The following is a 60,948-nucleotide window of genomic DNA, read 5'->3' on the forward strand; positions in this document are numbered from 1 at the left end:
GACCTGTATACTAAACAGGTTAATTATAACAAAATGTTAAACATAAAGGTTTAAATTGTAAATTTATTTGAAATTGAAATTTAAATTTAAAATTTAAAATTTGAAATTAATATCATTATGGTAGGTTTAATTTATGGAAACTAATTAATAATATATTAGAAATGGAAAATTAAATAAATGACAAGTGGAAAATAAATATATCTCTAAATTATGATAAAATGACATGTGACAAATTGAATGAAAGAATGACATGTGACAAAATCATTCTTATTTATTAGGGTAGATTATACATAGTATTAATTCTCAATGACCTTCTAAATAGTATATTTTCTATTATTTAAAGTTTTATCACAAAAGTTTCAAAAGACTTTTCCATTTTTGGTTTTTTCTTAACTTTTTACCACATTAGTTTGTGGAGTCGATACTTTAGGTTCCCCAGCTTTGATATTCTCTACTGTTGGCCACAAAAGTTTAAAGAGTTGCCACTTTTAGTCACTAACATTTACCAAATCTGACACCTCAAGTTTTTGTCATATTAGTTTGTGGAATAAACTAAATTTTAATTAAACTACTTTTTTTTCAAAAAAAAAACTTAAAGAGTTTTTTTGATAACTTTATGACTTTATTATAGATAATTAACAAATATAGATTAAATTTTATGCATTACTGTATAAAAAATGAAACGAAAATGATAAGAATTATCGTATATATTTGATAAAAAAACCAACAAATCTTGATTGTAAAGTTATACTTAAACATTGTAATTAGGGATAAAAGAATTTAACACATGACATGAATAAAAATAAACTTTGATTTTAAATGAAATTTTTCAAAGTTTTTATTTTACTTTTTCAATTAAATCAATTAAAAATTGACCATAAATATTTTTCCCAAGAAACATGTTGCATTAAATAATGTTTAATCAAATTTGGCACAAAAAAAATTAGACCATATTATAATTTTTTTTTTCATATCTGTATAAACATAAACAAACATCTCCACCAATTGTTATTGTAATTAAATATTTATTTATAAATTTGTCACAAATATCATGATTGTGTTATCGAACTTTTTTTTCTTTGAGTATTATAACTTTTTTTTCAATTTATTTATCATAGATAAAGTTGGAATAAATCAAAATTTAAAAAAATAACAACAACATAAGTATGTGTTTTTAGGTTAAAAAATGTCTAAAGAGGTTTGAAAACTCTGGTTCACACCTGCGCCAGGAAGAGGACAAGCGGACCTTTTTAGGTATGCACTCTTCAAAAAAACAAACAATCTGCAAAGTGTAATGTCTGCACGTGGTCTGCACGGCGCTGACAAAAGAGACTAAGAAGATCAACAAATAAAATACAAACAACACCTAACTAGAACTAAAATAAAAAGCTTCTTTAGGATGTTCGAGCTTAAAGCTTTTAATTTATACAAAGTAGTTTTTTAAGGTTAAAGAGAGTTTAACTTTTAGTTTTTATATCTTATGTTATTTTACATCTCTCAAAAGATTACAACTATTTCTTCCGAACTATTTTACGCATAAAAATTCTAACTCCTAATTACCGACTAGTTTTACCAACTATACATATAATACAACTTTACAATTATCTTTATAATAAAGAGTCTCAAACCCATCATAAGTGTAGGTTTAAACTTATATGATGTTTTTAACATGGTTGCCTTTTGTAAAAGAAATAAGAAAAATATAAATAAATTTTACGCCACAAAAAAAACGAATGTGTAAAAAAGTTTAATTTATAAAAATAATGGCAAAAAAGGTCCATATTCTTGTTAAAATTATATGGTTTTTGTCTAAAAATGTTTGAGGTTGCTACATTGGGTCAATTTTGGATACTTTGTTTTGTTTTGGTCCCTACCGTTATATTTTTGTGGTTTTAGTCCGTACCCTAAATAAATGACTAGTATGCCCTTAACTGTTTTTTTTTTAATTTCTTTTAATCAATACCTTATTATTTTATTTAAGAAAACCAAAAAAACCCACCCCACCCCTCTTAAGTCAACACCCTACTCCCACACCCATTCAAATCATCCGTCTCTCTCTCTCTCTCTCTCTCTCTCTATATATATATATATATATATATATATATATATATATATATATATATATATATATATATATATATCATGTCGGTAACGACCCACAACCTCCACTATCATGTCACTATCGTCGACTTTCAACCCACTGCCTCCACCACATGTGTCAGTTTCTTCGCCACCATCACCGTCTCTTCATCCTATTCTTTTTAATTTAAGATTTTGGACACCACCACCATTGGACTGTTTCCCTCCTTGTTAAAAATAAGACCGGACTCTAGCTCTGACCACCCCCTCTTACTTTATCTCTCTTTGTCACCATCTATACCCATACACACAATTTCTTTCCCATTTCCCCATTTACATTTACAAATCTTAAGAACCACAAAACCACCAATGAAGCTAAGGTTCCCTTATATCATTATCGCCACTACTAAATCAATTTACACTCCATCATCGACGCTAGTATCCGATCTAGGGGGAGTCGATCTACTATCCATCATCGACAAGAACAATGGTTTGTAGTGATAATGTTGGCGATATTTAGGCTTTCACAATGGGCGGTTTGGGTGGTCCGACGAAAAAAGGAGTTCCTCCGGCTACAACGAGCTCCAAAAACCTAACTCCAATGACAAAACTTGCATTTTGGTGTATGGTAGAAGATCTAATATAGTTGTAACACTCGTTCTGGGTATGTTTCTTTTGAGAATATATCATTTTAGACTCTCAGAATGTGAGATTTTGGTGACTACAGCATGGTGGTGGAGGATCACTACGACGTGGTTACAACAAAAAGGAACATTAATTTTAAATTAACCATGACATGGCAAGGCCATGGCCACAACGTGGTAGCGGCTGGAGTTCAAAACCCTAATTCTCGGGCCTAGAGCCCTATTTAAGGGATGTGATTGCTAGGGTTTGTCCACCCTCAGCCTCCATCACTCTCTAAGACCAAAAACAACCCTAGCATCCTTGTGTCCATGTTGAAGCTTGTTGTGGTGTTTTTTGGATTTAAAGAAGAAAGAAAGGTGCTCTAAGTGAAAGGATTCAACAAACAAATCTCTTCACTACCTTCTTGTGAGTATTTTTGTAAGTCTACAAGCTCTTACCTTTTTGTCCAACCTTTCTAGATCTAGGTCTTAAATCATATTTCTTCATGTTTGTGTTGGTTTGTGTGGATGGGTCCAATAAAGTTGACAAATTTTATGAATCCTTGAGATCCTAATGTGGCTAGAATGGGTTAGTGGAGGCTGGGGGAAGTTAAAAGGAGAGCAAGGAAATCGTGGGGGCTTGGGATTAGGCATTTGGTTAGAGGTGACGATAAAGACTCACAAGGAACAAGGAGGAGAAAACATCATCAGATGTCATCAATTGCAGCTTCACTAAAGAAATAGTTAATTGAGGGTTCATGAAGAAGAAGATGGAAAACAATGGTGGTGAGACAGATGCAAGATGAGGAAGGTGAGAATCAATATTTAGGTGCTGTTTGGTTTGCAAAATGTTTCTGAATGGATTGCAATTGGAATTAGAAAATGAATCTGGAGTTTAAATCCAATTTCATATCTTGTTTGGTTGGCAAGAAATGGAATTGAAGTCCATGTAAAATAACAGAATTACCCTTTTATGTTTTGCTTAATTTTACCTTGTGTTCTAACATATATAAAGATATATTATATATAAACTATAAAAACAGTAAAATTTCAACAGTGTGGGAGCGGTGGTAACGGGGACAGTTGTAGATGGCGGCGGCAACGATGGCTGTGGTGGAAGTGTCGGTGTTGGTGGTGGCTGTGGCATTGTTAGTGGTGGTGGCAGCATTGGTAATAGTGGTGGTTGATAGCAAAGGTGGTAGTGGTGGTGGTGGTGACGGCGGTGGTGTTGGTGGGTGGTCTGTGGCGCCGGTGGTGGTGGTGGGTAGTGGTAATGGTTGTGAGTTTTCTGATAAGTTATAATGACATTTTTCCAATATATTACCATCTCCAATAAATCAATCTAAAAGATTTAATGTAGTTCAATTACAATCCAAATCAACCCATCCATTTAACATCCAAACAGTTGATAAAACACTTCACTTAATGCACACAATATATAAATCTTATAAACCATAAACAATTCCCCTGCGATTGACAACACAATACAAGCACAAAACCATTGCCAAAAGCACTGAAAAATAAGTGTCATCAAAAAACGGTAGAAACTTATACAATCTAAAACAATTCAAAAATGAAATCCATAAAAACTTAATCAATTCTGCAGCAACATGCAGAATTAGGCATCATCATAAGTTTGTATATGGGAAGAAAAAGGATCAAATTCTGTTGTGAATCGATCCATAAATGATAATAATTTTCAGAATGCAGTAGAATTTGAGAAAAGTTGCATCAAATTATCCAAAGTTTCAGGATAGAACTTCCTTGCAAATAGGAAGCAAGGCCGCTGCATTCCGTTCCATATGCATGGTGTTTTTAACACGGTCTTCTGCAAAATGCAAGAAATAGCAACATACTTTTTTTTATTTGTTTGACCCAAAAAAAAAGTCAATATGAAAAAGTAATAAAGTCTTACTTACCTTTTCATCACTTGTGAAATGTAGACTTACTTCATAACCCTGCAGTAACAAAATAGTGTTGTTAATTGGTGGCTATACTACTCATGAGAACCCTAAGATGTGTTTGAAAGTGTAATGGAATCTATCAAAGGAATGGAATCTGTCAAAGGAATTGGAATACGAAGGAATCACAATCTTTTATGAGAAAATGAAAATGAAGGAGATTTACTGTAATGTTTCTAAGAAGCTTGGAAGTAATATCTGGAGGTTTATATGATCTTGGATGCCATTTTCTTTCAGACCAATCTACATATGTTACAGACCAATTTGCAATCCCATTAGGATCAACCATCTGAAAAAAATAATAAAGGAGAATCATGTTAGCCACCAAAAATAATAATAATAATAAATCAGAAGAGTTGTAAGTACTAACATGGAGAAGTGTTGGAAAGTAATGTTCATCAGCATAGCAATTCTTCCCCTCCATACCTGGCTGTTAAAATCAAAACAGACACTAAACTGAAAAGCAAAACTAAGGGACTTTAACAGTAAAAAACATTTCTGAGGGGCTAAAATGCATATTTTAGATAGTTGGGTTTTTTTACAACTTTAACCCTTCACACATCAGACTTAGCATTTGACATCTTGTGGCAAGCCAGCATATTGTAAGAACAGAAAACTAAAGTTGAGGGACTTTAACAGTGAAAAACAAATTGTGAGGGACTAAAGTGTACATCTCACATAATTGGATGGTTTTTCACAACAAGAACCCCGATAGTCAAATACCTAAAATACACCTTAAAAAGACAAGTGAGCAAACTTGTGGACCAAAACCATCATCATAATTCATAAATATCATGCTCTGAATATTGATGGGAAAATATAAAATTTTGATAAAAAGGAAGTGTTTATGATATGTGACATGCCAATATAGAATGTGTGAGATATATTTATATATTACTTTGTAATTTATATTGCATATTTCTATTTTTCTAGCTGTTTATTCATAAAAAAAAAAATGTAATTTAATGTACTTACTCTGCAGTAAAGCCGAAATTTCTTGTAATAAAGACTATCTGCCATAATTAACAAAGCATGCCTTCGGGTCATAGTGAACCACTGCAGATGTAAATTAAACAAAAAAAAATCATTTTTTTTCAGTTATAACTCACACAACATTACAACACAATCACAAGAAAGATAATGTATGAGAACAAAGAATGGAAGTACAAAAGTAAGATGGTTGTAATGACTGCAAAAAAATACTTAAGGGGCTAAATTGGTAAAATACTAAGATAGTGAAACTACAAGTGCATAATTACTTTTCTTTTAAATCAAAAAAGGGTTTTGAAAGATACCTGTGAACCCTTACGAAAATCCTTATATTCAACTTCAGGTAACATATGCTCTGAATATCTACCACCTCCATGTGGACCTGGATCATCATAACTACAAACAGCAGCAAAAAGATAAATACAGGAAGAGAGAGAGTTAGAAGCATAAAGTGCATATTAAAGTTTTCCACAAAAGAAATAAAACAGGAAAAGAAAATATATAACATGTCTTTTACAAAAGTATGATTCATCTCACCAGTCAATGAAGCTAACATTTGTGAAGATTAGGTAGTTGTACACAAAATCAAAGTGATGCAAAGGTACACAGCTGCAACAAAACATAATAAAAATGCGTCTTACGAGTTATATCTCACCAAAAGTGAAATACATCAAATTATGTATTTTTACCTGTCAGATAACAAAACAAATTGTTGATTATCTGGATCTTGAAGTGCATTCATTAATAATCTCCTCTCTGCATCAACCATGGATATTTTACCCCAATCAACCTACCAATCACAAAACAAGATCATTTTATATAAGCTCAAAATCATAACTTTTTTCTTATTTGTGTAAATATTTAAAAAAAAAAAAAAAAGTGTAAGGAGTAGATAGAGACCTTGTCACTTCGTATATTCCGACCAATGAAATGTGGACTAGTATGAGCCGGTTGTTCTCTTGAGGCATGCACATAAACAGTGAATCTACCATCATGCCCCTGCAAATATTTAAAGAAAAAGTCTTTATGAAATAAAGTTGTTTTTTTATTGAAAATTCACAGAAGCAAAGATGAAGCTCACTTGAAAAAACTTGTCCCAAAGCATTTCAAAGGGTAATCGACCAGGGGTCAAGAACATGAAAGCAACTTTAGGGTTCTTGGAGTTAACAGGAGTTGACTTCAAGATTTCTGTGATCACTACATGGGCTGCATTCTCTTCATCGGTTAATTCTCTAGAAGGAACTGCTGGAGTGTTTTCAGGCTCTGAACAACTACTGGAGAAAAAGATATAGCAGGCTGCAGAGTTTCTAGGTGGGTATAGATAGACTCCAATTAAAGAAATGCTTACTAAACAAACTAATATAATAACCCAATTTGGCCCTTTAAGATGTGGTCTTTGTCGAATACCAGACATCATTAGAAAGTCTTTTATGCCTACACGCCATGCTCTACCTGTCTTCATTTAGGCATCACAAGTATGGTGATACTATAATGTTTCTGATTCTAATTACAACTTGTGATTGTGAAACCAAAGCATTAAACACGAAAGATGTTTTTCTTCCAATCATCAACTTTATCCCCATCATGCACACATCTGAAAGACACAAAGAAAGTATCTCGTCTGGTTAAAACTGTGGCATAGCTCAAACACATGTCAAGCCATGTCGTATGAAACAAGACAACTCAATTTCCAGTTAACGCCAGAAAGGGACTTGCATACTCAAATTAGCATTGGAAAAGTTGTGAATCGGTTGGATTTTGGTAATGTTTCAAGGTGATTTGCACCGATGCATTCCAAATCCTGCTAAAAAGTTTTTTTTTTTTTTGACAGAAAATCTGATCATGTAGGTTTTCTCTAACACAAGGAAAGCACCCCCTTTCATGTCTGAAAGTCATGTACGAAGGTGATTAGTGTATGAAACAGAGTGATTACGCAACAAGCTTGTAGAAGACGCATTAAAAGTGTGTTAGATGTCCCAAGTAACTCTTTTGACAGTCGATTGTTCCCCCTTTTGAGAGAAAGGGTGAATTACCCACTTTGTCTACTAAAAGAACGAAAAGGAAGAGAGATAGCAACAATCTAACTCATTGAAAAAGTGAAAGAGAATATAGAAATCAAAGGGAAGCTACAGAGGACTATAAATTGTCATAGGATCCTCCTACAGCTGAATCGAGGTGGTGAAATCAACAAAAGTGAGGCTTGAATCAAGAGATCTAACAGTAAATAAAGATCAGCATTTCGGATAAATTCAAATATCATCTGATCTATTTCACATCGGGTAATTTGAGATAACAATACTAGTGAGAAGAGTGTGAATGGACATACATTTTCAATGGTGACCGATAGACGGCGGCGGCGACTGTGAATGCGGTGGTCAATGATAGAGTCCCCCTCGTCGACGGAAGCTGCCGAAATCGGCGGCACCGGTGCTGTCAAAGTCGAGAGATCAAATGGAATGAGAGTGGGAAATGAGAAATCAGTGATCCCTCTCCTCTCTTCACTGGTAATTTGTGGCGTGGCGTTCTATGACAAATAAAAACCTTAACGTTACTTTACGAAGCAGCCGGAGGACGAAATTGCCTATGTCTCGGATTGCCAACTTTTTCCCAGTATTGCTCTAAATTATCATTTCTGCCACCTCATTATGAAAAAAACACCAAACTAACCCTTAACAGTTTAACCGTTAGATAGTCGGTTTAAAACTTTAAATGCATATTTAGTAATGGGAACAAGAAAATATTGTGTCAACGTATAAATGATTTTGAAGCGTTGGATTTCAACGACAATTTTTGTCCATAAATAAATCTCTTAATTTTATGAAAGTTTTGTTTCTCATTGAAATCATCGGAATCATTGTTTTTTCAGTCATACGTTTCACACAATCATTTATATTTTCATACAATATTTGTCAATCGCATATATAGAACTGAAAATTTGATTCATGACACAACTGACACAACACGAACACGACATGGGCTTTTCTTGTATGGGTTTTAGAAATTTGTGTTTCGTGTCAACACAACGGATTAAATTTATGTGATACATGACACACAAACACGTATGAGCACATATAGTTATATAGTTTAGGGATTAAAGTTTACACTTCCTGAAAGTTTAAGGACTAACTTGCATGTTTTTCTAACTTAAAAATGGTATTAGAAACATGTAAATATATGTTTTTGTATAACATCGGATAAAACACGTATATTCGTGTTATGTCACCTTTCATACGAAATAATTACGTGTCGTGTTCGTATTTGATACACGATACACGTTTTACAATTCATGTTGTGTTCGTGTTTTACAAATTTGTGCCTGTAAATTCATGTCTGACTAGCATAGACAATTTTACTATATGTCAAGGTGTGTCCTTTGACCCATCTAGATTTTTAAGTCTTACTCTAAATTATATACCAAAAATATTATGAACTACCTTACAAAATATAAATTGATCTACCTTATAGTGTTTGACAAAAAAAGATGAAGGAAAAAAATGTATAATTATAGACAATAGAATTGATATCATACTTTGTTACAACTTACATGAAAGAGTCTCACATCGATTCCAATAAAAAAATGGTTGAGTTTTTCATTATAAATAGATGTTTCCTCTTGTACACTTCCGTACCATGAAGATTGTTGAGGCATGATTCAAACCGGATTTACTCCAAGTTTAAGTCGGTTTTAGTAAAAAAAAATTAAGGAATAATCAGTTTGGACTTGATTTTCTCATCACAGGTTTTTATATATGTGGTTTTTATATATGTTGAACTGGTTATTTTTTTTGGTTGAATCCGATTTCCTCTTGAACCAACTCGATTGAACCTAGTTAGTGAACCACATGATTTTCTATTCTAAACTCATCATTGCCGACTCATATACATGACACGCAGGCATGGATTGTCAGGTCTAGTCATATGATCCTAATTGTAGGTATCGGGTTAATGTCTAATTTTAAGAAATTTATACAATAATATATTGTTTGATAGGAATTGTTCAATCATGGTTTAATTTGTTACGATAATTCCATACATGACAAGACCAAACATATGACGGGCTCGGAATGAGAAAAAAAATGGAGGTCCTAAAAGACAAGAAATAATGACAAAAATCTATTAATTTATAATATATATATATATATATATATATATATATATATATATATATATATATATATATATATTACTTCAATGCAAAAAAAATCACAAAAATGGCCCTTATTTGTACGACGACTGACGTCTATTCATTCTTTATTGTGATTCATAGGCTTAACCCAAACAAGACATCCAGTAACACCATTAAGTCTCGGAGACATATCACAACAACATACGAACCAGATATGATTTTATATATGATAAAAATGTATATGTCTATTTTCGCATGATAGCAATAATAGAAATGTCATCAGGAAAATAGACAAACGTATATTAATACTTAAAATATTCTATGCTAAATATATATACATTAAGATAGGATAGTGTTATCAAGACAAAGTTGGTATTAGAGGTTTGGTAGCTATGTGCAGTAATAATATAAGACTAATTCAATTAAGTTTGATATCGGATAGTCTCATTCAGGACGTATGTGTGTAATATAGGAACGGAGAGTAGAATTTTGTCCCTTAGGTGTTGATGTACGGTAGCTCCGTATGGGAGTACGATATAGTATTCCCCTTGGGATGACCATATATGGTATGTCCCGATTAGTAACTGTAATGGCATATGTCTGCATATTCTTAGATAACCGAAAATGGTAGGTCCTGATCAAACAAATGTAATGGTATGTCTACATATTTCTAAACAACTCATCAAACAGGATAATCTCTCTTGATAATCATAGACTAGGATCTGTGAGGATCTATGAGGGTATACAAATATCCAAATTGGTTCTATATTATTTGCTGATAATTGGTTTTACAATATTATTGAAATATATATTATAACATTGTGGGATTTAAATCCCTATGTACTCACCAGGTTTTCCAACCTTACCCACTTAGTTTCTTTGTATCACAGGAAGCAGTACAAAGATATTGATGTTCGGACTTAATGATAGATTTGAAGATATATAAAGTATAGAATAAAAGATGATGTAAGGCTTATGTTTATACTTATGTTTTGTATCAATTATGACATCCCAAGTTTTGAAAAGATATCAATATCGAATGTTTCTTCTGAAATGTTTAATGTTAATATTCTCACAATGAAATAATATTTTGGGAACAATTCCGCAACAAAATAAATATTTTGTTTTAAAATAAACATAAATAAAAAGTTTTAAAATAACCGTAAATTTGGGGATGTCTTTGTGTGTGTGTGTGTCTCAACTTAATGGAACGGAAAGAACATATCTTGTTGTTAATCTTGTTGGAAAATCAAGTAATTGTTCCTTTTATGATATGTGTGGATCAACAATAGAAGTTACATTCTTTGGTGACTGATCTCCAACATATGTTAATTGAATTATTGTTGCTCTAGTTTGTTCTAAATGGATCCATGGTTCTTGGGGATTAAACTTCAAATCATTTATTTTTGCTTTTGTTTCTATGATTAGATTTGCAATCTTCAATTCCCAACAAAGAGGACAACCAATGATAATGCATGATCTTTTGGATGTGATGAATTTGACGGATCCATGCATGGTGGATGTTATCACTTTATGATTTTATAGTTTGTTTTTCCAAGGATAATGTTTCATGGGGATGACGCTTGGGCCATAAAAAAATTTAGCATTTATAGTTTTTGTGACATTTACTTTATAATATGCTATTGTAAGTGGGAGGGTGATGGTGACCAGGGCTAGAGGGAGCATCTTATCAAACTTATGAGTGGGGCCTTGTTAAGCATGAAGTTTGCTCTTGTGGCTTCTGGAATTGGAAATAGTGTTTGAAAACTATATTTTATTGAGCTGACACGGTCATAGGCGGAGCTATATGGGAGCTCAGGGTAGCCCAGGCCACCCCTCAAATTTCGTCTATTAGTAAATATTTTTTCGAAATTTGTATAGTTATAGTGGCCCTGAAAAAATTATGGGCTACCCTTAAAATAATTGGGCTACTTCTGAATTATAGATTCAAACACAAAATCGCCCAAACTAAAGTTTAAGGTAGCCCAAAATGTGTGTTGATAATCAAAAAATTTAAACTTATATCTATTCTCAAATCTATAAAATGAAAAAAGAAGCCTAAATGTCCAATCCATGTTGTTTGTTTGTTAAAATCGGATGAAGGAAAGCAACACATATTACATATAAAAAAATCCCTCATGTGTCGGTCTTGCCCCCAACCCCACCAACTGTTGATGTTGACTTTTTGGTGTCGCCGGCTTTTGTTGTCAAAGACCTTCTCTGCTGGCGACCACCCCACCCCCTAATATAATGAAAGGGAAAATGACACATACGACCTATGAACTTTCTGGGGTTTACCCTTTTAGTCACTTAACTTTTTTAATGGCTTTATGAGGGAACGGACTTTATTTTTTCGGGTCAATTACGTCATTATGTCAATTGTGAAGGGGTCAGTCGGACATATTTATGCCACCTGTGATACTTAAACCCATTGCCTTGCTGACTGTGTATGCCATATCATTTATTAATAGCTTTACTTAAACGAGATCTTTTCATGTCTACTGTTCACCACTTCCATCTCTTTCGATAAACCCTTACTTTCTTTCGCCTCCTCAAAACTCAAACACGAATCCCGTACTCATCCAAGTTGATGTGTATTTCCAAGGAATCTTCGCAAAATACCCCATACGCTACACCGGGGGGATTACGCAGAGGTTTTCGGACATCAATTTCATATACATGGACAAGAACGATTGTTATAAGTTTATCGAAAGGTTCACTGGAGAAAAGTGTGAGAAAATCTACTATTGCCAACCAGATATTCCTTTTCCTAAATGTTTGACCTTCATTTCCAATGAGATGGATTATTCCAATTTTATAGCAATAGCTTATGTATGTGGTGTTATATTCCTTATGTATGCAGACCATTTTGGTAATAGTAACATGCAAGAATGGTTGGAAGAACACAAAGAATAGGCTGTTGATAACATAGTGGAAGAAGTGATTGATGGTGCTGGACTAATTAAAAAAATTGAGACAGGTCATTTGGATGAGGATGAGGATGAGGATGAAAATGAAGATGAGGATGAGGATGATGATGACCATTGGTCTGAGGATGTGGATGCCGATGAAGATGAGGATAACCATAGCATCCCTCATTTTTTTCAAAAATGATAATGGCCCTGATGTCGACATGGGTGAGAATGCAGCTTTGGGTGACCCTTTGGAAGAAGCCATGGATGATGATGAAGATGTTTATCCTTAGTTGCCAAATATTTTCAATGAAAAGTTGCATTGGAAGGAGCAGGAACCTGTGTTAGGTATGAGGTTTGAGAGTCCTAAACAATTGAAACACATGCTCTGTAACTATGTTGTTGCAAATGGCTATCAATTATTTTAACGCCCCAATTCTGGTATGTATTTAAATATCTATTTTTCAAGTTTTCAAGAGGAACTCGATGAGTCAGTAGCCCGACCCATCGAGTAGAGACGGGATAAGCACGTGTTTGGAATCGGCTACTCGGCGAGTCCATATTCTTGGACTCGGCGAGTCCGCCGATCTGGATGAAACCCTAAATCTAAGGGTATGCGCCCTATTTAAACAACTTTTTTTGCACTAATCAGCCTCCCTCACCCACAGAGAGTTCCATACTAAAACCCTAGTCGTTCCTTGTCATTTTTGGTGTGATTTCTCATATTTTTCAAGTTGTTGGTGCATTTAAAACTAGAAGAAGAGAAGAGAAGAGGAGGAATCAAGGGGGAGCAAAGTAGATCTGATTTCCTTGTTATATTACAGTCTTGTTTGAGGTATCAAGATCAAACCTTTGCCCTTCTTCATTTAGATCTCTTATTTGGCTTGTTTTTTCCATTTTTGGCTTGGTATTGGTATAGAGAGCATGTGGTGATGAATAGCCATCAGATCTACCCAAGTCTGAGCTCTAGAAGTTCAGATATGTTGCCTTTATGGGGCCATTCTTATATAAAAGCCCTAGATCTACACTTTTGGTCCCTTTAGAGCCTTTAAACCTTCTTTGATGCATAAACACACGTAAAGTTGGAAACTTTACGTGTAAAACAAGCCTTAGGAACCCAGATCTATAAGTTGAATGCAATGGAATTGATCAGAATCGACTGTATAGTGTTTGCATGCAAGTGACTCGACGAGTTGTTCTTCAAACTCGGCGAGTCGATTCGCGAGTGACTTTTCCCCTTTTGAGTTATGCTGAGTGGAACCAGTGAGTTAGAGGTGGACTCAGTGAGTCAGAAGTCAGACTCAACGATGGAGGGACTCGGCGAGTCAATGCACTGACTCAGCGAGTCCAGGGCAATCTTCTTGCCTCAAGAACAGGCTCGACGAGTTGTTCATACTACTCGGCAAGTCAGACGAGTTGTTCATACTAGAATGCTCTTATGATGAGGGAGGACTCGAAGAGTTGTTCATACAACTCGGCGAGTCAAATGAAGATAGACTGTTTATTTGTATCGAGGAGGAACTCGTCGAGTCTATGCCAAACTCGACGAGTGTAGCGGGTAGGAATGAGAAATAAGAGTAGGGACTCGACGAGTTGGCGCCCCAACTCGACGAGTCGGGTCAACTATACGTTGACTTTGGCCAGGAGGTTGACTTTGTCCAGGGGTGAAATAGTCATTTTATCCTCAGTATAGTTATCAGTAGTTGATTAAGTGTGTTTATGGGAATTGTAGCCGGGAGAGACCGGAGCAGCAGCAGACAGGTCCCGAGTAGAGTTTCAGCAGCCAACTTTCGAGGTGAGTTTTCCTTCCAGTAGGAACGGGTCTACGGCCACAATGTCAGCCCGTCTAGCAAGCAGTCACTTCTGGACTTCAGTCCGATGCAGAAGTTCAGTGTGCTTGATGTCTTTATGATTCAAGCATGTCTTTGTGTTATGTGTTCCGGACTTCGGTCCAATGCAGTATATATGTTTTTATGCTAGTTGATATGTTTATGCTATGCTATGTTATGCTCAGTCAGTTTCCGGACTTCGGTCCGATGCAGGGGATAAGGTCCCAGTCAATTCCGGATTTCAATCCGATGTAGTTAGTTCTGGACTTTGGTCTGGTGCAGGGGACAAGGTCCCAGTCAGTTTCGGACTTCTGTCCGATGAAGTTTCTGGACTTCGGTCCGATGCAGAGGGCAAGGCCCTGGTTAGTTCCGGACTTCAGTCTGATGCAGTGGGTAAGGCCCAATATGTGTTTATATGATTGTATGGTATGTGGTAGTCTGGGGGAGCTCACTAAGCTTTGTGCTTACAGTTTTAGTTTTGGTTTCAGGTACTTCCGTAAGCAAAGGGAAGGGCTCAGGATGATGGCATTGCACACACCACAGTTTCAGCTTTTGTCATGGGAGTTTATTTAAGATATTATGTTATGTAGATACAGTTCTTTTGTCATGACACATCTATTATAACTTTTGAGATTTATGACGTACGATTTCATGATATATTATAAATCATTGATAACCTTAGTATTATTTAAACGAAAATTTTTGGGTCGTTTCAAGTTGGTATCAGAGCCTTGGTTTGAGGGATTCAGGCACACTTGCGGGTGTGACTGAACTCAAACTAAGGAAATAGTAAAAAGATTTTCGAAAGAAAAATATTTTCAAAGGAATTTTGAGTAAGAGACTTAAAAAGAAAAAGAGTTTTGAAAACGAGAAAAGGGTGTGGTGCATGCGATCAGCCGAGCTCAAGTAAGTACTCCCAAATTACTCATACAAGTTTATGTTATGATTATCAGTTTTAGTTTCAATAGAACAACATGCTAGAATAGGACTAAGGATCTAGGAGGATGCCTTATGTGCCTGCTATATATGTTTCGGCTTTATGAAGAATTGCATGCTAGTATTGAGTAGACAGCAGTAGGATAACCTGTTTAGGTTATGCCTGATAGTACGAACTTAGCATTGTATGCTAGTACATCTTCTTGTTATGAGATTAGAGTTGCTTGATTAGTTTCATGTGTCCAAATGCTGCTTGTTGCGTGCTTTGTGGGACTCCGAGTGATGGGAATTAGCTATTAGGTGAATACGACACATCACATGAGATCAGGGTTGAATAATCTCAGAGTGCTAGATTTGGCCCTACTGTGCAGCTCTTGTTTGAGTCCAACCGTTGTGGGAATGAGTCCTTTACTCAAAGGATTATCTGAGCCTCGTCACATGTGATGGTATTCAAGTGATGGCTAATTGGCATGACAAGGAGACTTTCAGCAGATGAGGACTGGTTTTTGTTAAGTCAAAGATTTCCCCTAGGGCAAGCCTAGGATGAGAGTAGCAGAGATCAGTAGCAATAGTAGTGACTTGGTGGAGTCGAGGCGGTTCTTGAGGAAAGTATGGATAGGTGTGGAAGGTAGTAGGGGCCCATACTACTGGAAGCAGAGGATTTGTTCTTGAATCAAGGAAGGTCGAGGTGAGACCAGGAAACCGGTAGTAATAGCGATCCCTCGAGATATATCAGTGTTTCTGGCATTTATCATGACGTGTTTTCAGAATGGTGGTTTTACGCCCTAGGCCAGCAGTAGACAGCTTAGGTGCCGGGGAGGGATCAGGATCAGGCTCGGGGGCCGAGCAGTTGGATGAGTAGACTAGGGAGTTTTTCACTTCAGAGGTTACCCGTATCATACTTGAGCAGACTCCTGTGATCTTCGATTCGATCAAGGAAGGTATCTTGGAGTTGATGGATGAGAAGTTGAGCATATTCCGTGCTGAGATGGCGACCATGATGGGGTCGCGCACACTCACCTTCAGGGAGTTCCAGGCTTGTGGAGCTCTAGACTACCAAGGGGCGCGGGACCCCATTGTGAGTGCTAGGTGGTTGGCAGATGTTGCCAACGCGTTCCGCACTAGCAGATGTCCTGAGGGGGACAAGGTCAGATTAGCATCCTGTCTCCTGAAGCACAGGGCGTGTGACTGGTGGGAGGAGGTTGGGCATGGTATCGAGGACGACTCAACACTTGATACTATGACTTGGGCTGATTTTACCACCAGGTTCAGAGCCGAGTTCGCACCGGTTATTGAGGTGCAACAGTTAGCCAGAGAGTTTCAGGACCTTACTTAGACTACAGAGACAGTGGCGGAGATTACCGCCAAGTTCAGGGAGAGGGCTCTTCTTGTTCCTCAATACACAGCTGGCGAGGAAATGAAGAAGGCCCATTATCATGAGATGTTGCGGAGTGATATCCGCCAGTTTGTGAGCCGATCCAGCTGCAAGACGCTGGATGATATGATTGCCAGGGCTCGAGAGAGAGATTGATCTTGAGACGGAGAAAAAGAGGAAGCCGGAGGCGGCTTCGGGTACAGGGAGTTCGGGCAAGAAGCCTAAGGTTTCAGATCATAGGTCCAGAGGTCAGCAGAGCCACAGTCGGTGTGGCAAATGTGGGAGATTGCACGATGGGGCGTGCCAGGCAGGGAGTTCCGGCTGCTACAAGTGCGGTCGGACTGGCATATGAGCAGAGATTGTACAGCTTCTACCACCGCCACCGCAGCATCATATCTGATTTGCTTCCATTGCAATCAGAGGGGACATAAAAAGTCCCAGTGCCCGAGCTTAGCAGCAACAGGGAAGGTGTCGGCACCTGCCCCTACTACATTGAGGATCACGGACGGTCGTCAGGCCCATGCCGAGGTGCCAGTGGTGAAGAGTAGAGATTTTCAGATGACAGCAGAGGAGGCGCGAGCGACTCCTGACGTGGTGGCGGGTACGTATTTTCCTTTTATCTATGCATTTATTATTAATTGTTTCTAATGTTATATGTTTATGTATAGGGTCGTTTTTAGTGAAGGGAATTTCAGCTACAGTGTTATTTGATTTGGGGGCTACCCGATCGTTTGTCTCTCTTGCGTTTAGCAAGAAGTTTAGCAGAGCTCCTGGGGAGCTGGATTGTCCACTCGAGGTGGAGATAGCCGATGATAGGACCGTCAGAGTCGCGAGGGTGCATAAGGCATGCTCGCTGCAATTATTCGATGAGCAGTTCTTCGGTGGACCTGGTCCCCATTCCTTTGCGGGGGAACAAGGTCATAGTAGGCAAGGATTGGTTGAGCCCCAATGGGGGCGGTGATTGATTGCGAGTTGCAGCTATTGAGGCTTCGCACTCCCAGCAGGGGAGAGTTAGTGATTCAGGGCGAGAGGCCACAACGCGGACCGATTCTTTGTTCAACAGCGAGAGCGAGGCGCTATTTCTAGCAGGGTTGGGCAGGTTATGGCGCATATGTGATGGATACCTGGGATAAGGGTATGATGGCAGTAGATGATGTAGTAGTGGTGCGAGAGTACCCGGATGTGTTCCTAGAGGAATTGCCTGGGATACCTCCGGAGAGACAGGTTGAGTTCAGAATTGACATGGTTCCTGGTGCGGCTCCGATAGCCAAGGCACCGTATCGGTTGGCTCCTCCAGAGATGCAGGAGTTGTCTACGCAGCTGCAAGAGCTGCTAGACAAGGGTTTCATTAGACCGAGTAGTTAGCCTTGGGGAACCCCGATCTTATTTGTGAAGAAGAATGATGGGTCGCACCGTATGTGCATAGACTACCGGGAGTTGAACAAGGTAACGGTGAAGAACCGTTATCCACTCCCGAGGATAGATGACTTATTCGATCAGCTTCAGGGAGCATCTTGGTTTTCCAAGATTGATCTGCGCTCCGGTTATCATCAGATGCGGGTCAGGGGTGAGGATGTTCAGAAGACAGCTTTTAGGACCTGTTATGGTCATTATGAGTTTGTGATGATGCCGTTTGGGCTCCCCAACGCTCCAGCCGCGTTCATGGACCTCATGAACCGCGTGTGCAGGCCGATGTTGGATCGGTCTGTGATTGTATTCATTAATGACATCTTGGTTTACTCCAAGACTCAAGAGCAGCGCGAGGAGCACCCGAGGGAGGTGCTCGAGGCCTTGAGGAAGGAGAAACTTTTCGCGAAGTTCTCCAAGTGCGAGTTCTGGTTGCGCGAGGTGCAGTTCCTTGGACACCTCGTCAACCAGAAGGGAATACTGGTAGATCCGGCCAAGATAGAAGCTTTGATGCAGTGGGAGGTCCCAAAGTCTCCATCAGAGATTCGGAGCTTCCTAGGTTTGGCAGGGTACTATAGGAGATTCATTCAAGATTTCTCCAAGATAGCAGTACCACTCACCCGACTGACCAAAAAGTTAGTGGTGTTTCGTTAGGGGCCTGAGCAGCAGGCGGCGTTTGAGACCCCCCGACAGCTATTGTGCGTGGCACCGATTCTTACCCTGCCAGAGGGAGTGGATGATTTTGTAGTGTACTATGATGTCTCGATCTTAGGCATAAGAGCAGTGTTGATGCAGCGGGGGCATGTGATATCATTTTTACAATTAAGGCCAAATTTTAGTAAAAATAACACTTTAGTCCCCATTTTGGACAAAACTTGTATTTATGGCTAGTTATTGGTAAAAATAACATTTTAACTCATTTTTGTCAAAAATATCATTTTTGGCTTGGTTTTTGTGAAAATATACATTTTCGGCCCATTTATAGAAAATTTCATCTTTTTAGCCCAAATGTTTATAATTTCGTAACTTTGACCCCTTTTTATCAAAAATTTACATTTTTGACACAACTTTCTTGAAAATGACAATTTAACCCACAAAAGACCAAAAATTACCATTTTTTGGCCTAAAACCGTGAGAAGCCTAAATAAGGCCCATTTATAAAATATTTACATTTTCGGTCCCTATAAGGTTTCAAATGTCGAGTTTAGCCATTGTTTAGCAAAAATTCCCTTTTGAACCACATACTAGCCGAGAGTTACAAAAAAACCCATATTTTGTCATTTTTGTCATTTTTAGCCCTTTTCATGAAGTTTTCTTAGATTCAAGTATTCTTGATGTATTTTAAACCTTTTTCTTGTGAGATATGTTGAAAAGAGTTTTATGTTATACCAATATCATCATCTTTTTAGTGGATCTTTTAGTTCATGAATTTTACAACACATAAACACATATGTAACCAAAGAAAACACATAAAATCATGCATACACACGTAGATCTACACAAAAAACAACTTGTTTTCTCCCCCAAAACAAAGTAAAAATCGAAAATAGGGGGTATGAACTCACTTTGCTTTGATGTTTTCGGTTTTTGGGGAGGAAATGAGAAGATCTCGTCCCTAACATGCTTCTTGAGAAGGTTTTCGAACTCTAAGATGTTCTTAGAAACATGATCCACGTAAAACATGGGTATAAGAGGAGTGATTGAGTTTAAAAATAAAGTATATCAACTTGGATTTGTAAGATCTTACCACAATGTGAAGCTTGAAGTGATTCTCTTGAAGATCTTCCTTATACCCACGATTTTCTTGAGAGAAGAAGGGTGGAATAGTGTTGAGAGAATAAGTGTTGATCTTGAAATGTAAGAGAGGTTGGAGAGTGAGAGAGAGGCCGAGAGATAGAGAGAGATAAGAGAGAAGAGAAGTTGACTTTAGTAGAGGGTGATGTGAGAGTTGCATGGATACATGAACTCTTGCATGGATATCCAAAATGTATTAATGAGGTGTCACCCCCCTTTCCCTCCCATTTGTTTTTTTTTCTGTGATGTTGGGCCGAGAATGGGGTAAGAAAAAGGAAATGAATTGGTTTGGGTCTTTTCTTGCTTTAGTTCGAAATCATGAGGCCCAAAATAAATATTTTTTGGCCTATTGGGCCTTTATGAGGGTACGAGGCCCAAAGAAGCCCAAGGATGTAGTTTACGGCCCAATAGGGCTTATGAAACTAGTTATGGCCCATCATGGTCCATTATAAATAAGATGGATCATTCTAGGCCCATATGACCCACAATACCTTAATTTCATGGATGTGGGTCCAATTAGAGCCCAAATAGGGTTCCTAAGCCCAAAGTAGTCAAATTGAATGTTTATTGGTCCATTAGGCCCAATAAGAGAATCATAGTCCATAATAATCTTGAACCAGGATTTTTAGGGTTTTGAGCCCGTAGTTGAATATATGAGATGCATTGTATTGGATTTTGAACTCCACTCAGGAGTTTGAATTCAAATGGATTATTTCATGTTAGCACATAGTATGATATTCACTTAGAGTACAAGTTTTTACAATAACTGATGTTTACATGTGAATAGAATTTCCTAGCTGAAAATGCTAGTTGTGACAGATAGGTACCCACTTTACCTAACAATTTTTTAACAATCAGAAGATGGGTGTGAGATCAGTTATAGTGGAAGTGAAAACCACTTTTGGCATTGTTTTAAGTATGAGTCAGTGTAGGAGAGTCAGGGAAGCACCAAACGTGGTTGTTGGTATGTTTCTATCCCTTATCTTACTGATTATATCCATGTTATGCTTATATGTTTGTGCTTGTGATTAGATACGTTTTTAATGAACTCCTTACTTGCTTTGGTATTATTTGACTCGGGGGCGAGTCGGTCGTTTGTTTCTCAGTCATTCAGTTGGGAGTTCGGGTTGCCAGTAGGAGAGCTAGAGTGTCCGTTGCGAGTCTTTATCGCCAACGAACACGGGGTTTCCGCTTCTTCAACCTATCGGGGTTACGTGTTGGAGATCTTTGGGGTACCTTTTCTGATAGACTTGATTTCGATTCCCATGGGGGATGTGTGTGTGATCGTCAGCATGAACTAACTTAGTCGTTTTGGTGCCATGATTGACTGCGAGGGTCAGCGGGTGGTAGTTCGAACCCCAAGTAGGGGAGAACTGATTGTCTACGGCGAGGGCACCAGATTGGGATCAGGGTTTTGTTTAGCTGCTAGGGCTCGACAGTACATTCAGCACAAGTGTGCGAGTTATCTAACGTATATGGTGGATACGCAGGTCGGGGATCAGGTTTCAGTATCAGAGGTTCCAATGGTCAGGGAGTTTGCTGACGTGTTCCCGGAAGAGTTACCCGGATAGGCAGGTCGAGTTTAGGATCGACCTAGTGCCAAGTACAACCCCTATCGCCAAGGCGTCGTACCGGTTGGCACCACCAGAGAAACATGAGCTGTCATCATAGCTATAGGAATTGTTGGGCAAGCAGTTCATTCGTCCAAGCAGTTCCCTGCAGGGAGCACTGATTCTCTTCGTCAGGAAGAAGGATGGTTCACACCTGATGTGTATTGACTCCCGAGAGTTGAACAGGTTTACGGTGAAGAACCGTTACCCACTCCTGAGGATAAATGGTCTTTTTGATCAGTTGCAGGGAGCATCTTGGTTCTCCAAGATAGACCTGAGGTCCGGGTACCATCAGGTCAGAGTTAGGGAGGAGGACGTGGAGAAGACCGCGTTCCGGACTCATTACGGGCATTTACGAGTTCGTGGTGATGTCGTTTGGGCTCACCAACGCACCAACAATATTTTATGGACCCGATGAATTGGGTCTACAGACCGATGCTCGATCGCTCGGTCATAGTATTCATAGACGATATCTTCGTGTACTTCGAGACCCGAAAGCAGCATGAGGAGCATCTTCGGGAGCTATCGGGAGTTTTGAGGCGATAGCGGTTGTATGCCAAGTTTTTGAAGTACGAGTTTTGATTACGAGAGGTCCAGTTCCTTTGACTCCTCGTTAACCAGGAGGAGATTTTGGTCGATCCGGACAAAATCGAGGTGGTTATGCAGTGGGAGGTTCCGAAATCTCCCTCGGATATCAAGAGCTTTTTGGGATTAGCAGGGTACTACCGGAGATTCATATAGGATTTCTCCAAGATTGTAGTACCCCTCATTTGTATGAAGAGGAAGGGGTGGATTTCCGGTAGGGCCTTGAGCAGCATTGGGCATTTGAGACCCTCAGACAACGACTTTGTGAGGCTCCAGTCTTGACTCTCTCGGAGGGGGTTGAGGATTTTGTAGTGTTTTGTGATGCATCCATCACGGAACTGGGAGTGGCCCTCATGCAGAGAGGACAGGTGATAGCCTACGCGTCGCGGCAGTTGAAGTCGCACGAGACGAGATACCCTACTCATGATTTGGAGATGGGAGCGGTGGTATTCGCTCTCAAGATCTGGAGACATTACCTCTATCGGATTCGTTGTACCATATACACAGACCACAAAAGTTTGAGACTCATCATGGATCAGCCGAACCTAAACATGAGACAGCGCAGGTGGCTGGATGTATTCAAGGACTACGACTGCGAGATCTTTTACCTCCCAGGTAAAGCGAAAGTGGTTGCGGACGCTTTGAGCCGCAAGTTAGCTGGATCTTCTACCCTGGTGACATGTATGAGAATATTGGTGGATTCTCCGCTTGTGAGCTTGATTCGGGAAGCTCAGGCAAAGGGTATGCATCAGTACAACTGGAAGCTTGAGAGGATTAGGGGTGAGAACACCCCGGTTATGCAGGATAGTCGGGGATTATTGACCCGTTGCGGTCGGATCTGGCTTTCGATGTCTGGTGGGGTCAGACAAACTATTTTGGAGGAGGCTCATAAGTCTCGCTTCCCTATCCACCCGGGGCCACCAAGATGTACCGGGATTTGCGATTGAGTTACTAGTGGCCATGCATGAAGCGAGAAATCACTTGGTACGTGGAGAGGTGATTGACCTGCAGGATGGTCAAGGCCGAGCACCAGAGGTCGCATGGCAAGCTGCAGCCTCTAGAGGTTCCCATGTGGAAGTGGAAATAGATCATGATGGATTTTATTACCAAGTTGCCGAGGACGGCGAAGGGCTTCGACGCTATTTGGGTCATCGTGGATCGATTGACCAAGAACGCCCACTTTTTAGCAGTACGGGAGAGTTCATCGGCCGAGAAGTTGGCCAACTTGTATATCCATGAGATCGTTGCTCGCCATGAGGTGCCGGTCTCTATTGTCTCAGACCGTGAATGTTAGGTTCACCTCCCGTTTCTAGCAGAGTTCCACGAGGAACTAGGCACGCGGCTTCACTTCAGCACAACCTATCATCCGCAAACGGACGGTCAGAGTGATCGGACCATACAAACTCTCAAGGATATGCTAAGAGCCCGCGTTATTGATTTCGGAGGGAGCTGAGACTCTTACCTACCCCTTACAGAGTTCTCCTACAACTAGGGATAAGAGTTTGGCCCGAAAACCGAGAACCAAACCGAATTAGACCCGAATAAGCAATTCGATTCGGTTTTCGGGTATCTATATAAGGCTTATTCGGTTTTCGGGTTATTCGGTTCGGGTTACCCGAATAAGGGCTTATTCGGTCCAAAGAACCGAACCGAATATGAAGAGTCGTTTTTTTCCCTTGCACAATTTATGTATTCGGTTCTGTGATCATCACAATCGATCCTAAAAAAACCAAATCGAAGATCATTACCCACTTAATACACCAAATCGAATATCCTATTACACCAAATTGAGTCGACTACTTCCATATTGATGGTTGTGACAATTTTGTTTGATCGACAGTTGTTGATTGCGAATTGCTCCTTCCGAAAATTTGTTTTGATCGACAATTGCTCCTTGCGACATTAGTCTTTGATCGGCATTAGTTTTTGATCGACTTCCATACTTCAAACTTCTGTGAATCATCTCCTCATCTTGTTTTCTAGTTTCTACTCCATTCAATTCATGGAAAATTGGGTTCCAAATCAAGAAACACAAGTAAGAATTTGTATTTTAATCTACTACTCAATCTTTTAATGTGTTATTATGTATGTTACTCATTGAAAATTGGATGTGTTAATCTACTACTCAATCTTTAAATGTGTTATTATGTATTTTATCAATTGAAATTTAAATATGCTATGTTAACAGTTAACTTCTTTTTTTCTATAAGTCCAAGCAATGGGGACTTTGACCTTGAATAATAGAATTTAATGAAAACAACCGTATATGTTCTTTTACTTGTTTCATTCCATATTGATGAAGTTATTCGGGTTATATACTTATAGATAGATTTTTTTGGGTGTTTTGGATGTTTAATTTTTAGTGTTTAATTTGTTTCTTTAAAAGATTTGTTATGAAATCATATGCTACAAAAGTAATACAAAATATTCGGGTTACTCGGGTTATTCGACTCCTTAATCATCTTGTACATGTTATTTGGGTTATTCGGGCCAGAACCGAACCGAATAATACCCGAACCGAACCGAACCCGTATTGCTTATTTGGTTATGTTTTGGTTCATACAATTACCCTTATTCGGTTTTCAGTTTATTCGGGTCGGGTCGGTTCGGTTCGGTTCTGACCCGAATAACATCCCTACCTACAACAACAACTTTCATTCCAATATTGGTGCCCCACCATATGAGTTGTTGTATGGATGAAGATGTCGCACCCCATTATGTTGGGGTGAGATCATTCACAGGGTGATGGGACAGACAGAGGTAGTTCTGCAGACTACCGAGAGGATTCAACAGATTAGACAGTGGTTGCAGATCGCTGAGAGTCGGCAGAAGAGTTGCACTAACAGAAGCCGATCTGAGCTGGAGTTCCAGGTGGGTGACATGGTACTCCTGAAGTTCTCACTCTAGAAGGGTGTAATGACCCAATTTTCATGCCCAAAAATTTCATTTAAATTAAGTGGTTTGTAAAACGTTTGTAGTAAAACATCATTCGATCATAATAATTCATAAAACATATATCGTGTCTGAAATCCCAAAACATGAAAATAATAATATTGTCAGAGTACAATCCCAGAACATCTCATAATGCGGAAAACCAATATGTGTGTGTATAATGTGCCGCTACCGCGCCAGCTCCTTCCCCTTTGCTGAAGAGGTACCTGAAACCAAAACTGAAAACTGTTAGCACGAAGCTTAGTGAGTTCCCCTATAATACCACATATCATACAATCATATAATGAACAACTAGGAGATACGGGCCTCGCCCACACTCATGGAGATACGGGCCTCGCCCACGCTCTGCTAGCTAGGAGATACGGGCCTCGCCCACACTCTGCTATCTGGGAGATACGGGCCTCTCCCACACTCCGCTATCTGGGAGATACGGGCCTCGCCCACACTCAACTTCTAAACCATAACATACAAGTATCACACAGACAATGAGTATAAACAATTCTACCACACTATCATATATCATCATCAAACTCAACTATGAGATACGGGCTCTGCCCACACTCTGATACTATCATATCTTCTATACGGGTCGGCCTTGGTGCCTTAGATCCGTTCCTACCGGAAGGAAACTCGCCTCAAAAAGTAGCTGCTGAAAGCCTGCTTGCTAGACGTCTGACTGTTGCACCGGTAATCCTCCGGCTATAAATCCATAAATATAGATTAGTCACTCATAAATACCCTTAGGTCAAATGACTGACCTACCCCTGGTCCAAGGTCAACTCCCTGGTCAAAGTCAACTTCCTGTTGACTGGACTCGTCGAGTCATGGAACAGACTCGCCGAGTCCCTCTCCTATTAACCCAATACTAACTCATCAAGTCCCTCCTCACTCGCTGAGTCACCCATAACTTACTACTTGGGACGATTGGACGGACTCGCGATCCGACTCGCCGAGTCCGAGAACAACTCGCCGAGTCCCACGAGTAGATCTCCTACTCGATTCCAAATCATCACCAGAGCATCCATCTTGAGGATTTGGGTTTCTGGGACAATTGCTACACGTCAAGTTGCTAATTCCGCTTGCAGCTACAAAGGGTTGGACCTTCTACACTTAAACCCGTCTTAACTTAGTAACAATTCATATGACTCGTCGAGTTTGAAGAACAACTCGTCGAGTACCAGGCAATCTTCAAAGGACGCGCCGAGTTGTTCATCCAACTCGTCGAGTCTAAGACCATCTTCATAAAACTCGACGAGTCCACTTTTGGAACTCGCCGAGTCCCTTCCACTCTCCTACCATATAGACCAAATCTAAGACATGCAACGGTTCCAACTAATAGATCTAAGCTCCTAGGGCATGCTTATCACGTAAAGTTGCAAACTTTATGTGCATGCATGGCCCTATGAGCCCCAAAAGGCAATTCCAATCTCTTTATGAGGTCATGCACTAAATAGGGACCTTAATCACTTCAACCACAAAGACTTTACACTTCTAAGATGTCCATAAGGTCCATATCTAAAGTCCTTTCAGAACATAGAGCATAAACACATGGAGTTTGAGGTTTTAGGGCTTGAAAACCACTAATTTGGGACAAAAAGGGGATCTAATGAACTAGTGATCAAGGTAGGAACTTTTCTACCTGAATGGAAGCTTCTCACAGTGTAGATTCCGGATCTACCTCCCCTCCTTGCACACTTCAACCTCCTCCTTCTTCTTCTAAGCTCCAAACTTCCTTCACAAAGACAAAATCACTCACAAGAACAACATGGGGGCTAGGTTTTCGCTCTACAGCTCTCTGGAAGTGTTAGGGACAAAGGATGCCAAGTTAGAGCATTTAAATAGGGTCCAAACACCCAGGTTAGGGTTTTTACCCAGACAGGGTCTACTCGCCGAGTCCACAGCTTAGACCCCGCGTCTTATCCCGCTTCTACTCGGCGAGTTGGTCCTTAAACTCACCGAGTCCAAGGCCAAAAATGCAATATTTAAAGAGTTAGTTACAAAGAATACGTACCAAGAACCAGGTGCTACAAAGGGTGTGATTCGCTTCAGGAAGAAAGGGAAGTTGGTTCCTCGATACATTGGGCCATTCAGGATCATTGTCAGGGTTGGCAAGGTGGCTTATCAATTGGACCTCCCGAAGGAGCTTAGCCATGTCCATAACACTTTCCATGTGTCACAGTAGCGGAAGTACATAGCAGATGAAGGGGAAGTGGTATCATTAGACGGTATCCAGGTCAACGAGCTTCTGAATTACGTGGAGAGGCCAATAGTCGTTCTTGAGAGGAAGGTAAAGGTTCTACGAAACAAGGAAGTACCTCTGGTAAAGGTACAATGGGAGAACAGGAGGGGATCCGAGTGGACATGGGAGCCGGAGGCAGAAATGCGAGAGCACTACCTAAACTTTTTTCGCCGCAGTAGACTGCGGGGACGAAGTCTAGTTCAAGTGGGGGAGAATTGTAACACCCCGACTCACAGGTATAAGTTTTAAAGCGTTATGTACATGTTTATGGACTTACTCGATGATTTGTTTTCCCTCAACTCGTCATGTAGAGGCGGGTTAGCCCGCGTGGATTATTAGATCTACTCGACGAGTCGGAGGACCCGAACTCAACGAGTAGGAGCTGGAAGATGAAAGCCTAATTTTTTGGGTTTGCACCTTATTTAAAGGACCTTAAGTCCTTACCTCCAGTCCCTTACCACCTCTTGACGAACAGAAGAAACCCTAATCAGTCTAGATCTTGTTCTTGAGTGTTTATGAGGATTAAAGAGTGTTTTTGGTGCATTTTGTGAAGAAGGCTTGAGGTCTAAGGAGCTTGGGGCAAAGATAAGCTTGTGGATCTGACTCTACTTCATCTTGGCATCATTTTGAAGGTATAAAGTCATTACCTTGACTTATCTTTAGCTAGATCTTTTCATGCTTAGGTTTAGGGCCATTTATAGCATATATGTGAGACATTTTGGGTATTAGCCATGATCTGAAGTTGCAACTTCAGATCTGGACTCCTCCAGGTCTCAAACTCATAAATCTATCAACTTTATCTCGTTTGAACCCCTCGCCATGCCCTAAACCTCATTCTAGACTTGGTTTTATCGTTCTAAGCCTTTAAGACCTTGCATGCACGTAAAGTTTGAAACTTTACGTGGAATTGGTGCCTTAGGAAGCTGTATCTACAATATGGAACTTTGGGGTGGCTTGAAAATGTCTGGATAAGAAATGGACTGCATGAACTCGACGAGTCGGATGAAGATTGCCTGTATTTGATTCTGCATGAACTCGACGAGTCAGTAAAAGGACTCGACGAGCCATTTAGGGTTTTCCCCAACATCTGGACATGCAAGGACTCGACGAGTTGGTTGGAAACTCGGCGAGTCAATTAGGGTTTTGGTGATTTCTGAGTTCTTACGGAACTCTATGACTTGCTAGGTGCAACCGACAAGTCGGCACAACAAGACCACTTGCACTCAAGTGCCAAGGCCTCCTAAAAGTAATATCATAAAGAAACAAAAGATCATGCAAACTCAAGAATCAGTGAATATGCAATGGGGTGGAGAAGATGTTGTTATGGGTGATGCAGTTGAGCCACAAATTGATGAAGCTATGAGGGTAAACGAATCCAAGAAGGTGGTAAGGGTAAATGAATCTGAGCAAGTAGTGAGGGTTAATGAAGCTGAGGATATGGGTAGGATTAATCAAGTTGTTAGCCAAGTGTATACTACAGGACAACCAAGCAAGAGGAAAAAGTTAGAGAGAATTCTTAAACTAAAGCTTGATAAAAGAGTTAAAGGTGAAGGTAGTAGTGTTGGATCTCCAATGGAGTTAGATTAATTACAATTTTAATTGTGTGTATGTTATGTGGATTGAACAAGAGAATTTATGTTATTTGTTATGTTCATGTATGTTATAATATTCTTAACATTTGATATTTGGATTCGTATATGTATTTATAATATGTATGATCTTATTTATATTAGTGTGTTCGGGGTAATTTAGTCATTAAAAATATTTCAAGAGGGCATGTGAATGTTAGTTTTGGAGGTAATTTAGTCATTCGAATCAGTTAATCTAATAGGTGTATGTTATTTCAAGTAATTATTAAAGTAGGGGTATTTTAGTCGATCAAAAAAGTTAAATTACATACAATCCCGTTAGGTGTATTAGTCTCATTTTAAGTAGTTAAAGAAATAGGGGTATTTCTGTCATTATTGTTTTATTTGACTAAACCCATCAGGGGTATTACAGTCAATATTTCTTATGTAACTTAACCCATTAGGGGTATTTCAGTCATAACTTTATTATTTCACTTAACCCATTAGGGGTATTTCATTTCTTCCAGGCAATTATCCAAAGTAGGCAACCAGAAATACAACAAAACAACACTTCTCTTTTGTTTTCCATTTATGGGTTATAGTCAACGACAAATCTGGGTATTAGATTCTTCTCTTTTGTCCCATGTCCCACACACAAACATTGGGTTCATGTTTTAATGGTTTAAAAAGTTTGACTTTGTCATGTGGTCCCAGGAAGAAAATCAACAAAAATTATGCATATTACTTCTCGACACATTTACATTTACATTTATAACAAGAACCTTTTAACTTAACCAACATTTCATTCATGGGTTTCTGCATCTTTACATGTATTAAACTAGTAAAAACATGATTTCTACGTCTATCTAACTACATACGATAACCATCACTTGTGACTATCATCAAAAAACTAATCCGCACAACAACATGATCACAAAACCACCAAATACTACAACCAGAAACCAAAAAACAAAAAACAAAACGCGTTACTAATAAGGAGAATAAACCAGATGCACATCAAAACAAAATAGAAACCCATGGTTGAAATGTTGAACCTAAATTTCTTCTGTCATTTTAAAAGCGTGTTGGTTGACACCCCCACAATAGCAACGAAAAAAACCCCAAAGACCCATTTCACTTTCTTCCACTTGTTTTTTCCCAAAACGATGTTCACATACGAGGCTTGCAGTGAACACAAATGCTTCTCAAATCAACAACCATGTTAGATAGATCGAGTTGACCTACCCTAACATCATCGACTTCATGACTTAAGGCATCCGGCTCTATAGTGATGGTGCGTCATTGTTCACGAAGGTCATTTGCAATCTCTTCCCTCACAAGCGACACCTCCAACTGTGTCTGCAATAGATTGATCGCCATGTTTTCATTTGTGACTCTATTTGAGACATTTTCAGCCATGTGCCGACTGTAGTTGGGTGACCAACTGTGATTTCGAGATGATCGTGAAGGCATTGTTTTTGCGACTAATATTAAAGTTTAGGGTGCAGTTAGGGTCACCAGGTTACGAATTGTGCCATTTTAGGGCACAAGCTTCACATTTTATAAGGAGGCGGGGTGAACAGTGTGAACGTTGCCTCTATGTTTCACATTCCAAAATGACGTGTTTGGGTCCAAGACATAAATACAATTTCACCATGGCATCGATGATATGTCAAATTGGGATGACTTGGCATGGTTATCGGCTATAACAAGTAGAAGGGACTAAATTGCTAGGTTGCAACACAATTTGTTCCCTCATAAAGTCACTAAAAAAGTTAAGTGACTAAAAGGGTAAACCCTAGAAACTTCATAGGTCGTATGTGTCATTTTCCCTATAATGAAACAAGTAAGTTTGAATTATCGATCCTATTATTAGTTTATGTTGTTTCGAATTTTCATTATTTGTCTATTTTATTAAAATACTTGAAATTAACAATTAAGTTTATTTAATTAGGGACTTATGGTTAATAGTTAGTTGTTATTTTTTATTAATATTTAAATCAAGTTTTTGATAAAATCTTTTCATTGTGGACCTCTCTCGTTTGTTGGTGGAAACAGAGAAGCATCACTTTTCTTTGGTTTATATATTGTTAAAACTAACTTTGGTTTTGCCGTTACAGCCGCAACTGTTGAATGATGTTTTTCTGCAATGAAGCTGTTGAAGACCGATTTGTGTAATAGAATAGGCGACGATTTTATGAATGGTGCTCTGATTTGTAGTATAGAAAACGAAGCACTTGAGAATATTCATATTGAAAATGTAATTACTAGCTTTCGAAAAATGAAAGAACGACGATGTCAACTTTAAAATGTAATATATATATATATATATATATATATATATATATATATATATATATATATACATACATATATATATATATATATATATATATATATATATATATATATATATATATATATATATATTGATGTGTTTTGAGCATAGCAAACAATCCTTATGTGTGCATGCAACCCTATTGTTGGATCTTTGTTTTCTCTATTAGACATGCAAGCATTGAACACAAAACAAGAAACCCTAGGAGGAAACTATAATTTTCGAAAATACGAATAAACTAGGGTTTAGATACATACCTTTAAGATTGTTATTGTAAACAATCGTGAATCCTTGCTTGAAAGACCTTTGGTAGCAAGCCCCACAAATGTCGTGCCTCTAATGGTTCACAAACAAACCTAGCAACCAAGGAAAACTATATATATATATATATATATATATATATATATATATATATATATATATATATATATATATAGAGAGAGAGAGAGAGAGAGAGAGAGATGAGAAGCCTATATTTCGTCCAAGGCACTTAGAAAAAAGTCTTGGCCGAAATTCTTTCCTAATGAGGGTTTATATAGGTGTTAGGAATGTATTGGATTAGGCAGGTATCACCAAGATAACCCTAATCCCTTTACTTCCTCCCTAAGGCATCCAAGGCACCCTTAGAGCCCAAGGAAACCTTAAGAGCACTCTAGATTTCATTCCCCCCTCTTTAGGGAGGTTCTAGAATTGCCCAATACTCAATTATTAACATTGTCACCTTTAGTCCCTGCACATTTAATTAATTCCTTTAACCCCAAAATTAATTCCAAATTAAATTTTGATTAAATATTAATTAAACAATATGATTTCAAATTAATATATTATTGTAACAGCCCGGATTTCCAGGTATCTTTATTGTTTATGATTTTGGTGTTTTGAGAGGGGACTCGGCGAGTCGGAGCTCAGACTCGCCGAGTAGGGATGCAATTCTGGACGCGGGATTCGCCTGGACTCGGCGAGTCCAGGATATGGACTCGGCGAGTCCGCGCTGTTAAATGAAACCCTAATTTCTCGGGTTTGAGACCTATTTAAAGGGCCTTATGGCCGTCATTTGTACCCAGCAGTCCATAGAGAGAAACCCTAGAGTGCTTTAGCGATTTGAGAGAGAAAGGAAGCATTTCTTGACCTTTGTGTGTTGTTTAGCAAAGAAGAGGGAGGTTCTAGCCAAGAGGAAGCAAAGGAGGTTGCTATTCTGTGGATTTGAAGCTTAGATCATCAATCTAAAGGTATGATTTCGGCTCATCTTCTGTTTTGTGAAGTATATTTGGATTTAGGGTTTCTTGTGGCCTTTGTGGGTTGATTTGATGGCCAAATAGTCCCTTGCTAGTGATGAGGCTTTGGATCTGGATCCATAGAGGTCCAGAGAGCCTCATTCATCAAGCTTTATGAAGAACAATGGAGGTTATGACCTTGAGTTGTGATATTTGTTGATAATTCTTCATATATGGACACATAGAGGTTGAATGTACACCAAGTTTGGGGCTTTACGTGGTGAATCAGTCTAGGAAGGCCAGATCTATGAATTGATGGAACAGATCTGACCTTAGAAGCGAGTTCAAGTGATTGCATGGCATGGACTCGCCGAGTCCGATGAGCAGACTCGGCGAGTAGCTTGAAGATTGCCTTGGATCGGCCAGTGAGTGGTCCAGTCGAGTCATGGGTTGACTCAGTGAGTCAGGGCGAGTTAGGGAAGGGTGGTCAAGTGGACTGAGTCGAGCTGGGACTCGCCGAGTTGTTCTTGAGACTCGGCGAGTTGAGTCGGGGTGGCCCCGCGATTCTTCCAGGTGGAACTCGTCGAGTCAGGGGGAGTACTCGACGTGTAAGAAGGGAATCCTAGAGAGTTGGTGAAAACGTCTAGACTCGCCGAGTTGCCCTTGTGCACTCGCCGAGTCCGGTCAAAATTGACCGTTGACCGTGACCAGAGTTGACCTGTGTTGACTTCTTAGGGATAGTCAACCTTAGAGATAAAAAGTGTTAATTAGAGGCATATGATGTTATAGGAGGATTATAGCTCGGAGGATCGGGCACGGGGGATTTCAGGATTTGTGAGTCATCGAGATACGCGAGGTGAGTCTTCTCACTATACTTTACCTTGAGTAGGTAACCAGAGTTATGTGATAGAGTATTGTATGCTATATGTTGTACTGCATTATTTCTATGTGATTATGTTGTGCATGTTTACAGAGTTGGAACCGGAAGGTTCCTGGAGTCAGAACCTGAGGGTTCACAGAGTTTGGGTGCACGGACCCATAGAGTTATAGCCTCGAGTGGCTAATATGTGTTTTATGTGTGGTATTTTGGGGAACTCACTAAGCTTTGTGCTTACAGTGTTAGTGTTGTTGTTTCAGGTACTAGCGATGACCGTGGGAAGGCGCCGGCTTGATCCATACACACGCATGGGATTTTGTTATACTTGTGATCTTGGGATTTTGTATAACGTAAATTGGGATTTAAACTTGATGATTTTATGAAAAGTTAATGGGAAGTGTTTTTATAAATTGTGAAAAATTATTTTGAAATTTACGGTGTTACAAGTTGGTATCAGAGCCTTGGTTTGAGGGATTCAAGTACACCTTCGGGCGTAATTGAACTCAAACTGAGGATTTGTGATGTATTTACAAAAAGAGTAAAAGGTTTTTGAAAAACGCAGAGCAAGAGATGTGTGGTCAGCGCCCGAACGGTGATTTCCCAAAATACCTTTATATTATGTGATATTGATATTGATATGATGTATCTGCATGCTAGAGTAGGCTAGGTATTGCTATTTGGACTAGAGTGGCCTGATTTGTGATGCCTTAGCCTAGGGAGAGGTGAGCTGCTATGAGATACTTGAGAGTGAGTAGATAGCAGCGAGGGGCTTATGAAAGATCTATTAGAGAGTGGTCTACGCATGATAGAGTACTTGAGACTTGGGATCCGAAGAGGAGGACTTGGAGTGTATTCTGGTGCGGTGCGGACAGTAGTATTGGGCCCGTACTACTGGAAGCACCGGAGCGGTATGCAGCCCAAGTAAGAATCCTTGGAATACCAAGAATCAAGGAGGAAAGAGTTGTCGAGTGTGAGTATGCTCGTGTGGATTCTGATTTTCGTATGTTGTATTTCAGAGGTAGATCATGGTGAGGACACGTTTGATGCCCGAGAGCAGTGGTACCATTGAGTCGGCCTCTGAGAGTTTCCATAGCTGACGATAGAGTGATTTGTGCCACGGAGGTCCTCCGGGGATGTGTATTAGAGATTTTCGGGGTTGAGTTTCCGATTGATCTAATTCCTATTGCGATGGGTGATGTCTGTGTCATTGTGGGCATGGACTGGTTGAGCTGATTCGGCGCGGTTATCGACGGTGAGCGTCAGCTGGTGACCATACGAAACCCTAGTGGGGGAGTTCTTTCAGTGTACGGCGAGGGTACACGTTCAGGATCAGCTTTTTGTTCGGCCGCTAGGGCGAGGCAGTGTCTACAGCAGGGTTGTAAGGGTTTTGTGGCGTATGCGATGGATACGCGGGTGGATTCCGAGAGACCGGGTTCAGTTGAGGAGGTTCCGGTGGTGTGTGAGTTTCCAGATGTTTTTCCCGAGGAGTTACCGGGTGTGCCTCCTGTGAGGCAAGTGGAGTTCAGTATTGATTTGGTTCCGGGGGCCGCGCCTATCGCCAAGGTGCCTTATCGTCTTGCACCTCCTGAGATGCAAGAGTTATCCTCGCAGCTTCAGGAGCTGCTGGGGAAGGGGTTTATTCGGCCGAGCAGCTCACCATGGGGAGCGCCTATCCTGTTCGTCAGGAAGAAGGATGGTTCACACCGGATGTGCATTGACTACTGGGAGTTGAACAAGCTGACAATCAAGAACCGTTACCCGTTACCGAGGATCGACAATTTATTCGATCAGTTGCAGGGAGCATCTTGGTTCTCCAAGATAGATTTGAGGTCGGGATATCATCAGGTGAGAGTGCGGGATGAGGACGTCCAGAAGACAGCGTTCAGGACGCGTTATGGGCATTATGAGTTTGTGGTGATGCCTTTTGGGCTCACCAATGCCCCAGCTGTGTTCATGGATCTCATGAACAGGGTATGCAGGCCGATGTTGGATCGGTCAGTGATTGTATTTATCGATGACATTCTGGTATATTCGAGATCTAGAGAGCAGCATGAGGAGCATTTGAGGGAGGTCCTTGGGGTTTTGAGATCGGAGAAGCTTTATGCAAAGTTCTCCAAGTGTGATTTCTGGTTGCGGGAGGTCCAATTCCTTAGACATCTTGTTAACCAGGAAGGGATTCTGGTCGATCCAGCCAAGGTTGAGGCAGTGATGAGTTGGGAGGTGCCGAAGTCACCATCTGAGATCAGGAGTTTCCTTGGGTTGGCAGGGTATTATCGGAGATTTATCAGGGATTTCTCCAAGATCGCAGTGCCACTCACCAGATTGACCCGGAAGGGTGTTGCGTTCTCATGGGGTCCCGAGCAGCAAACCTCCTTTGAGACACTTCGCCAAAGGTTGTGCGAAGCCCCGCTATTAGCTCTCCCAGAAGGAATGGAGGGTTTTGTAGTATATTGTGATGCATCGATTTTGGGGCTAGGTGCGGTGTTGATGCAGAGGGGTCATGTGATAGCTTATGCATCGAGGCAGCTGAAGCCTCATGAGACGAGATATCCCACGCATGATCTAGAGCTGGGGGCAGTAGTGTTCGCCCTCAAGATTTGGCATCACTACTTGTATGGGGTTCGGTGTACGATATACACGGACCACAAGAGTTTGAAGTACTTGATGGATCAGCCCAACCTAAATATGCGACAGAGGAGGTGGTTGGATGTGGTCAAGGATTATGATTGTGAGATCCTGTACCACCCAGGCAAGGCTAATGTGGTAGCCGATGCGTTGAGCCGCAGGGCGGAGAGCACACCACTGCGAGATGTATGTTTGAGGTTGACCGTGATAGCTCCGGTATTGGAGGCTATTCGTGGGGCACAGGCCGAGGCTGTGCAACCGGGGATGCAGAAGAGGGAACGGGTCGTTGGTTTGGTTTCAGAGTTCGTTACGGATGGTCGAGGGCTTATGACTATTCAGGGTCGGATTTGGGTACCGTTTGTGGGCGGTATGCGTGCTACTTTGATGGAGGAGGCTCATCGGTCGAAATTTTCAATCCATCCGGGGGCCACGAAGATGTATTTGGATTTGAGGAAAGAGTATTGGTGGCCCTGTATGAAGAGGGACGTCGCCTGGTTTGTTGAGAGGTGCTTGACCTGACGCAGGGTTAAGGCCGAGCACCAAAGACCGCATGGCAAGTTGCAGCCATTGGAGGTTCCCGAATGGAAGTGGGAGCAGATCACTATGGATTTCATCACCAAATTGCCGAGGACTGCCAGGGGAGTTGATGCAATTTGGGTGATTGTGGACAGGTTGACGAAGAGCGCTCACTTCCTCGCCATCAGTGAGAGTTCTTCAGCGGAGAAGTTGGCGGAGATATATGTGAGAGAAGTGGTATATCGGCATGGGGTGCCGATCTCGATTGTTTCGGACCGTGATGTGCGTTTCACTTCCAGATTCTGGCAGAAATTTCATGAGGAGTTGGGTACTAGATTGCATTTTAGTACCGCATATCATCCCCAGACAGACGGCCAGAGTGAGCGGACGATTCAGACGCTTAAGGACATGCTTCGAGCATGTGTGTTAGATTTCGGGGGTAGCTGGGATGCGTATTTACCCTTGGCAGAGTTTTCCTACAACAACAGCCATCATTCGAGCATTGGTATGCCACCCTTTGAGCTGTTGTATGGTAGGAGGTGTCGGACCCCCATTTGTTGGGGAGAGGTTGGGCAGAGAGTGATGGGCAGTACAAAGATCGTGCTTCAGACGACAGAGCAGATTCAGCAGGTCAGACAGAGGTTATTGACCGCCCAGAGCCGACAGAAGAGTTATGCAGACCGACGCCGGTCTGAGCTTGAGTTTCAAGTCGGCGACTTCGTTCTCCTGAGGGTCTCTCCTTGGAAAGGAGTGATTCGATTCAGGAAGAGGGGCAAGTTGGGACCCCGGTATATTGGGCCATTTCGTGTGATTGCGAGGGTAGGCCGGGTAGCCTATCGTTTGGAGTTGCCAGCAGAGTTGGGGCAGATTCACGACACTTTTCATGTGTCGCAATTGAGGAAGTGTGTAGCCGATGAGTCGGCAGTGGTCCCATTAGAGGATATTCAGGTGGATGCGAGCCTGAATTATGCCGAGAGGCCAGTGGCCATCAGAGATCGGAAGATCAAGGTTCTAAGGAACAAGGAGGTACCTCTGGTGTTGGTTCAGTGGCAACACCGGAAGGGATCAGAGATGACCTGGGAGCCGGAGCGCGAGATGCGGGAGCAGCATCCGGAGCTATTTTCAGAGCGAGACTTCGAGGACGAAGTCTAGTTCTAGTGGGGGAGAATTGTAACAGCCCGGATTTCCAGGTATCTTTATTGTTTATGATTTTGGTGTTTTGAGAGGGGACTCGGCGAGTCGGAGCTCAGACTCGCCGAGTAGGGACGCGATTCTGGACGCGGAATTCGCTTGGACTCGACGAGTCCAGGATATGGACTCGGCGAGTCCGTGCTGTTAAATGAAACCCTAATTTCTCGGGTTTGAGACCTATTTAAAGGGCCTTATGGCCGTCATTTGTACCCAGCAGTCCATAGAGAGAAACCCTAGAGTGCTTTAGCGATTTGAGAGAGAAAGGAAGCATTTCTTGACCTTTGTGTGTTGTTTAGCAAAGAAGAGGGAGGTTCTAGCCAAGAGGAAGCAAAGGAGGTTGCTATTCTGTGGATTTGAAGCTTAGATCATCGATCTAAAGGTATGATTTCGGCTCATCTTCTGTTTTGTGAAGTATATTTGGATTTAGGGTTTCTTGTGGCCTTTGTGGGTTGATTTGATGGCCAAATAGTCCCTTGCTAGTGATGAGGCTTTGGATCTGGATCCATAGAGGTCCAGAGAGCCTCATTCATCAAGCTTTATGAAGAACAATGGAGGTTATGACCTTGAGTTGTGATATTTGTTGATAATTCTTCATATATGGACACATAGAGGTTGAATGTACACCAAGTTTGGGGCTTTACGTGGTGAATCAGTCTAGGAAGGCCAGATCTATGAATTGATGGAACAGATCTGACCTTAGAAGCGAGTTCAAGTGATTGCATGGCATGGACTCGCCGAGTCCGATGAGCAGACTCGGCGAGTAGCTTGAAGATTGCCTTGGATCGGCCAGTGAGTGGTCCAGTCGAGTCATGGGTTGACTCAGTGAGTCAGGGCGAGTTAGGGAAGGGTGGTCAAGTGGACTGAGTCGAGCTGGGACTCGCCGAGTTGTTCTTGAGACTCGGCGAGTTGAGTCGGGGTAGCCCCGCGATTCTTCCAGGTGGAACTCGTCGAGTCAGGGGGAGTACTCGACGTGTAAGAAGGGAATCCTAGAGAGTTGGTGAAAACGTCTAGACTCGCCGAGTTGCCCTTGTGCACTCGCCGAGTCCGGTCAAAATTGACCGTTGACCGTGACCAGAGTTGACCTGTGTTGACTTCTTAGGGATAGTCAACCTTAGAGATAAAAAGTGTTAATTAGAGGCATATGATGTTATAGGAGGATTATAGCTAGGAGGATCGGGCACGGGGGATTTCAGGATTTGTGAGTCATCGAGATACGCGAGGTGAGTCTTCTCACTATACTTTACCTTGAGTAGGTAACCAGAGTTATGTGATAGAGTATTGTATGCTATATGTTGTACTGCATTATTTCTATGTGATTATGCTGTGCATGTTTACAGAGTTGGAACCGGAAGGTTCCTGGAGTCAGAACCTGAGGGTTCACAGAGTTTGGGTGCACGGACCCATAGACTTATAGCCTCGAGTGGCTAATATGTGTTTTATGTGTGGTATTTTGGGGAACTCACTAAGCTTTGTGCTTACAGTGTTAGTGTTGTTGTTTCAGGTACTAGCGATGACCGTGGGAAGGCGCCGGCTTGATCCATACACACGCATGGGATTTTGTTATACTTGTGATCTTGGGATTTTGTATAATGTAAATTGGGATTTAAACTTGATGATTTTATGAAAAGTTAATGGGAAGTGTTTTTATAAATTGTGAAAAATAATTTTGAAATTTACGGTGTTACAATTATTTCCATAATACATTAATAAATCATTTATTTTGATTTCTAATTAATTTATTAACCAAGTAACAAATTAATAAATCATTATTCTCTCTCTAAAAGTCATCATATTCAATTACCAGATTTGAAGGCAACCCAAAAGGATTGTGTTACTATCAATTCAAGTATATACCAATTGTAGTTATGGACTTAGACACCTAATCCAACAGTCTCCCACTTGGATAAGTCTAATAACTATAACTACCAGTATAACTACCAAATTAATCAACAAATTGTAGCTACCAAAAGCCGTTGTCGAACACTGACCCAGTCAATGACATGTCCTTAGCTAAGTGATCAAATATTCCTCTATTCTACAATATATCATATGGACATGAGAAATGGATTATAATCAAATCATCGAGGGGCCCGCAAAAATCGCTTTTCCCGTTAGGGCAAAAGGAACGACTAAACTTCGACTTATATGCTTGCACTATTCATTCATCAAATCATGCACAAAAATATGTTTTATAACATCAAGTTACTGATGCATTTACGTATTATCAATGCACAATTGACTTGTAAACAATAACTCATATATCTTTGTTTTAAGAATATAAGATATTATCGTCTCAAAATTACTCGTGATAAAATCCATGAAGTAATTCTCTAAGCGTGGGTTTATCCAATACTTAAAATCCCCATTTTCAAGTACTCATGAGCGTTGTAGCAGAACCATTGTTATGTCTAATCTCCATAGACAATCTACAATTCAATTCATGACAGTCTTAATTCACTACTTACTTCCAAAAGTACGATCGACTGTGGAGTTTTGAATAATCAAATTTTTCAGGAAGTAAAACATGCGAAGTTAAACACAATGATCACCTAATTAACTATGGTCTCAAAACTATTGAATATAAATAAAACTCTTATTATTTAATCACCATGTTAATTAGAATTTATTCATTGTATAATGTTTTGAGTAATCAACTAAACGCTTGAATTAAACATCAGTCATGCCATGTTATAAACATGCATACTATGTCTCTCTATAGTCCTTCCTTTGTGAACAGATCGATCGAACACTATTCCAATGATGCTTATTTCATAATTCCAACTATCATATCGAAGCTTCAAAGTCACGGAGACTTAGCCAACGATATTATTGAATGGTCCATTGGAGCTTTGTTACTTAAAACAATTTCATGGTAACGAAGTCTCAAATTCAAGGCACACTCCTTGCACACCTTCCTTGCATCATAACTCACATGTAGATTAACTCCCCCTATGGAAACATTTCCATATTCCCAAATGACCATCAATTTTGATAAAAAAATCATTCCAATCTAAAACATGTCAATATGGTTATTCCAAACCAGACCATACTTCCAATTGTCCACAAGTAACCGATCCTTTAGTAAAACCTCATAATGTTCTTGACAGTTGTCCAACAACTTTAGTCACATCCTGTCCTATTTCTTTTCCCTCTCATTGCCCTAGGCATTTGGAAAAATCAAAACAAGTGAATATTATAGCATATGGGATCGATCCCATAGCCGAAGCGTATGGGACTCGGTTAATTATGTCTTACATAAAGACCTGATATATGATCAGTCTCTTGCTATAATATTTCCACATATCGAATTTCGTGTGTTGAATCATTTCAACACGATATTCATATATGTCCAAGACTGAGTTTTATTAAAACTTGAATCTAAACTTTTAGATTTGAAATGAAGTATGAGTGCCCTCTCCCCAAGATCTTATTATAAATAGTATTGCTAACTTGCAACACTAAGTATAACAATTATGCTCCTACTAGCATAACAATTATACTTTTGGTAGCATAACATTTATACTCCCATTAGCTTTGACATGTACCTAGAAATTTAGCTAGACTTTTAAAAATCAATGCTCTTGACTTCCTTACTAAGGTACAGATTTCTGATACGTGGTGCTTCGATAAGTTTTCATCTAGACTTCTCAAGCTTATACACCTTCATTAGATAGCATATGTGTGTGTTTGAACCCTTCCAAAACTTATAGCTATAAGTCCTGAACGTTTAAACTATTTATTGCCATTTCTCACAATTCAAACTATGAAAAGGGATGTCGTAATCATATTACGAATTTGAGAACGCAATTACCACAACCGCTAACCTTAATGATATTTATCAGATCTTCTAAAAGCTACTAGAGAAAGTGTTTCCTCATAATTTTTTTCATGAATCAGAGCAAAACTTTTTCCACCAAGATTTTATGGTGTATGTTTTCTCATCCATGTGAATTTATCGTTTCCAACCTAAAATCATAAGATAAGGTTGAGGACAAAACCAAAATCAGTTTTAGGTTTTTCCTTTCATGGACTAAACTTGCTTACTCTTAATTTATTGCCTTATTGTAGCACCCGGTTCCTGGTATGTAAATGTTATTTGAGTATTTCCTTTCTTTTAGCCTTGGACTTGGCGAGTCATAGGTCCGACTCGCCGAGTGGATGCGGGACCCGGGACACGTTTAAGTTGGCGACTCGGCGAGTCCATATCCTGGACTCGGCGAGTCACAGCTGTTGGATGAAACCCTAAGTTTCCGGGGTTTGCACCCTATTTAAGCGACTTATCCGCCCCAGGCCAGCCCCCATTCTCTCCCCAGAGCTCCCAACCCTCGTTTATGCTTGTTCTTTGAAGAATTGAAGCTTTGTTGTGTGCTTTTGAAGGTTTTGAAGGAGGAAGGAAGTAGATCCAGAAGAAGGGAAGCCATCCAGGCATTATTGTGTTCTTCCAGCAGTTCCTATGAGGTATAACCCGTTTTCCCCATGATTCTATGCTTAGTACTTCATTTAGGTATTTCTTGGACAAATCCCCAAGCTTGTATGTGCATTATATGTCGTAATAAAATGTTTGGCCTCTGGATCTAGGCAAGATTGAGCTCCAGGAGATCAGATCTGTTAGCTTTATGGCCCCATGTTGCTTGTTCACCCTAGATCTACCCCTTTTGAGACATTTTGAGCCCTAAAATCCATATTGGTGAATATCCACACGTAAAGTTGGAAACTTTACGTGTGATTCGTGTCCTAGAAGTCCAGATCTGTGAATGGCATGGACTGGAATCGAGCAAATCTGTGTATTTAGTGGGTGCATGACAACGACTCGGCGAGTCGTTCATATGACTCGGCGAGTCTGTTCACGAGTCTCCGAGTTTGTCCCCTTTTCGTAGTGTCGAGTGAGCAGTGAGTCACGGGGTGTGACTCAGTGAGTCGGAAGCTGAACTCATCTATGGAGGTACTCGGCGGGTCAATGCCCTGACTCGGCGAGTTCAAGGCGATCTCCTTAGATCAAGAACAGACTCAGCGAGTTGTTCATACAACTCGGCGAGTCGCAGCATAAGTGTTCTTCGGATGAAGATGGACTCGGCGAGTTGTTCATACAACTCGGTGAGTCTTAGCATAAGTGTCCGTCGGATGAAGATGAACTCGACGAGTTGTTCATACAACTCGGCGAGTAGGATGAAGGACTTGAATATCGGTTTAGAAGGTGAACTCGTCGAGTCGTCGCCTAACTCGACGAGTAGGATCGGGATTCAGGGCAATCGTTTGGGTAGGGACTCGGCGAGTTGGAAAGCCAACTCGGTGAGTCGGGTCAACTGAAAGTTGACTCTGACTTTGACTTAGGGCATGGTCAGGGGTAAAATGGTCATTTTACCCAAAGGTCAGTGAGCAGTGTTTGATTGAGTATGTTGCGGGAACTACAGCCGGAGGATTTCCTGAGCAGCAGCAGTAGCAGCAGCAGGCAGTCAGTTCCCGATCAGATCAGCAGCTACTTCGAGGTGAGTTACCTTCCAGTAGCGGTGGGTCTACAGCCACAATGCCGGCCCACCAGTAGGAGTTATTTGTAGATGTTTGTCTCTGTGATATTCATCTAGGTATTACCACTACCTGTGTTATGTTATGTGCTAGTATGATATGATGCTATGTGCTAGTGACAGTAGGGGGAGATAGTCCCCGAAGTATCCGGTCGGTAGGACCGAAGGGGAGGCCTGCACCCAGATATGCTAGGCAGTATCCGGTCGGTAGGACCGAAGGGGAGGCCAGCACCCAGATATGCTAGGCAGTATCCGGTCGGTAGGACCGAAGGGGAGGCCAACACCCATATATGCTAGGCGGTATCCGGTCGAAAGGACCGAAGGGGAGGCCAGCACCCAGATATGCTAGGCAATGTCCGGTCGAGAGGGCCGAAGGGGTAGGTCAGGCACCCAGATATGCCTGAGGATATATGTATGTTATGAGATTATTTAGTATGTGGTACAGTGGGGGAACTCACTAAGCTTTGTGCTTACAGTTTTCAGTTTTGGTTTCAGGTACTTCCTCAGCTAGGGGAAAGGAGCCGGCGCGGTAGCAGCATGCCACACACACACACTCTCTGGTTTCCGCATTTACGAGATTCTCTGGGATTTATACTCTGATATTTTGATTGGTTGTATGATTTGACTTTTAGACACGGTTTACGTTGTATCATGGTTTGATCAAACAATATTTTAATTATTAATGTCTTCTAAAGTAATGTTTTAAAACGAAATTTTTGGACGTGAAAATTGGGTCGTTACACTTATGGTAGCACAAGGGCCTACCAATTCTTCTAAGTTGTTAGACCGTTCACTAATGTCAATCAATGTACTTTTACTAACCAACGTGCTCTTCCTTTTGCAATCAAATGGGAATAATAGAACTCATAAGCATTGCCAACTCAACTGGAAAGTGCACAGAAACAAGAATGTGTCAACTTAACACGATAGGTTATCAACCTCAGGTCGTGTGCTAGTGATAACCTAAGCTATCAATTGCACGCTATATTGGTGCTATAGTTGCGTTATAGCGTTTTGCAGAGGCCGAGAACCGGTATTTTCAGTTTAGCGTTTTCATTTCGCGGTACCGCTATTAGAGACACTATTCACCGCTATTTCAATAACCGCTATAGCGGCGCTACGGGCGCTATTCCATTTTCGTTCACATTTTGGGGAATTTTGTTACATTGTCACTGAAAAGCTAGTTTTAATGATCTCACTACAATTTCATTTTAAAAAGTCCGAACAACTAACATAATTAAAAGCATTCATAGCAACTACGTCTACCGATAACTCTCTTTCTAATCTCTTTCTGTACTCATGAAGACTTGAGGTACTATGGTAGGAATCCATTAATGTTTTTCGTAAATCGACTCACACCTATGATGCTACGACTTGGGACTTAACTCCTTAAATCAACCAAGACTTAGTAATACGATATTGAACCCATGCAATGCAATTAAACTCTATTTGACACTTTGACACTACCTAGTTTTCATATTACTATAATAGTATATTATGTTAAAATTTTTTTATGACTTTTTAGGTTTGATGATATTAATTTTATATAGACTTATAGTATTAATACTCAAATATATAAATTCTATATAAATATAATATAAAATTATAAATTATAAGTAATATTAAAAAAATGCTATATCACCGCTACACCACCACGATAACCGCGGTCTCAAATAGCGGCATGTGACCGCTATTGAAATTTTTACCATGATAACTGCATATGTGATAACTAAAAGATTTATTTTTGATTGACCTGAAACTCTTCAAGATCAATAAGACTCCCACTGACTTCTACTTGACATATAAGTTTTTTTCTTTTAAGGAACATTCATTGACAAGAAAAAAACAAATATTCAAAAGTTGGTGTGGATTCTTGTCAAGAAAACACTTCATTAAATTGGTATTATTAGTTCATCCTTTGTTTTTAACCAAAACATCACAACTACCAAATCCAAATGTGCTAGAGTAAGAAAACATTATTACTCCACATTTTATGAGGTTTCATAAACCTACTTAGTATGAAATGAGTTTGCAAAATATGACTCGAAGTAACTAGAGTATGACTCTAAAACTAGATTGGAAAACGAAGTATGACTCATCTCTTGATTGAACCATTTCAACAATATCCGATTCATCTTCTTAGTCAAACAATTTCACTAAGATTGTATTTGAGGATCAATTGTGATATAGTTTCATAATCATTAAGATGATCATAAAACATGATACTAAAGTAATATCCTCTCCTTTCAGATTGGAGAAACTTTTATTTTTCTGCCTAATAAATTCTTCTTATTCGTTCTGTCACTCTTTGAAAATTTTCAAATATCAGAATTATGCTTAATCTTATAAACACAACCATGTTTACTGAAGCACCAATAAATCATGACGAATAAATTTATCATCCTTTGTAGCGGATCTGAATAGTCCACATCAATGTGTACTAGATTCTTTAGTCCTTCACTTGACTCACATAAACATGTGATCAACGAATTAGTTATGATCTTCCAACGATCAAGATTCTAATACATCACACAATTCGGATTATATGACTCGAAATTTCTATCCGATTGAAACTTGGGTGATGAGAATTCCTTTTCACTTGGTTGATTATGACATTTCCACAATTGACATAACTACGAATAAAATCCATATTTTAAATTGCTAGAAATGTAACCATCAATTTCCATAAATTCCATTGTAAGGAAACATAAAGTAAATAAATCAAAATTCACTTTTATTGATAATAAGCTGAAAAATTTGTCCTTACAATGCATAAAGTGAAAACTATGTATCTAGGCATTTCCTACGTAATCTATTAATCTATCACAACTCCTAAGCAGTAGCTTCTAAAATCTGATCATCGAACCATGCGATCGAAATCCATCTCTCACGATCATATTCAACTCACTCTTCTTAAGCTTCCTTATTTCTCTTAGATCTTACAAAACATCAAAATGTGACTATCACATCATGTATTAAGAATCTATGAATAGGAACTTAATGGAGTTAGATAATGTATGTACCTGAAGTAGAGTCACACAATTTGACTTTACTATCTTTAAGATATTTCAGGTAGATAGGGCAGCTTTGCATCCAATGCCCCTTCAATTTGCATTAGAAACATATGGAACTTTCAAGAATAGCACATGGGACTATCTCAGAACTAGCATTTCTCTTTACCATATGGTCAAATGGTTTGACCTTGGCCAATCCCTTTCCATTGGGAAGAGAAACCTTTTCTGGACTGCCAATGTTGCCATTGTCAATGTCCATGGAAATTTTGGAGACAGATCTTTCATATATTTTTGCTCGACTTGTGCTCTTAAGCATTTCTGCTTCAGTAGCAATCAACATATATGTTAGATAAATTAGGGTCACGTCGTGGTCCCTCGTATAATAGTCTTTAATGAACTGACTATATGATTCAGGAAGTGAAACTAGAACCAAGTCAATGGCCAACTCCCTTGGGAACACGACACCCAACATCCCCAATCTATCAGTGTGCGATTTCATTTTCAGAACATGTGCACACACAGACTTTCAATCTTGATGCTAATAGGGCTTGAGTAGTTTCGTACTTTTCAACTTGAAGAAGACATGACTTAGGGAAAGTCTCTATAGGAAGAGTTGGAGAAGCATGATTTCCAGTTCCACCATTGCTTGAAGAAAGGAACACTCTTTCACCTTGATCAACATGTGGAAGATCATCTTCAGATAGAGAAGGAAAAACGTTTCTAGAAGAACGAGGAAGACCATTGTTTTCATAACATAACATCTATAAAGGGAGAATAGAGAATTTAAGTTGGTTGATTTTAATCCTTAATTATTAACCCAAAAATTTTAAATTAAGGCTAGGATCCATATTTTCGATTCGAATTCTGAAGAGGGATGTCATAATCAAATTCGAATCTATTTTAAGTAGGTAAAGCATTTACCATTTTCAATATTATGAAACTCCTAGATCTTTTGAGATTCATTGAACTATGCAATGACATGTTTAATCTCGATTATGCTCTCACTTTGTGACTGGGATGTCGAGGATCACAAACGAGAAGTGAATAACCATGCAAATTAGCTTGGTACTATCGATGTCATTTATCATATGAAATTAACATGTCGGTTAACCACTTGCACTCCATTAATTCAATGATAATTTACGAGACACCCATTGCCAACAATATTAGTCTCATATTAGTGTGTTGGTTAACCACACACGCTCCACCAACGACCAATAAGGTGCAATGTGCAATTTTATGGGTTATCATCAAATTCACATTTTTCCTAAAGTAACTAAGAATGAGTTTTTAGAAAATGGTTTAGTTACTTTATTATACTTTTATTGTGGATTAATTGTCATATCGAACCCGTTCGGCTAACGACCCTCCACCATACAAGAGATCGGTGGGTAAGAATGGATACCCAATGACGGTCATTTTACAGGCCGCTTCCTTAAACTCTCCTTATAGTATGGCTTTGTGAATGAGACGTACTAACGGTTTGACTGACTTTTCTTATACATCTAATATATATTAAACATTTTAATTATATATAGTATAAGGTGTATTTTAAAACATTTTAAAATAGCAAGGGTTTAATCTTTTAATAAATTAAACTTTGAATTTAATTAAATTTAAACATTTTATGGATTTATTAATTGTCCTCTAATTGATCTCTTAATTAAATTTAATAAAACTATAAGGATGTATTTTTAAACTTTTCAAAATACTAGGGATTTTAAATCCTTTAAAATTTCGAAAATTAAAAACGATTTTAATTCAAATTTAAAAAATTAAAAACTTTGATCTAATAATTATCTATTAATTAAACCTTTAATTAATTTATTAAATTAATTAAGGATTATCCATTAAATTAAACAAATTAATTTAACCTAATCTCTTATCCCTAAAATCTCGAAAATATGGGAGGGATCTTACAAAATCTTCCAATTATCTTAATAAACAAGAACAAGATAATTACCAAAAAAAAAAGTCCACCAAATCTTTAACTTCCAAAATATGGCAAATCCAGGGGAGGAAGGCAAGGATTTCAATCCTTGCCTTATATTCAAAAATCCCTAGGGTTAGGAAACTCTAGATCTCGAAATTTTGGAGGCCAAAGGAAAGGGTTGAAAAACCCTTAGCAAATTTTCGAAAATAAGGGTTACTAAAAACCCTAATTGTGAAAATCATAAGGCCTAGGGTTTAATTGCCATAAACCCTAATTTTGTCAAGTTCAATCAATTGCATCAAATTGAAAACAAAAATCAATCGCTCTGATACCACTGATGTGTTTTGAGCATAGCAAACAATTCCTATATATGCATGCAACCCTAATTGGTTGGATCTATGTTTTGTCTATTAGACATGCAAGCATTAAGCATAAAACAAGAAACCCTAGAAGGCAATTATAATTTTTTAAAATAAGAATAAACTAGGGGTTGGATACATACCTTTAAGATTGTTATTATAAACAATCATGAATCCTTGCTTGAAAGACCTTTAGTAGCAAGCGCCACAAGTGTCGCGCCTCTAATGGTTCACAAACAAACCTAGCAACCAAGGAAAACTATATATATATATATATATATATATATATATATATATATATATATATATATATATATATATATATAGAGAGAGAGAGAGAGAGAGAGTGAGTGAGTGAGTGAGTGAGAGATGAGAAGCCTATATTTCGTCCAAGGCACTTAGAAAGAAGTCTTATTTGAAATTCTACCCTAAGGAGCGTTTATATAGGTGTTAGGAAGGTAGTTGATTAGGCGGATATCTCCAAGATAACCCTAATCACTTTACTTCCTCCCTAAGGCATCCAAGGCACCATTAGAGCCCAAGGAAACCCTAAGAGCACTCTAGATTTTACTTTCCCTCTTTAGGGAGGTTCTAGAATTGCCCAATGCTCAACTATTTAACATTGTCACCTTTAGTCCCTACACATTTAATTAATTCCTTTATCCCTAAAATTAATTCCAAATTAATTTCTAATTAAATATTAATTAAACAATATAATTTCTAATTAATATATTATTTCCATAATACATTAATAAATCATTTATTTTTATTTCTAATTAATTTGTTAACCAAGTAATACATTAATAAATCATTTTTCTTTCTCTAAAAGTCATCATATTCAATTACCAGATTTGAAGGCAACCCAAAAATGACCGTGTTACTATCAATGCAAGTATATACCAATTATTATTATGAACTTAGACACACACACAAATATATATATATATATATATATATATATATATATATATATATATATATATATATATATTAAACTTTTCTTGAAATTTAAGAGGTACATGCTTGAAAACTTAATGTACAAATCTGTTATGCATAAACATCTAATCTTTCTACGAACAAAAACTAATTATGATAAATAATAATCACCGAAAATATTTAAGGAATGAAATATCAATTAACTATTGTTTCTTTTTCAGTATGGATAAATGATTTTACTAAAAAGTAAAAGATATGAGATATGTTATCGTTTCATATTACTGTCATTTTATTCAACATAGTTCACAATTCCACGCTCTTTTAACATATTTTAGCTTCGATTTTAATCTTTTAGTTGGTTTTTCTTTCTTTATTCATGTTTCATATCGATACTGTGTAGGAATGAATTATTTTGGTTTTCCAAGGATGTTTTTGGTTTTAGTGGTGCGATTATCATATAATGGTGGATCTTTATTTTCTTGATTTTCTATTAATTGTTTCTATCATGACTATCCATTCTTTTTATTCTTTATGTTCCAGATATCTACGTATATGGTAAAGTTTTGACATGAATTTTTTTTTTTTTTTTTTTTTTTTGCATTTATACTCTTGATTTTCTATATATTTGTGTATATGTTAAATTTGTATATGGTAAGTGTATTCTCTTCTTTTGAATGAATTTTATGGAAAAGTTAAAGTTAATTTTTAATAACTGCAAGAGGACTGAAACAATGGACATTATCTATTATCTTTTCCAAAGTATTACGAGTATTAAGGGTCGTTTATCCATCCAATTTTGTGATGGGTTGGTCGGTTCAAACTCCTCAAGAACAAGGATCTATGTCAATGAAGTTTTTCTCGCTTTGATATCTTTTTCTTCATAAAATATAATTATTCTACGTTATTACATTTAAATCTGTATTTTTAAAGCTTATTTTTTCGGGTTGAAATTCAATTTTCGAACCATCTCGAGTAGCTTCTTCTTCTAGATAACAAATTTACTTAGGACCAGTTCTTTAAGTAGTACACGACAAACAATATGAATTATGCTTAGTGTGTATTCGGCTAATGGTAATTGGACAAAAATGCATTTTCTTTTGTTCCGCCCATTTATTTTCATCTCTCATTGTTCCAAGAGATATGATTTCCCTCCCCATCCTTATTATTGAAAATAGTCCAAGATAATTTGTCATAGATGAAACTTTCAAAACATTCTCTAAAAAAGTTTTGATTTTTTAGATTTTTATTTTATAATTCATTTTTAATCTTCTTAGGATTCAGCGTGGAGAAGTGATTTATATTATCTCAACTTGGGCATGATGTTTGTCCAAAGGTCGGACATGGAATTTTTTAACATATCAGTCGGAAAATTTATACCCATTGAAACAGGCAAATAACATTTTCTGAAAAAAAAAATCATTGAAACAGTGATAATTGTTGTCGCCGCTTTGCTCGGGTGTACACCTAGTGTGTGTGTGTATATATATTCTATAGTCTAGTTTGTCACTTTGTTTTGTCTAATGAAATTGCGGGTATTTTTTTTCTTGTTATATATTATCCATAAATTTTTTTGTGCTACCCCTGAACTTTGAACCTGGCTTGGTCATTGGTCACGATCCATGTATATCCCATGGACTAGATATCATCTACCATTCCTCATATGAGTCGGGTGTCATCCCCTCTATGGTTTAGGGAATGGGATCATCCTCTTATTAACTTCTTTGTAACTTCTTGTTAGATTGCCACAATTAGTTCATTTTGTTGATATATACCCATGTGGTGCTACTTATTGTCTTACTATTGGGTCATGATACAAGAGTCCATACAAACCTTGTGTCTTTTGAACTCATGTCCATGGCATGTGTATTTTGAACTCACGTGTACACCTTATGTCTTTTGAACTCGTTGAGTTCGGTATGGCTTTAATCCAATGAGTATCATTGAGGGCCTCTATGATTTTATTGGGTTCCATCATTGATACAAAAATTTACATACAAGCAAAAAAGACTTGATATATGATTTCTAGTTTGAACCACATAGCTCCAAATTCCCAATTACATGAGTAATATGATGATTCGTAAGAGTCTTTGATGGAAGAGGCTTGATGAACGGATGGAGAACCATTCATGGATTCATCATCGTCATGTTGATCAACTTGGAAGGTCTGAAACACCATGATCATATTTGTTAGCTTGAGTGTGAGTTGTTGAGTTAGCTTGAGGTGATGGTCATTTAAACTCATAGTTGAATAAATTTGTTGATTGACGAAGTACAACACAAAGAATTTTAATCAAAATCATACATGATGCATCATATAGGAAAATGTTTGAACTTAATTGTTACTTGTATGATTACATATTTTTATATGGAGTATATATGACTCACGCACATGTTTTACTTTCACTACGTTGCCCATAAAGTTAATTTAAACATGGCATGCGATCCAACACCTTACAAAATCCGAAATAACATTAGAAAATGAGTTCATCAAAATTATCGTGTTCCTTTTTACACAACAATCACAAAAACCAACATGACTCGGATTGATTTTTCTACAAAAACATAGTATCATCATCTAGTAAACAAGTTGAGGATCCAAGTCTGCAATGTCAACCGATCCTGAATCAATTGGTTTCATTAGGTATGCAGCCAACAGCTCTGAAACCAGGGCAGCAATATGTGGGATTCTCTTCAAGTTCTTCACCAATGGAATGTCATCTGTTTCCCCAATTGCAATTATCTTTGAATTGATGTCAGCCATTCTGTCCAATTTCCTCTTGAACTCAGGATTCTCTACATCCAATACAGCTGGGAATATCCTAGCTGTCGTTCGGTTCGTCTGCAGTAACACAATAAGCACCACTTAATGAACTTCCTTAGGACATGACTTAATCCAATAAGCTATACATAAGTGACTTTTTTCTCGATGCACTAAACAAATCAATCAAAAGTACATTTTGCTATTTCTTGCATTTGAGTCTCAAGAGTCAAGATGACAAACCTCAATGATGACATGCATGTCAAACTCCTTGGTGTTCAGCCCAATGCCTTCATAGAAAGAGGTTCTTTGGGTATCATTAAGATACATGGTAACATAAACCTACACCCATTTTTAAATTAATAAAAAAAATTCAATAACAAAATCCTTTCTAAATAAATAAAAAAATAGAAGAGGGACTGTAGGAGGGTATATATACCGATAAGCAGAAGAATCGAGACCACAGCTTAGCCTTCCAGTCGTTGAGGAACTGTGGCTGCGCCTTCATGAGTGCAGAGAAGAAGTCGCCATGTCTGTTCTCATCTTGGCACCAGTTCTCAAAGTATTTGAAAATCGGGTACACTTGGTACTCAGGGTTTGTCTTTAGATGCCTGTATATTGTTATGTATCTCCAGTACCCGATCTTTTCTGACAGATATGTCGCGTAGAATATGAATTTTGGCTTGAAAAATGTGTACTTTCTTGCTTTTGTCAAGAACCCTAAGTCCAATGCCAAGTTGAAATCGGATAATCCCTTGTTCAGAAATCTGCATAAATCGTTGTTAAAATGCTGTTTCTTTGTTTTACGTAATCAAATGAGCATAAATATTATATATTACATACCCGGCATGGCGTGCTTCATCCCTGGACATGAGGGAAAAGATCTCGGCGACCACTGGGTTCGTTTTCTGCAAAATGTATCGAAATATGGAAGAAAATCAGAAATAGATGAAGAATTCGAACGATTTTGAAGCTGAAAGTCAAAATTAATACCTTGAGTCGTCGACCAAGCTCCTTGTAAAGAAGAAACCCAGAGAACTCAGCAGTACAAGACCTCTCCAAGAACTCAACGAAGATCTGCCTCATAGGACCTTGAATTTCATCAGCAGCTTCTTTGAATTCCTTATTTCTAACGAAATGTGTCTGGTTGTAATCCGTTTTGAATTCCTGCAACAACGCTTCGAATTCTGCTTCGTTCAAGTTCTTGTTCATCTCGGTGTTGAATAGTTGCTCCATCTCGTCGAAATCAGTCGTGTAGAAGCGTGGCGCCAGCAGGGTTTCCTTGATTCCCTTCTTGTTTTTTCCACCGCCGGTTCCTTTTGTGGTGGTGGGGGTGGTGGTGGTGGCTGCTGACATACGAACAATGGTTGAGATTCTCTGTGGCAGGATTGTTCTTGCGGAGGTGATGGTGGTGCTGCCGCAGTATCCGATTTTGGAGATGGGTTTGAGCAATGCCATCTCTGCTGCCATTGTTGGTTGTGGATTTCGTTGTTGTGTCTGGTTGGATAGTTGAATTTGTATATAAATTTGGGGGAGAGTGATTGCAATCTATAATCTGTAATCTCATCCAATGAAATCCAGGATCATGAATGGAAAATTGACACGTCGGTTGGAGCCGATTTTATTAGACTTTATTTGGTTCAAATATTTCTGTTATTATATTTTGCGGCTGACAAATACTTATAACTTTGTATATATGGCAACATCAATAATTTCAAACCATACATATTTTAACCAACAATTTCATTATTTTTATTTTGGCCAAGGAATAACAATATATTTGTTATTCTTATATATATTGTTCATTCATATATTAATATTTTTAATCGATAATAACAAACTGATCTGTGATATTATTTATAATTTCGCTTTACATATAGTTATTGTTGATGAGAAATATAAATATACTAAAATATATTACTTGTATAAAATCCATTTTTATTTCTTATAATTTCCCACAACAATTTTATAGCACTAATTTATTTTGTTTCTTAATAAGTTATGCTCGGTACAGAATTTTCATTGATATTGTGTATGTTTGGAATAAGTTAGAAACTGATAATATGCCATTTGTAAATCGATTGTAACTATATGCACATATGTTTTCAATGAAAATTATTTGCTCTATAAATCATTTGATATAACATAACATCATTATCAACATAAAATAAGATGTACTAATAATTAATAAATCAACAACATCATAGTTTGTATACAATTTTTTTAACCAAAACATGCAGGAACTTGAGGGTTACTAAGAGTCAAAGACAAGACAAAATGGTTTAGACTCGTAATAGAGAATATAACAAATAAATCTCAGGATCCTTTTTATACATAACTCAAACCAATAACAAATATAACTTTAGAGTCCCTATCTTTACATAATAAATTTAGGTCATACAAGAAAAGTCAACAAATGATTATAGCAATTTTAGGATGAATTTGACCTAAATTTAGTGACAGGTGATACAATAACAATTCACAATTAACAATTAACAAAGCAAATAAAATAAAATAACACTCCCCTCCCCTAAGCAGATTAACTGCACATTCACAACAAAAGGTACCATGTGATATAATATAATATATACCTACTATCTTCTCAAGTCTCAACATGTTTCCGATTCCGGTTTTCTAACTGGATGTGTTGATTTCCTTTCCGTTTTCATTTAAATGTCTCTTCAACCTTCTTAGCCAAATCTCATAATCCATCGGATACGGCGTTCCACAAAGACTATCAACATAATCAGCAAACGCTTTCAAAACAGCCGATATTTCCCCAAGGTTTTGCTGAATCAATCTTTTCGACCAGAATGTGTCTCTCCATTCCAACGCCCCTTCAACGGAATCCAATTCCGGTAAATCCCCACCAGACGAAAAATAAAGCAAATAAACAAGACTTTCCGCATCAGACGCCGAACATAACTTCCCCTCTTGAAGCGCATACGTAGACGAAAAATGAAGATTCAAAGCCGGCCTATCTCTCTCCTCCAAAATCGCATGCCCCCACCCCACAAGCACAAAATACTGATTCTGCCCACCACCGGAATTCACACAGATTATGTTTTCCGGTCTGATATCGCCATGCCGGATTCCGGCCGTGGCCGCAGTCGACAAAGCCGATAAGCAATCGTGACAACATTTTATCGCCTCGTCCGCCCCGAATTCCCCCGACCGGACCATTTCCGCTACTGTTTTCCCGACCGGAGTCGTCACCAGAATCGGAGTCCCGCACCACGGATCGTCGCAATTCCCACCGGAATTGGAATTCTGTTTCCGGCAAGCTCCGGGATGAACGATTTTCCCGGACATTGTGAGTTGAGGTAAATACTTGCTGGATAAACCGTTTTGATTCATAACCGAAAAAACTTTAGTTTGTCTCTGAACTTGATACCATAACTTCATATCTTCCCATGCGGGCTCCACCTGAGACGGATGCGACCCCACGTATAAAAACAAAGCCTTCCCCGGATCATCAACCGAATTAACAAAATAATACGACATGTCCCCGTCACTCAAAACTTCATTAATTTTATAACTTTTTTGCCAATTTGAATCCTCCACCATCAAAATCGACCCCACTTCTAATGTAACCGATCTTCGAGGTTCGATGTTTCCGGATTCTTCCGGAACTTCAACGATCTCCGGGGACACGCTTCTTTGTTGGAGTTTGAATAAACCGTTGTTGTTTCCGTTTATTCCGATTTCGCCCATCCTTCTTTCGTTTCTTCTTGTTTGTAGACGCGAACTGTGATCGGCTGCTAAATCTTCAATCGAGTTTTTGGGTGGGCCCGCGTACTGCACCATTGATTGAAATGTCGCGAAAAGTACCTGTAACGCACCGATGTCCCCCCAATTTGCGTTCCCGAGCTTATTCCAGATTCTATCGAAAGGAGAAACAGAAACCTGTGAATGATTCTTAATCCATTCAGAAGCACATTCATACACGTTGTTGACATCGAATTCCATTTTGGTCAAATCCCCTTCCAGTTTGACCACACCCCCATATTGACAATCGGCGAGTATAACAAATACCGAATTTAACCCTTTCGATCGGCGGAGACTTCTCGAGAGTAAAACACGTACGCCATAGAACAAGGCTTCACCTAGAATCGATAGGGACGGATACGTAATTTCACTATCGTTTTCAAGGGTCCCGATCCCGGGTCTCAAAAGTGCTAACTCGAGAATATCGTGCCACTTTCCGTGTGGGTGTCGAGGGTTGTTGAGCATTACTGATGTGGCACAGAGACCCGAGAGTTTTCCATTGGCGATGGCTTTTTCTGCTTGATAGAATTTTAAATTTGAGTTGTAGAGAGAGGCCACGTTTAATGGGATGGGTTCGTGTGGGTCCCAGAAGGCCTCCCATAAGCCTTTTATGCTAGCATGTAGGAAATCTTCAATGGCGAGGAAGGCGGTGGGGTCCATGGTGGTGGGTGGTGATGATGTGTAACCACCGCCACTTGGCATGCGGATTAGCTGTTGGAAAGAAACGCCTTCTAATGCATAATCGAATTTTTGGAGATCAATTAGTTCAAAAGGAACATCAAAGTCGAATGAGTTTTCGGATAAAGCTTGGAACCAGTCTTCAAGGTTGGAGGTCAAAGTTTGACTGTCGATGAATCTATGGAGGAATTCATCGCGGATTCTACCACCTGAAGAAATACTTGACTTTTTTGTCCCTGATACTACAGATTCCTGATCTGGTGACCCACCTGTATAAAGATGGTTAGATTTGCTGAGAAAAAAATCAATGGTCAACATGCATTGGAGCATAATCTTGATTTAGGAGATGATACTTTTTTGCTAGAGTAGAACTGTTATCAGTTAGCCTCCTCCTAGTGAGTAATGGATCTGGTTTTCTATTCTATGCCTATGGAAAATGGGATATTTTGACATTTCATAGCTGTCTTAGGATCCAATACAGAAAATAAATGTGAGTTTGACTGTTGTAACGCATCTATAAAAGTCTGGTACTTTTAGCATGACAGACATAATCAAATTCAAATTCAATTTGAGTATCTTACACAATAAAAGTTGGTTAGTTTTCTCTTTCTCTGATTCATTGGTCCTAAATTTCCATACAATCTCCTCTTTTATCTGGCCTTGCAACATCTATTTCATGTTACAGCAACAAGCAAATCAAGAGACTAGCCCCTTTACATTACAGAGTAGGATTCAACTCTTTCTAGGCTACTTCAACATATTCCCCCTTTCAGAAAAGGAATTACAAAGCTAGTGAAACAGCAGTTTGTCTTGCAATCTTTAGGTAAAACAAATAGCAGTTTTCTTACAATTATTGGACAAAATAATGGACATCAAAACTGGAACTTTTTCTAGGGGTAACTTGACCTGTGCCACAACTAAGTCGTCGGCAATAACTTGAGGTGAAATCAGGTCAAGATCAAGATTTGTTCTTGTGTAGTCGTGTAGATGATTAAGGCCCAATTTGCGTTATATTGAACATAAGCAGGGAACTTTAGGGTAAACCTAGTTTATGGCACTTAACCTATGTGAATTCTTATTTCTTCTAATTTAGAAAAATAATGGTAATTTCTCTCCATGATCATTACAAAGAGAAAACAAACAAATAAAAATTCGATTGAAGATCTACTCAATCTATATTCAAAAAGATAGATTCTTCGAGAAATTGAAGAAAGAATACATCACATGAGACAGCATTTTATTTATCTCGCATCCCCCTATATATACTGTTAACCCTTCGACACCAAAGAAACACTCAATTTCAGTTAAACGACAATAAACTATAAGCTTATGCGAACATAACATCGTCAATCAATTAAACCACCTGCGAATTCTAAGCCATCACGCCATATGTAAACAAACTAGGTCAGGTAAAATCACTCTAATGTAAATCAATTCAAGGGGGAACAGGCAATTCCAAATGAAACATAAGCAGAAGAATAATTCTAGGGACCCTAGATATGATAGGAAGTGAATCGTGAAGTCGATTGGGTGTAGATGTGTAGCAGAAGACCAAAGAAAGTGGATAATAATTTAGCAGGACAATTGTTTACCTTCCATGACGAAGAAATCGAAAAATCGGTTGAACAGCTGCCAGATCCTGTGTGAAGAAAATGCATCACTTGAAGAAAGGTCTAATAAGTAGTCAAGAATCGGTCCACTATCTAGCACGCGAAGACGCACTGCTCCGCTCTAGCGACTAGCGTCTTTGTATATGAGATAAGAAATCGGGATATAAGTATATAACTAAAACCATTGGTTATTTAAGCCATAATAACTTAGGGAACTTAGGAGGGTAATAATGTTTTCTATTTGTCTATTTTAGGTTCGCTAACGTATATTTTTGTGTGTATTACACCGTTAAGGTTATTATAACCGTTTACAAATAGTCATTTTAACAAGAAGAATCCGATTATTTCTAAACAATTATAACAATCTTAATGGTGTAATACACACAAAAAATACGTTAGGGTCCTAATATGGACAAACGGGAAACGTTATTACCCTCCTAAGTCATTATCCCCGTATGAAACTATAAACACCTATAGTAAATTTTTACTTTTTAAATAAGAAACTTGTAGGTCTTGGGGTTGGCAGTTTGGATGCTTTTAACCTCTGCCTTCTTTATAAATGGAAGTGGCGGTTTCTTAATGACAAGGGAACTCTTTGGGTTAAAATTGCCAAATTTCGTCTTGGGGAAGGTGGTGATTTTTCGGATGATTCGAGAATAGGAATTGAAGGAGGTGTTTGGCAAATGATTGTAGGATCCATTAATCATCTCCATGAGAATGGTTGTATTCCTTCTAATTCCATGTATAGAGTGGTGGGGGATGGGACTCAAACGAGGTTCTAGAAGGATGTTTGGTGCTTGGATATTTCTCTTGGGTTAATGATATGACGCTTCCTGTGGGTAGTATGTCTAGTAGGTGGAACCGTTTTGTCCTTATTAAAATTAACATTTTTTCATGGTGTGTGCTTTTGGATCGCATTCCGGTAAGAGCTAAATTGGTGGAAAGGGGGGGGGGTGATATATTCCTTATTGTGTCATGTGTGTCATAATTCTTAAGAAAGTGTGAAGCATTTGTTGTTGTAGTTTTCGGTTGCTGATCAGGTTTGGAGTTGAGTTGGGCATTAGCTTCATTTGGACCTTCCTGTGTTTTCATCTATCCGTGATGTGGTTAAAAAATCCAATCTGAGCTTAATTTGTTCTTCTCTTTAGCTCTTTGCTAGAGGTTTTGTTTTGCTAGAAGTTAACTGGATGATGTGGTTACAAAATCCAATCCAATCCAATCCAAACATTTCTACTTTTTATTCTTTTTAATTTCAACAACTTTATATGAAATACACATATAAAAATAAATACTAAAAATCTTAAAAATATATATTCAAAATAATAAATACTATAAATCTTACGAGGGTAATAACGTTTCATGTTTGTCCATTTTAGGTTCCTACATATTTTTTGTGTGTATTACACCATTAAGGTTATTCTAACCGTTTACAAATAGTCTTTTTAACAGGAAGAAACCGGTAAAAGGGATTATTTCTAAATGGTTATAACAACCTTAATGGTGTAATACACACAAAAAAATACGTTAGGGACCAAATATGGACAAATGGGAAACGTTATTACCCTCCTAAGTCATTATCCCTTTATTTAATACTGAGTATGAAATCATAGAATTTAAAGGGTTATTAGGCTATTAGCTAAGGTCAAGAAAAATCATAAGCATTTTTCAACTTATAGTTTACGAGATGATAAGTTAGTAAGTTTGGGATGTTTAACTTATAAGTCGATAAGTTAGTAAGATGAAAATTTAGGGGTGTTTAACTTTTTGATTTTGACTTATTACCGATATGATATTGGTATAAATTATTTATATACAAACATCATTTTAAACTTATAGCAATTTAGAACCAGTAATAAACTAAAAATGAGCTTAAATAAGCTTAGTCAAACAAGTATAAAGATGAAATTGGAATGTTTAATGCTTACAAAAATGAAATCCAAAGTGTTTGCAATGATTAGGTATTCTCAAAAGCTCCAAGAATTTTCCCAAAATCGCCCAAGATCATCCAAAACTGCTCCAGAAACCGTTCTCTCTTTTTAAATGGCGACATCTCCTGTTTTAATTAAAGTTCACGTGCATGCCATAAGGCCATGCATTTTTGGCATGTCCATGCCTTTTGCCCATGTGTTTTTGGCATAGCCATTTGTCTTGACCATGTGTTTTTGGCATGACCCATGCTTTTTGCTAAAAATCAAATAAGTCTTCACTGTTGGTTCCATCTTCAGTCTAGCTTCACCACGAGTCAAGTTGCTCAAATATGAGATGATAAAGGACAAACACGACCCGTGTCAATGTGACAAGAACCACGTTTCAAACGTAGTCCTTTACTATGATGACAATGCAACAATGACTCGGGTTATGTCTTCATGTTTTCTGCCATGGAATGACCGGTTCATCTTCTCTTCATGCTCCAAAGCTCCATGCCTCCAAGTTCCATGTCCCATGCATCCAAGTTCCATGTCCCATGCATCCAAGCTCCATGTTGTCTGCAAAATAAATAAAAAATAGTGAAGTACAAGACATTCTTAATGAAACATGCAGTTGCCCAAATAATTAACTAAATGCAAGAATTATGAAGTAGATTGCTATGAAAATACGGAAATAAACATGCAAAATAGATGCA

At 38.8% G+C, this 60,948-nt stretch overlaps 3 protein-coding genes across 3 annotated transcripts; all 3 read right to left on the minus strand.

Annotated features, from left to right (window-relative positions):
* Positions 1 to 4,119: 4,119 nt before the first annotated feature.
* On the minus strand, positions 4,120 to 8,235 carry LOC111879409 (glycosyltransferase BC10). Its single transcript, XM_023875867.3, has 11 exons — positions 7,980 to 8,235; positions 6,735 to 7,247; positions 6,554 to 6,652; positions 6,343 to 6,443; positions 6,191 to 6,262; positions 5,959 to 6,049; positions 5,639 to 5,719; positions 5,034 to 5,093; positions 4,830 to 4,952; positions 4,622 to 4,660; positions 4,120 to 4,530 (listed from the first exon to the last, which is right to left on the minus strand). The coding sequence occupies exons 2-11, from the start codon at positions 7,113 to 7,115 to the stop codon at positions 4,402 to 4,404; spliced, it is 1,176 nt and encodes a 391-aa protein (XP_023731635.1). The 5' UTR covers positions 7,116 to 7,247; positions 7,980 to 8,235; the 3' UTR covers positions 4,120 to 4,401.
* Positions 8,236 to 51,962: 43,727 nt separating this feature from the next.
* On the minus strand, positions 51,963 to 53,786 carry LOC111879482 (magnesium-protoporphyrin IX monomethyl ester [oxidative] cyclase, chloroplastic). The gene is made up of 5 exons (XM_023875951.2): positions 53,263 to 53,786; positions 53,113 to 53,177; positions 52,709 to 53,036; positions 52,513 to 52,611; positions 51,963 to 52,350 (listed from the first exon to the last, which is right to left on the minus strand). Exons 1-5 carry the CDS (start codon positions 53,737 to 53,739, stop codon positions 52,087 to 52,089), a joined length of 1,233 nt encoding a protein of 410 aa, XP_023731719.1. The 5' UTR covers positions 53,740 to 53,786; the 3' UTR covers positions 51,963 to 52,086.
* A 786-nt stretch (positions 53,787 to 54,572) lies between these two features.
* Positions 54,573 to 58,466, minus strand: LOC111879352 (uncharacterized). The gene is made up of 2 exons (XM_023875791.3): positions 58,308 to 58,466; positions 54,573 to 56,984 (listed from the first exon to the last, which is right to left on the minus strand). The coding sequence occupies exons 1-2, from the start codon at positions 58,312 to 58,314 to the stop codon at positions 54,904 to 54,906; spliced, it is 2,088 nt and encodes a 695-aa protein (XP_023731559.1). The 5' UTR covers positions 58,315 to 58,466; the 3' UTR covers positions 54,573 to 54,903.
* Between the last annotated feature and the right edge of the window lie 2,482 nt (positions 58,467 to 60,948).

Source organism: Lactuca sativa, chromosome 9 (assembly GCF_002870075.4).
Source record: "Lactuca sativa cultivar Salinas chromosome 9, Lsat_Salinas_v11, whole genome shotgun sequence".
In the NCBI taxonomy this organism is placed as follows: domain Eukaryota; kingdom Viridiplantae; phylum Streptophyta; class Magnoliopsida; order Asterales; family Asteraceae; genus Lactuca; species Lactuca sativa.

Coding starts and splice junctions, on each gene's coding strand:
- LOC111879409 (XM_023875867.3), bottom strand. CDS start 7,115: ATGAAGACAGGTAGAGCATGGCGTGTAGGCATAAAAGACTTTCTAATG. Junction 5,720..5,958: donor ATTTTCGTAAGGGTTCACAG/GTATCTTTCAAA, acceptor TTACATCTGCAG/TGGTTCACTATGACCCGAAG. Junction 4,531..4,621: donor ATTTCACAAGTGATGAAAAG/GTAAGTAAGACT, acceptor TGCATTTTGCAG/AAGACCGTGTTAAAAACACC.
- LOC111879482 (XM_023875951.2), bottom strand. CDS start 53,739: ATGGCAGCAGAGATGGCATTGCTCAAACCCATCTCCAAAATCGGATAC. Junction 52,612..52,708: donor CTCGATTCTTCTGCTTATCG/GTATATATACCC, acceptor AAATGGGTGTAG/GTTTATGTTACCATGTATCT. Junction 52,351..52,512: donor ACATGCATGTCATCATTGAG/GTTTGTCATCTT, acceptor GTGTTACTGCAG/ACGAACCGAACGACAGCTAG.